The 60,948-nt window shown below is 38.1% G+C and overlaps 1 protein-coding gene and 1 pseudogene across 1 annotated transcript; one reads left to right on the plus strand and one right to left on the minus strand.

Annotated features, from left to right (window-relative positions):
* The first annotated feature begins 24,285 nt into the window (after nt 1-24,285).
* LOC143540190 (uncharacterized) lies at nt 24,286-28,703 on the plus strand (annotated as a pseudogene).
* Nucleotides 28,704-49,977: 21,274 nt separating this feature from the next.
* Nucleotides 49,978-52,408, minus strand: LOC143540191 (heat shock 70 kDa protein 15-like). Its single transcript, XM_077033320.1, has 7 exons — nt 52,376-52,408; nt 52,100-52,279; nt 51,774-51,968; nt 51,544-51,690; nt 51,297-51,446; nt 51,093-51,223; nt 49,978-50,215 (listed from the first exon to the last, which is right to left on the minus strand). The coding sequence occupies exons 1-7, from the start codon at nt 52,406-52,408 to the stop codon at nt 50,014-50,016; spliced, it is 1,038 nt and encodes a 345-aa protein (XP_076889435.1). The 3' UTR covers nt 49,978-50,013.
* Nucleotides 52,409-60,948: the final 8,540 nt, after the last annotated feature.

A 60,948-nucleotide genomic window follows, 5' to 3' on the forward strand; every position in this document is an offset into this window, starting at 1 on the left:
ATTTACGATTATGTTCTGAGGATTGGAGACTTGAAAAGTCATGGTGATACATGAATTGTCAACCTCCAATACTCATTTTCTTGTATATTTTATAGAGGATTGAAAATTCGTGGTGATACATGAATCGTCAATCTCCAATACCCGTTTGCTCGTATATTTTAAATTGAGAATTCGGAAAGTCATGGTGATACATGAATTGTCGATTCTCGATTCGCATTTGTTACCTTTATCAAGTTTGCATTTTAATTCATGTGTTGCATTTGATAGTATCTAACCTCGCAAAAATCAAGCTTTAACAAGGTTATGCTTTACGTTAAAATCAAGATATTAATTAAAACTAAAATTTTTATAGAATGCCTCCGATTTCTGCTCGCCGTCTACAGAGGAGAGAAGCCGCGCGCAGACGTTCGCAGCAACGTTCCCAGGAAATGGCCGCCGCGATAGCCCAAGCCTTGAACCAAACCAATACCAACACCTCTGGTTACAACATCAAGTCTTTCAATGCGGGTAACCCTCCAAAGTTCACAGGTCTCGAGGGAGCAACCGTGATGCTACAGTGGCTCGAGAAGATTGAAAACACTTTCCTCCACACCCAATGCCCCTCAGACAGACGAACCCTTTATGCCTCTAGTGTCCTGGAATCCAGGGCGCTTACATGGTGGAATGGAGTGGCTCATGCGCGTGGCGCAGAAGCTGCTTCTAGCATGACATGGGAGGACTTCAAGGAAATCTTGACGCGAGAATTCTGCCCTCCCAACGAAGTTAAGCGCCTGGAGGAAGAGTTTTGGAATCTTAAGCAATACAGCGGTGAAGCGCGCGAGTACGCGACGCGCTTCCATGAGCTAAGTTTGCTTGTCCCTCACCTTGTTACCCCTTCCCGCCGAGCCATTGAGAAATTCCTTGGGGGTCTCCCCATGGAAATTCAAGACTCTGTATGGGCCAGAAACCCAGCAACCCTCTCTGACGCCATCGAGTTGGCAGCTGTACTCAGCGACAACCATGTCAGAGCAGGAACCCTGTTCCTACGGGGAGCTGAGAAGACCAAACCCACCAAGACTGTCCCTGAACCATCAGAAACCAAACCAGAACCCTCTCACCATATCAACCCCAAGCGCAAGCGCAAGGCTTACGCGCTTACCAACCCGCCTGTTGTCCAGCAACCCATTTACCAACCTCTAATGTATGCGCCTAACCCACTGTCAACTTACCCAGCACCTCCTGTAGCCCATAAATGTGCTTTAACCACTCCCGCACTCCCTGCCCCGCCTACCAAGAAACCTTACACAGGAAACCAACCCTTCTGCCCAACCTGTAGACTTCACCACCCACCTCAAGTACCATGTCGCCAGTGTAACCGTTGTGGCCGCGTGGGTCACACCATTGAGTTCTGCAGAAACCTTCCCTCCAACCCAATTGTGCCAACACCACCAGTCTACCCTCATAACCCACAACCAACTTACCAGAATCCACGACCCAGATCGTGCTTTAACTGCGGTGATCCCAGTCATTTCCGGAACGCGTGCCCGAGGCTACAAGTCCAGATTACTCAAGCGAACCCGGTGAACCAAATCTCGAACCAAGTGGCGCGTGGACGAGCTTTTAACATAACTGCGCACCAAGCGCAAGCGAATAATGACGTAGTTAATGGTACATTTTTGCTTAACGGATTTTATGCATCAATACTTTTTGATACTGGCGCCGATCGAAGTTTTATCTCTCGCGCCTTTGAGCAGAAGCTTGCGCGACCGCGCGATAACTTAAAAGAAAATTTTTCAGTTGAGTTGGCTAATGGCGAAACTATTTTAATAAACTCAGTGATTAAAGATTGCACGCTTAACCTTAACGAAAACGATTTTCTGATTGACCTCATCCCTATGCCTCTTGGAAGCTTTGATGTTATCATTGGTATGAATTGGCTCTCGCATAATCGCGCCGAAGTTATTTGCGCCAAGAAAATGATTCGCATTCCCCGAGAAAATGGTGATCTTCACATCTATGGCGAGAAACACTCCAATGGTCTTAAGCTTATGACCTGCGCTGAAGCCCAAAGACTCATGCGGAAGAAATGTGTTGCATTTTTAGCCCATGTAGTCAAGCCTGATGAAGGAAAGAAGAAACTTCGCGATATCCCTGTTGTGCGTGACTTCCCTGAAGTTTTTCCTGATGATCTTCCTGGTATCCCTCCCGCTCGTGAAGTCGAATTCCGTATTGATCTTGTCCCTGGGTGCTTTCCCCGTGGCTAAATCTCCATATCGTCTTGCACCCGCTGAAATGCAAGAATTGGCAAGCCAACTTCAAGAGTTGACTGCTAAAGGATTCATTCGCCCTAGCTCTTCGCCCTGGGGTGCTCCGGTGTTGTTCGTTAAAAAGAAAGATGGATCGTTTCGCATGTGTATCGATTACCGCGAGTTGAACAAACTCACCATTAAGAACCGGTATCCCTTACCGCGTATTGACGACCTCTTCGATCAACTCCAAAGTGCCTCTTGTTTTTCCAAGATTGATCTTCGCTCTGGCTATCACCAGTTGCGTATCCGCGATGAAGATGTTCCGAAGACTGCTTTTCGAACTCGCTATGGCCATTTTGAATTCTTGGTCATGTCCTTCGGTTTAACAAACGCACCCGCCGTTTTCATGGATCTAATGAATCGGGTGTGTAGGCCTTTCTTGGATAAATTCGTGATTGTGTTTATCGATGACGTTCTGATTTATTCTAAGACTAAGGCCGAGCATGAGCAACATCTTCGATTGGTGTTGCAAAAGCTTCGAACCGAGCAGCTCTTTGCCAAGCTCTCCAAGTGTGAATTCTGGTCTGATGAAGTACAGTTTCTTGGCCATGTTGTGAACAAGATGGGCATCCATGTTGACCCATCCAAAATTGAAGCAATCAAGAACTGGATTACACCGACCACTCCTACCGAAATCCGTTCTTTTCTGGGCTTAGCTGGTTATTACCGGCGCTTCATTTCGAATTTCTCGAAGATCGCTTTGCCTTTAACAGCGCTTACGCACAAGGGTAAACCGTATATTTGGGGCTCGAAGCAAGAAGAAGCCTTTCTGACGCTCAAGCGATTGTTGTGTGAAGCTCCTGTTCTAGCGCTACCTGAGGGAAATGATGATTTCGTCGTGTATTGCGATGCATCCAACCAAGGTCTCGGTTGTGTTCTTATGCAACGAGGCAAGGTTATCGCTTACGCATCAAGGCAACTTAAGGTTCATGAAAAGAATTATACAACTCACGACCTCGAGTTAGGCGCAGTTGTTTTTGCCTTGAAGATCTGGAGACACTACCTTTATGGTACTAAGTGTATTCTCTACACTGACCATAAGAGCCTTCAGCATATCTTTGATCAAAAGGAACTTAACATGAGGCAACGCCGATGGAACGAACTCATCAGCGATTACGATTGTGAGATCCGATATCACCCTGGTAAAGCTAATGTGGTAGCTGATGTGCTCAGCCGTAAACCCTGCCAGCTTAACTGTATCTTGCCGCGCACCCAGCTTCACTTCGCGCCAATCCAAAGCAACCTTGAATCGCGCATTCGTGACGCGCAGCGCGCATCCATCAGCAGTGGCAACCTTCGCGCCGAGTTAGCGTGTGGCGCGGAAGCACACTTTGTCCCTAATCTGAGTGGGATTCTCTGCTATCTCAATCGCATCTGGATCCCTTTTGATGAGAATCTTCGCGCTGATATCCTGAGTGAAGCGCATAAGTCTCGGTATTCTATTCATCCCGGCGCTGATAAGATGTACAAGGATTTGCGCATCACTTATTGGTGGCCCGGCATGAAGAAGAATATTGCTGTGTTCGTAGCCAAATGCCTGACTTGTTCTAAAGTTAAAGCTGAACACCAACGCCCATCTGGTTTGCTCGAACAACCAGAAATTCCTACGTGGAAATGGGAATGTGTAGCGATGGACTTTATTACCAAGTTACCTTTGACAGCAAGCAAACATGATAGTATTTGGGTAATAGTGGATCGTTTGACTAAGTCTGCTCACTTTCTGCCCATTCGTGAAACCTACCGTGTTGAGCATCTCGCGCAGCTGTATGTCAAGGAAATTGTCTGCCGCCATGGCACTCCTTTGAGCATCATATCCGATCGCGATGGCCGTTTTATATCTCGCATTTGGAAATCTCTCCAATCTGCGCTAGGAACTCGCTTGGACATGAGTACTGCATATCATCCTCAGACTGACGGACAGTCTGAGCGAACTATTCAAACTCTCGAAGATATGCTCCGATCTTGTGTTCTTGATTTTGGAGGTAATTGGGATTCGCACCTGCCTTTGATCGAGTTCTCTTATAACAACAGCTATCATTCCAGTATCGGTATGGCCCCATTTGAAGCACTTTACGGTCGAAAGTGCCGCTCCCCGATTTGTTGGAGCGAAGTGGGTGAAGTTCAAATCACAGGACCCGAACTTGTTCAAGAGACAACCGATAAAATCGCCAAGATCCGTGATCATCTGCTGACTGCCAGAAGCCGACAGAAGAGTTACGCAGATCGCAGGCGGAAGCCTCTCGAATTTCAAGTTGGTAATCTTGTTCTCCTCAAAGTGTCGCCTTGGAGAGGTGTTGTTCGCTTTGGGAAGAAAGGTAAACTTGCGCCTCGTTATGTTGGACCATTCAAGATTCTCGAGCGTGTAGGAAAAGTTGCCTACAGACTTGACCTGCCGCCCACGCTCAGCAATGTGCATCCAACGTTCCATGTGTCCAATCTCAAGAAGTGTTTAGCTGACGAGAACCTTCACATTCCACTTGATGAAGTTCAAGTTGATGAGTCTATGCATTTTGTTGAGAAGCCTGTTGAGATTATGGATCGCGAGGTGAAGAAAACCAAGCGCAGTCGTATCCCTATTGTTAAAGTTCGTTGGCAGTACAAGCGCGGAGCCGAGTTCACTTGGGAAAGGGAAGATCAGATGAAGATCAAGTACCCGTACCTTTTCTCTGCGCATCCTACTTCGGGTTAAATTTCGGGACGAAATTTCTTAAAGTAGGGGAGACTGTGACAACTGCCCGATCCGACCCAGGTACCCGTTTCTTTGACCCGATCTCTATGTTTTGATTTTGTATTTATATTTACTGTTTTCCTTCCCGCCTCTCTCTGTTTTTCTTTCCGCCTTCTTGACCTTCTTGTTGCCGTCCCGCCCTTTTGTCTTGAACCTCCCATTCTCTTTGCTTGTCCTTTGGTCCTTCCCGCCTAAGGATGCCTACGCAGCTCCACGCGCCAGACACCTTACAAGGAAGCCTGCGTGTAGACCGATTGTTCCCGCAGCGCGCTAAGGACTGGAGTTCTCCCCGCGACGCGCTAAGAATTGTTATTCTTCCCGCGGCGCGCTGAGGATTGTAGTTCTTCCCGCGGCGCTCTAGGAATGGTAGTTCTTCCCGCAGCGCGCTAAGGATTTATGTTCTCGCAGCACGCTAAGGATTGTTGTGCCAGCCTTCGCGCTCGCGCACTCAGCCTTCCCGCGCTTAACCCTTGTATCTTTTCTTCTGTTTCTTCTAGCCGTTTGCTTTTGTGTTATCTTATCTTTTGAGCCGTTGACCTAATCTGTTTTATGTCTGAAAAGCCACTTTTGGCGCAGCATGCGCACCAACCCCATTGGTTGGCAGAAAAAGTGACTGACATTATCTTTTGAGATCTGCTTTTCCCATGCTTGACCAGTACCTTTATCTGACGCCTCCCATGTGCTGTGAACAGTAACTGTCAGCCTTTTTCCTCTTTTCCCTGCTGCCATATCTTTTGATATCTTTGGTTATCTTTTGTTTTGTCTTGTTCTGTTTGTCTTGAGATCTTTTCCCTTTTTCTGGATTGTTGTCTCCTTGGGTTTTCCCTATAAATAATAATATTATTTTCATAACACTTCACACACAAACACATTAACCCTCCTGTTTCTCTCTTGCTCCTTTGCTCTCTGCCGTTGTTCTCTTGCCATCTCTCCCTGCCTCTGTCTTCCTCCCTGTTCTTCCTGCTTCTCCGGTAATATATTATATATAATAATTTACTTATTAATTATGCTAACTTATAATCAAGACTTAAAACCGATCATTTAAAACCATGATCTTTTATTATAGGATAACTTTGCTTGTTTGGTTCTGCTTTATCTATCTTCACACCGTTTATCAAGTGAGTTATCTCGTATATATCCCTTTTTGTTTTAATGTTTTGGGATGTTCATGTGTTCGTACAAAACTGAGTCTTAAACTGTTTATTAATTTTAGTCGCGCAGTATCCCATGTGTTGAGGATGTTTACTTGGCTGTTTATTTGTATGTGTGTATCATTAACCGCTTTGTTCGGCCTATTCCGCAGTTCGCGTTGGTACCATTAGATGAACACGGGAGACCTATCGTTTACGGTTTTCTTTGTTTACACTTGCACAGATGTTTTCTCGTTTTTATGCTCAATTGGGAGCATGGATTGAACTATGATCTATGAACTATCTTAGGCTTGATCACAATCTGATGGCACCCATGATAAACTCTAGACATACACGTGTTGCGCGCAGATTTGCTGTTATTATCTATGATTATCTATTAAACTTGATTTCTCACCAACACGCAAGTGTTTGACGTTTATTTTAACACATGTTCAGGTTTGCAGTAGCTGTTTTTGGAAGCTTGAGGACACATAGGAAGTTCTTTCATTTTTGACCTAGATTAAAATGTATCAAGACAAGTTTATTGTTGTTCGAATATTATGCTTTACAATATATTGATTTATGTTGATTTATGTTATTCCATGCTTATGTTGCGCGTGCGCGATAATGTGTATTAATAAATATTGACACCCAATAGTGTCACGAGTAATGAAACAATATGTGGCGCCCCGATGTATAATCCGCCTTTGGTCGGGGTGTTACACGTACCGACAAGTATTATAAAATATATACCTCGTATAACATCTATAGCATACACTTACCACTTAAGGTAAGTGTATTCACACTTCACATCGAGTATGCACACAGCCCCGAAAACATAACAAGGAATGGGGCTAGAAACTCACCTGGACTCTGCTTCTTCCTCTGATATCTGTAAATCCCTTCTTTAACTGAGCTCGGCTGACTGTACAAGTTACACGTATCAATACTCTCCTGATCTAATCTGGTGGCCTAGTATTAGCTTACTTTAAGTTATCGCTTTTAATTTATTTTCTAATCGAACTTGGCTTTAGGCGAAGTTAAACCTCATGCGAACTTGACTTTAGGCGAAGTTAAACCTCAGGCGAACTTGGCTTTAGTCGAAGTTAAACCTTAGGCGAACTTGGCTTTAGGCGAAGTTAAACCTTAGGCGAACTTAGCTTTACAGGGAAGTTGTCATCTGGCGAACTTGGCTTCAGGCGAAGTTGTCATCAGGCGAACTTGGCCTCAGGCGAAGTTACCTGTTAGGCGAACTTAACTTTACAGCGAAGTTGCCATCAGACGAACTTAGCTTGCAGGCGAAGTTCATCAGGCGAACTTAGCTTGCAGGCGAAGTTCATCGCTTTGAAGGCGAAGTTGCCCAGATGCAGGCGAAGTTGCCCAGACAGCCGCTGTTCGGTTTCTTTCCAGCATTTTGAGCGATTTTAACACCCTTGCTATGGTTCAATATCACCCACTACGCTTCCCGACCATTTTCGGTCGCTTATACACTAAAAAGCTTGGATCTTTAAACTTCAAAGATCAAGAATCATACCTTTTTGAGCTTGTTTGGATATCGTTTAACTTGTTAACACAACTAATCGCTCTCTCTCTCTCTCGGATCTGCCCGTTCCTCTCCTCGGATCTGCCCGGTTCCGGCCGCCGGCGAAGTTGTGGTGTATGTGTGTGTTTGGATAATGATAGAAATGAAGATATTTTGGGGTGCTAGGGTATTTATATCCCTGAAATCCCATGGACCTAAGACCCATTCTCATTTAACCCGTCTCCATTAATCCAACACTAGCCCGACTCATACCAACTCCTACTCTATTATTTATTTCCTGACAACCCGAGTAAACTTCCCACTATTAGTAAGTAATATAATTAATATCACTTTGAAATTTCGGGATGTTACAGGGATGGTTTAAGAGAGAAATGATTTTATAGTGAGAAATGCGAAAAATGAATTTGAGCCATTGATTATGTTTGATCTATGGTCTTTAATTAAGATGGCAATATTGTAAATTTTAACTTATTATTTTAGTTGACTTTAATGCTTAAAGGGTAGTTTTATATTTTGTATATATAATCAATTTAGGAAACGAGATGCTCTTTATAATTGACTTTAATAATTACTATTTACATTTTTTGTTTGTAGGAAATATAATATTGTGTTCACTTGTGTTTCTAAAACCCGTAATTTTTCTTTTTTTTTAATTTGGTTGTCATAAGTATTTTAGTTTTATTTTGCCTACATAATATGACAAAATCCTAAAACACATAGGTAAATATATGTAGGGTCCTGCTTATATGGATGTACAAAATATGTGTGGGTAAATTCGTACACTTATTTAGTAAATATATGTGTGGGTAAACTCATAAATATGTAAGTAGGATTTAAGACATGTATTGTGAATGTTAATGATGTATCAAAAGAATGTTTGAAGTAATACAAGTTTATAATTGTATATATCGTTACTAGTTTTATTAGCCTACACAAAAGGAAATGTCAAACACATAAAACTATAACAATTCACACATAAACTTAAGACTCGGTATCACAACCAACCACTATTATAATTTACAAGAATACAAAGAAACATTTTTTTCTACATAATTACCAGTCAAACACATATTTTAAAGTCTTACATAGTTATTAAAAAAAATTAATAAATACGTTTGGATTGAATAGCCAAACTATAAAGAGAAAATTTTTAGTTGTGTAGGTTTCTGAAAACTTGTGTAGTTATATCAAAAGGTAAATATACTTATTGAAATACATATTGGTTGTCTAGGCTGTTAAAAAGTTTGTGTAGGCATATGTTAATATGGTTATCCAAATACGTATAAATTATGTAGGCTGCTAAAAAATTATGTAGGTATATGGTGGTTGTGTAGTGACATGTTCTATAATAGTCGTGTATGAATGATTTCATGTGTAAAGGTGAATGTTTTTATGTCGTTAATTTGTAATATTGTACTTAGTTAATTTTGTAATATTGTATTCCATGAAATAAATATTTATATATATTGCTTGCTAGTTTAAAGATAAATTATAAAAATAATCAAATTGAATATTCTATAGAAATTGAACTCGTGTTCCGATTTTTGATTTCTCATAATTAAATCATTATAGGACTCATATCTTGAAATGAAATGAAACTAAAACTTATTTGAAATATGTTTAAATTAAAAGATTTAGAAAGAAGTTAAATTAAAGTAAATTAATGTTTAAGTTTTTTTTCAAAACCTACCAAATGTAAAACAAAACCATTTTACTACTATACCCCTTTTATTAAATTAATCATAAAATAAAAAATAAATTATGATTGGTTGGATTTATTTCTCACATTTCTCATAATAAAATCATTTCTTACATGAACTTAAGCCTATATATATATATATATATATATATATATTCACTATATGTGTATCTAGATTGTTGATATTGTTGATATATATGATTTAGAGAAAAATACTGTTTGAGTCCGTGTTATGTAGTTGAACGAATACATAAAGATTTGTGGTTGCAATTTGATTCAATATGCATTACATGATCAGTCAAATGCAATTGATGAAAACAGGAGATTACTTTAATCTATTCATATTTGAGCATGTTGCTCCATATAAACCTCTAATGTATAAAACTAGTGTTTTACCTAGGTCGATAAAACCTAGACGTTGTCGTTCACAAGCGCTGAGATGGTAAGTCGACGCGAATTCGGTCGATTTTGGTTACGTGTACTATTGTATCGTAACTAAAATAAAAAATTAAGACAAACAAATATAAAAATTGAGGTGGACCAATCGGGTGACGTCGGTCGGCAATACTGAAGTAAAACCCGAGTATTGTTGGTCCTTAACTCATAAAGGGAGTGGCATGCCACTCGTTAAGAAACTGCTGGTAACCGAATACTACTTTATTATTATTATTATTATTATTATTGGTTTTCCAAGTTGCTTGGTTAATTATTTATATATTGGTTTCCTTTGCTTGAAGATAGATCGACTTGAAGGCTGATTTCATACATGATGACATTGTTTGGAATATACTTGCTCGGCTTCCGGCCAAGCCCTTATTGCGATTCAGGTGTGTATCGACACAATGGAATCACATGGTTTCCGAACCAAACTTTATGAGGTTTAGATCCCGTAAAACCATCTTTCTCCCTCTAGATGATACTTTGCATCTCATAGACGACAATGTGCCAGTTGACGTCGTGCCAAATTCTGTAGTCACTCGTTGCTATCCTTTAGAAAACCTATTTGGAATATCTCCATATCCAAAGTTGTGGGAACATTCAATGGGATTGTCGTTTTGTACTATTCTCTTAATCTGATCCTTTACAATCCATTCACATGTGCGTTCGACGAACTTTCATGTCCATCTAGTTTCCGTGCCTCAGGTGCATTTAGATTAGGCCATGGTGTGAACTCGGATGTCATAAAACTTGTTAAGTTTAGGCATCATTTTAGAATTTGTGATGTCTTTAATTTTAAAGAGAGTTCGTGGAGTTCATTGAGCACGTCAAAAAACAAAATTCTGATCAGCATGGTCCATCAGGGTGTGGGTCACTTTGTAAATGGATTTTTGTATTGGATTGAATTTAGTAAGGACGCGCTGATCGTCCTCAATATTAACAGCATGGTACTTTCAAAAATGAATCTACCATTTAAGCATCCATATTGTTTGGGTACGATGAATGGATGCCTCTGTGCAATAAACCACTTTAACGTGTGGGTTATGAAGACGCGTAACAAATGGTCTACAATATATTCATTTAAATTGCCAGTGAAAAGAGCACTTTGTATTTTGGGTAGTGGAAGAATTCTCATGGAGAGCCACTCATCGAATCTTATAATCTACGACCCGAGGAAAAAATTGTGTAAAGAGCTCAACATTTCACTTTCCTGTTATACGGCCGGCTGCGTGGAGTACTTGGAGAGTCTTGTTTCACCTTCAGATATATGCTTAAAGGCACGAAACAAATTAAGGGAATTAAGCAATGGAAAGAAAAGAAGATAGTTAATTTGTAGTGAAATTTAAAACCCTCTAAATGTAATGTCCCTTTGAATCTACTTTTATTCCAATGTTCCTTTGAATTTACTTTATTCCGTGTTTAGATTTATTTATTTATTTTTATTATTTTTTGGTATTTATTTATTTTTAAGTTTGAATGTCTCTTGGTTTTAAAGACTCTATTATTATGGATACAAGTTAGGTTTGTCTGCATCTCACTATTCCCAAACTTTATTAGAAACAACTTTGATATATGAGTTAGATCCACTAGGTATGATTATTTATATAATAGATAATTTCATACTTTATGATCCGTTTACACGTGTCTAAGAAACTTCCCACCCCACCGCCTAACAACGGAGGATATGGATTTGGCTATGGTGCCAACTCTGATGACATAAAGATTGTTAGGCTTAGACCACATTTTAAAATTTGTGATGTCATTTACAACTTCAAGATACAATATAAAAAAGTAGTTAGTGGTCACTTTCTCTATACATATATAACTCGAGATTTATTATTAAGCATAATTCTCAGTTCGTTTACTGATAGACTTCTCCATCATGCATCATGTGATAATATAAAAGTACATAAATTTTTTAGAGTTGGCGGTCACTTTCTCTATACATATGTAACTGGAGATTTGTTGTACTTATATCATTTTAAAATGTAGGATTATATATGTAAGTTTATTATATTGCTGATTTCAAATATATGAATTAAATGTAATATTTTCTCATGTGATTACTAGTTTGCATATAAGACCACGTAATTCTCCATTGTTATAATTAGCCTATATATCAATCATGTTGGCTGTGTTTCGTAATATTACTGTTCAACTATTACCGGAGACCCTCTCTCGAACCCAACCAAAAACAAAACGTGGATCTATTTGTTTGTTGGCGTTTAGTACTTCATATAAATTCATATTTTTCTCAAGAACACATACGTTTTGTTGGTGATTTTGATGACATGAAGAATATTTTAGTTTAACTGGATCACTTAAGAACGCAGAGAACGTAAATAAACATAGTTAATTACTAGTTAGAAGGTATGAAGTACAAACTTGTGTGAAGGTATTCTAATTTGGTACCTTAGAACCCGATAGTTCAAGGGAACAAATTAAGCACATAAGTGACTAGGAAGTTCTAAGGGAACCTCACTGCTTGTCATGGTCCAAGAAGCAGAGCCATTGTAAGTTTGTTTCAGATTTGTATAATTGATCAAAACTGATCGTTAGTTGGTGTGTGTGTAGTCAATAGTAAGTTGTTATTGGCTAACTGAGATCAACGGCAACTTGGCCATAAGTGACAAGTGGTAACCGATCATCTATGACAATTAGGCCTTAGGTAGCAACATGAAAGATCAGCAATAAATGAGTTATTGCTGGTAGAATTTATGTGGACGATGTTATTGTTGATGTGATCGGATAACTGCAACATTTACAATTGACGACTGATTAGTGAAGCGTTGGGATGGTTTTCCAGTCTTTGTTTTGGTTTTGGCAACAAAACTGCATATGCTTTATTATTTTTTCTATAAGATATTCATTTAAACTTTTCAGTATAATTGAAGTATCTTAATCTAAAAGGTATCATGATTTATAAAGAGATATGTGGAATTTGTTGGAGTTAATTCCCGAACCGAGTTATGGGTCGTAAAGGTGGGGCCGGTTCGAGCTAATGGATTGATCTCGTTAATTAATTAATTATTATAATTAGAGATAATTATCTATTTTATTTATTAGATAGAGATGGAATTTTATTTAATAGATAAATAGGAGTTTGTATTTTACTCTAATTGTTATTGAGCCTCTATATAACCCTAAAGAATTAATGTAAGGGTTATTGGAGAAGTGATCAAGTTTTGAGTTATTTTCTTGATTAATATAATTTGTGAGTTGTGCCAAAGTATTCTCCGAGTTTAGTTCGTGTTTAATTCGATCTGGGCCATTAGAACTTATATTTTACTTTGAATTTATTTTGTTGGTTTTAATTTGTATCTGTTAATACATATAAAAGAGACTGATACCTAAAGTGACAATGTAAAAAAGAATGAAGTAGACAATAAAAAAAAAGGTAAAAAAATCTTGAGGGGAAGTAATTTTATTTAGGATTAATCCAACGTCGCTCCAAAGTAAGGACTAAGGACTATTCATATATCATCATTACTATTATATAATACAATTAAGAAGTTTGGTGGCGTAAAATTTCGATAGGGCCACTTTGTGGCACCTTATTGGCCCCTTTTGTTTTGCTTTAGTTTCAGTCTGTAACAAAGAAAACCGACCGCATGCCAATTTTGTTTTTTGCTTTGTTTTAGTTCCGGTATCGTAACGAACATGACGTCAACCAACCGGATTTGCGTAGACTCGCCGCCTCATCGCCTGAGATCGACAACGGTCGGGTGTTTTACCAACGCCTGAGTTGTACGTGTCGACACCACCTCATTGGTCCACCTCAAATTTTATTATTTTTTTTATTTTGGTACAATAACAAACATAACCGAAACCAACCGAATTTGTGTCGACTGACCGCCTCAACACTTGCGACCGACAACGCTTGTGTTTTACCATTTCCCGGGTTTTACCAACCTGCCGGGTAAAACACTAGTTTATCTACTATTATAATATATGAAAATGTGGTTCACCCACAATCCCTTTAGTTTGCCTAATAATTTGCCAAGTGACACTCTCATCTAATTTCTAATATATTTTTTAATTTAAAATTTTAGATTTTAGATTCAAAATTAAAATTAAATAAAGATTCAAAACATTCCTATTATATTTTTATTGTAGATTTAATTCTTGGACGTGGCACAGAGGGAAAAAACATAATTTTGGAATCCCTAATATAATCAAAATTTGAATATATATTCTCTGTGTTTAGTAGTTTTATAATATACCATTAAATAATCATATACTAGAAAATAATAAGTATATAAGAATTGCCTAATTACATATATTAAATTACTAATCCTTATTAAAATGTTTCAAAGTGTAAGAATTATGTATTATTATAATTTAAATATAAGTAAAAGTACTTTTATTATATTAATAAATAATTAAGAATATATTATGCAAAGGCATCTTCAATGTATGCATGAAATTGGTTTCTGGATTTAATTTTGTCGGTCAAAACAATTAGTTTAAAATATTTTATGTAAATCGCATTTTAATAAGTATGTCAATTAAGTAAAAAATTAAGAATCAAATATATATTATTTTGCGTCTCTTATTACTTATACACAAGTAAATCTAATCCATAATTTTTAAATATTTATTTATAAAATTAATAGTCAACTATAATTAGTGAATTCCTAAACTTACGTACCAAGAATCCAGTTATTATGTTTTGACTTCTTTCTTCCAGACAAAATTTTCTTATCAATTAATAATTTATGATTTCCCTTAATTTACGTACTACTAATTATGTAGACAACTAATATAAACTGTTATTAGTTACCATAAAATTTGTTCATACTCAAAATAACTTTTTGAATTTCAATATCACCAAACAATTTCACTAATCTTTTCATCTTTTTATTGTAATTATATTTATTAACTTTCCTTACAAAATCGATATATATCTTCTCTTTCATTGTTATAAATACTAACAATTGTCAGTGGTATTACTTCATTCATTCTAAGTGTTGGTTTTCATCAGGCAAAGAGCAAAGGTATTGTTATTACCTTTTTCTCATTTTGTTCTAATTTTTGTTTTAACATTATATTTATTCTACTGAGATAAGTTTACTTTTTTCTAGATTTGTGATGGACGCAACTAAGGCAACAATGTTAAGGGACCTTAATGTCTTGGAAGATGGTTACACGATAAGAGTTCGGATTGTACGCCTTTTGAACAAGCCTGATTTGTATAAACCTAACGAGGTTTATGCCATTGAAATGATTGTCGTTGACGAAGAGGTATGAATGCGAAAAATGATATATATCATTTTTTATGGTGAAATTTGGTAATACAGAATTTTAAATGTTATATTTTATATTTGTTTTAATTTTTTTAATGTAGGGTACTTTAATGCAAGCAATATGTCCCAAGAAAATGGTTGCCGAAGTTTAGGTCTTTTTTAAGAGAGAAGGAGTTTTTAATCATAAGAAAACCAACACTTGGTGACAACAGTGCAAAGTTGAAATATGTGGCTAACTCCAATAAATTATGCTTCCAACCTTACACTACTGCTGTAATGGAACACTATAAATGTTGACCCAAAAAATGGTCTTTGTAATGGAACAAGACTACAGGTAAAGAGACTTTATAATCGTGTTATTGAAGTTGTTGTCATATCTGGAACCAATATTGGTGATCGCACTTATATTTCAATAACAAATCTTATACCAACAGATAAAAAAATTCTAATTAAATTTCAACGAATGCAGTTTCCCTTTGCTGTTTGTTTTGCAATGACAGTCAATAAAAGCCAAGGTCAATCTCTTTCTAGGGTTGGTTTATTTATGAGACAACCAGTTTTCGTCCATGGTCAGTTATATGTTGCGATGTCTAGAATTAAATCAAGAGAGGACTCAAAGTACTAATTTTTGATCAAGACGGATCACGTTTTAAATAAGACTATGAACGTTGTATATAAAGAGATTTTTAGAGATCTATGATAGCTTTATCATGTAATTCTTTTTGTCTTCTTTAATCGTAAATTATTAGATGTTATAAGTATATCTTTATATTCATTGACTTTTTTACAATATAATTTATTCAACCCGTGTGTCACATGGGTACATAACCTAGTATAGTAATAAGCTCAGATCCGAGGGAGAAGGGGAGGAGCACCAACCGTTAATGACAAGTTGAACCATCATCTATCGTGAATCCTTTGATCCTTTTTTTTAATATTAAAAAAGTAAATAAATTATTACAATGAGTCAAGTAATGAGATAACCTAGTTTTGACAATATATTTAACATTGATAAAATCAGTTGTGATTAAGTGGGACCGATCTAATTAAAGTTTAGAAAGAGATTAAATTTTGTTATGTTAAGAATCTTTGCATGAAATAAAAGATACGGCTTTGTCTATTCCTGCCTAGGTAGCTTACTTCTTAATCGGTGCAATGCCTGTCACCTTTAGAGGTGCAAAAAATTGCCCGAACTCGGAATCGGACCCAAAAAAACCTGGACCCGGGATTTTTATGCCCGTGTTTTTAATACCCAAACCCTACCCTACTCCTAGGTACGGATAGGGGTACCCAGTAATACCCGAATTGGACCCGATTTTTCCTGATAATACCCAAAAATCGGAACCGGTTTCACACCCGGAACCGGATTTTCCCAATACCCGAAATTACCCGAAAAGTACCTGGAAAAAAAGCCCGCAAAAACTCCAAAATAAGATATTCAAATACCTGGTTTTAGAATGTCCGGCTCTATACAACCCGTTGCATAGGGTATCGTTTTAGAAACAATACCTGGACCCGAACCTCTAAATCTATTAAAATTCAATTATTTAATAATAATAATAATAATATAGCCTACTGGGTTTGCTTAATTTGTAATGAAAATTTATTATTTATGGATTTGACCAAAAAAATTAATAATAATAATAATTATATATATACATATATGTGTATGTATATATTATTTGAATTCGAATTTTGAATCAAATCGAATCGAATAATAAATCATAAATTCGTATTTGATTAAAACACGAATCGAATTCGAATTTTTTAAAACCGAATTCGAATCGAATCAAAATTCGAATGTTTCGAATGCGAATCGAAATCTGAAACACCCCTACAAGTGGGTATAGATATTGTTTATTTGGTATAAGTTTATTCACGGGTGATTAGAAAAAAGTTTAACATTAATCGAATCAAAAGTGTTTTCATATTAGTTAAAACAGGAAGCATCATGCTATGATTTGAAACATATATCCAAGTGTAATTCTAGTTCTTATGGTACCTGCTGAGTTATGGTGTTCTCGTCAGGCTGAATAGTGATCCAATGAAGCAAACAAGGTTACGGGTAAAGTTAAAATCAACAAAATATGATAAATGACAAATCTAAATGACTAAATCTATTAAAATCCAATTACATAACAACAACAACAACATTAATAATACTTCTTGGCCATAGGCAGACTGACTAGAGTAAGTGTTGAGTACATATTTACGAAAATCAAAATTAAAAACAAAGAAAAACAAACGAAAGTTAAAAAATAATAAATAAACGAAACCGCATTCATTTAACTAATTAGGAAAATAAATATTCACAAAAACTAGAAACCAACATCATTTTGAGGGACACATAAATGTCTTTTTCAATATGTGTAGTCTTTTGGGATATCCGGATTAATTATGGGTTTTACCACCAGTGAGTCTTACGACGGTTGAAGAATTGGAGATAACTTAGAGGCACTTAAGGGTTCATACAGTTGCGTTAGACTCACTGGCGGTGACCTTTTGCTATCAGGTCACCCGGTACGGAATAACTAGACAATTCTCAGTTTTTCAGTCGTTTAAAAATATTTAGGAAGTCGGATAGTCCATGAGGTGGGGAATGGGTGGGCTTACAATGGGCCTGGGCCGAGTTTAGGGTTAAGAGTATATATATACGATGTATGTGTTTGTGTTTGTGTCTGTGTTAAGAAACTGATAAGTCTTCAGCCTCCCTCCGCCGTCAAATCCTTTCTCTCCATTCTCCTCCTCTCTGCCATCATCCTCCATGTTGATGTTGAAGAAGCCGTTTGTATCCTCCATGTTGATGTTGAAGAAGCCGTTTGGGGTTAGAAACCACATAGCACATCCACCATTCATCTCATACCCGTTGGATCCCGACCCGGGTCCGGATCCGCCTGGTTTGAATGGTATGTTTTTTGAATATTATTCATTCTATAAGGATTGAAATGCAAATTTGTTTAAAATGAAAGTTTCTGGTCGTTTTTGAATATGATTTATTCTGTAGGGATTATATTTCAAGTTCGTTTACATTTCAGGGACTAAAACGTCAAATTGGATGTAACAGAATGGTTTTGGGCGCCATTCCATTCACTACAAAAACACACTATTCACACCAAAGTTTCACTTCACTTGCCAAACAATTTTCACAACCTCTTGAGGTATGATTTAATTTCAGAGTTCAATTTAAGTTGAATGTATGAACGAACTGTTGATTGATTATGACCGGTTGATTTGTATAGATCTAAGCTACTTCTATTCTGTTAATTCATGTTAGATGATGATTACGTTTCGGTTTCGATTTAAGCTAGGTTTTTGTGAGTTTAACTTTTGCTTAATTATGAACTGTTTTGTGATTCGTGAGTAGGTTTAGGTTTTGATTCATGATTCTATATCGATTTCCGAGTTCAATTTCAGTTGATTTTTGAATGCGTATGAACGAACTGTTGATTGATTATAGCCGCTTAATTTGAATCGATTTAAGCTACTTCTATTCTGTTAATTGATTTTAGATGATGATTACGTTTCGGTTCGATTTAAGCTAGGTTTTCGTGAGTTTAACTTTTGCTTAATTATGAACTGTTTTGTGATTCGTGAGTAGGTTTAGGTTTTGATTCATGATTCTATATCGATTTCCGAGTTCAATTTCAGTTGATTTTTGAATGCGTATGAACGAACTGTTGATTGATTATAGCCGCTTAATTTGAATCGATTTAAGCTACTTCTATTCTGTTAATTGATTTTAGATGATGATTACGTTTCGGTTCGATTTAAGCTAGGTTTTCGTGAGTTTAACTTTTGCATAATTATGAACTGTTTTGTGATTCGTGAGTAGGTTTAGGTTTTGATTCATGATTCTATATCGATTTCCGAGTTCAATTTCAGTTGATTTTTGAATGCGTATGAACGAACTGTTGATTGATTATAGCCGCTTAATTTGAATCGATTAAAGCTACTTCTATTATGTTAATTGATTTTAGATGATGATTACGTTTCGGTTCGATTTAAGCTAGGTTTTCGTGAGTTTAACTTTTGCTTAATTATGAACTGTTTTGTGATTCGTGAGTAGGTTTAGGTTTTGATTCATGATTCTATATCGATTTCCGAGTTCAATTTCAGTTGATTTTTGAATGCGTATGAACGAACTGTTGATTGATTATAGCCGCTTAATTTGAATCGATTTAAGCCAGTTCTCTTTTGCTATAGATTTTAGAAGATTATTTTGTTTAGGTTTTCTTATGTTTAACTTTGGTTTAAATATCAACTGATTTGCGATTCATGATTAGGTTTAGGTTTCGATTCATGATCTTGTATCGCTCTGTTTGATTTAGTGAAAATGTATGATGTTGCTATTTACTTGACGTTTAACTTCTTGTTGATTTGTGTGTGTTTGTTGATTTAAATTGAACTAATTTGTGATTCATGACCGATTCATGATTAGGTTTAGGTTGCGATTCATGATCTTATTTCGTTCGGTTTGATTTAGTGAAAATGTATGATGTTGCGATCCACTTGACGTGTTTAACCTGTTGTTGATTTGCGTGTGCATGTTGATTTTAACTGAACTAATTTGTGATTCATGACAGATTCATGATCTTATGTCGCTCGGTTTGATTTAGTGAAAAAGTATGATGTTGCGCTTTACTTGGCGTGTTTAACCTGTTGCTGATTTGTGTGTGTTTGTTGATTTTAACTGAATTTCCTGATTCAACTGTGTGTGTTTGTTTTGTTTCTTCACCCATGCTTGTTATCGCGATTTTAGCAGATTTAGGTTTTGTACTTTGTGTATTTCAGTTCTTTGTAATTCGTGTTTTGCTTACCTTGTTTTATGATTTCTCATTGATTAACGATCCCTAGATATCATGAAATCTCTTTAGGATTAAGTTTCTGTTTGCCATGTAAGTGTTCATTGATTATTCCATTAATAAAATGTGTTGGCCTATGATATGCAATTCTCAACTCAACTACGATGATCACTTGTGATTTTAGTTTGTGATATCAATCTCTAGCTGTGGTTTGATATGATTCAACTGTTTTAACAGAATTTTTTGATGGAATGTGCTTTTGACCGAGCTTTAGTTGTCTGTTCATTTTGTTCTATATTGTCTGTTGAGGTTCTATATCTCTTTTTATTTCTTCTTTTTTTTCTTTTCAGATTATGAACTATCGTGGTGATCTCTTGACTGGCTCCTTTAGTCAGTAAGTGTTTATATTATAATCTTCAGTACCTGATACATTTTATTTACATAATAGGTTAATGTGTTGTTATAGGTTTGTCACTTGGCTGAGAGCGCGATACGTTGCTAAAGATCTGTATGCGGCTACGAATTTTCAAGTGTATCATTGTAAGCCGGATTTAATAGTTTCAATTTCAGTTTTAAGAAGTGTTTGATAAATGGTTATAGTCATAGCTTTTTTGTTTTGTGTCTAAACAGTTAGCAACCGAGAGGTTGATGGGAACACTCCTGCTGCTCAAAGAAAAGAAGATGAAAAGAAAATCGACCAAGTGGCTGCTGCTGAGAATGTGCCTCTTCAAGGAGAGGCTATTTCTCAGAAAGAGAATGAAGTGAAAGATGAGGTGGCTGCTGCTGGAGAGGAAGAAGACCAAGTGATTGCTGCTGCTGTTCAAGAAGAGGATGTGCCTCTTCAAGAAGAGGCTATTTCTCAAAAAGAGGATGAAGTAAAAGATGAGGTGGCTGCTGCTGGAGGGGAAAAAGACCAAGAGATTGCTGCTGCTGATGCGTCTTTTCAAAAAGAGGTTGCTGATTACCTTGAAGAAATTAAAAAAAGTGTAAGTTTCCACAAAAAAAATTTTGTGCCCAATATGTTTACTAGAACACTCTGTTAACTTTTTTAGAAACAGATTAAAACTGAAGCTCAAATCGCTAGGAGGCAAAACCCTGGAAATCTGGCTGAGTTTGAATGGCTTGACGATGAGGAAGAGTATGCTACTTCCCCCTTACAATTAAGATTTTTAGTGAATAAATTGATTTCAATGTTTTTTCAATAATTCTTTTTTGCAGGGTAGAAAAAGCAATCTTCCTGACATATGTCCTTTCGAACCTGTATGATGATCTTACTGAGTTCCGCGTATGCATGTAAAAACTTATTTTGTATTTTTTTTGTATTGTTTTCTAATTTGACCTCTGAAAACAGCAGCTAATTATAAAATTACAATGTACATCTCATTTAGGAATGATGATGCTTGTATCAAGTTTTGGAAGGCAGCCAATGAAGAAGAAGCTGAGGATCATTTCAATCGTATGATTGGTTACAAGACTTTAGAGGTACATATTCCATTTTCTATAACACATATTCTTGACTACATAATCACAACTTGCCTTTTCAGATGTGGAAAGAGGACTTTGGTTCAAGACTGTGGGACGAATTAACGTCGGCAGTGTACAAGGTAATACATGTGTTATATATAAATTAGGCATGGGTCTTTTGGCTAACGTCACCAAACCAAAACCTGAGATCTTCGTGTTTTTTTAACTGTTCATATTATGTTTTCTCAGTTTTGGTTTGAGTTTGGTTTTTTGTGTTTCACCATTCTGGTTTGAGTTTTTTGAGCAAAAAAAATGGTAAATAATGAACTTGAAATTATATGCTTGTTGTTTATTAGTTTATTATTATAGATTTGGATCTATTCAATAGCAAACACACAATCAATAAGTTATCAAGCTACTGCTGTAAATTATGTAAACTTAACCTCTTTTAAAAAATTACTTTTAAACTCAGGTAATAGCAGCCGAAAATTGTGAGGTCTATGGACAATTTGTGTATGATGGACGTTATGGCGGTTCAGAAGCAAAAATTGGGTAAGTGTTTTTTATTTTTATATTTCTTGTTTTACAAAGGCATTTATGTTTCTAAATTTTATTTCTTTTAGGGGGCTGTCATTTTTCTTCTTCTATGACGTGGCCACGCATCTGGTCATTGGAATGTCTTCATATTTTATGACGTGAGTGTTACTTGTTTCAAACTATGACTTTTAATGATTCTTTAGTTTAACCCGAGTGTGGCATTTTTTCAGGGAAGATGTGTGGCGTGAGATGCGTGGTTTACCTTATGCGGAGACTGATGACGAAGAGTAGGCACGCTTCACATCGTTTTTTGTCTTGTCTTTGAACTATAAACTGTTGCGGGTATGACTAGTTGATGAAGTATGGTAGTTATAAAATGCATAATAATACACTGGAGTCTTTTGGTATTGACTAGTTTAGTTGCATATGATATTTTGTAAAGCTGGATTAGACCGATCAGTTTCATTTACAGTTCATGTTCTGCATTTTAATCATAGATGGATGTGAATCTAAGAAATGGTAAGAATACCTTATAGATGGATTTAAGGTGTGCATTTTAATCACTGATGGAAGACTTTATTTATTAGGGCGTGTTCATTCATAGACTTTGCATAATTACACCTAGTTTTCGAGTTTAATAGAAAGGAGTCGGAATTTTTTATAATAGACAAGAAAGAGATAGAAAGAAAAACATTCAGGTTACACACGGGTTTCCGGGTGTGTAGGAATTGTAAAAATAAAACAAAATTTTAAGTTTTCATGTGTTTGTAAGATGAATGGAAAATTACAATTTTACAACTATACTTTTTATTAACCATATTGAAGTGAAGTCAAATGTAATGCAATTAAAGGGCATTGATGTCTTTTGATTTTCATACGGTTTGATAAAGTGATTTCGATAGCTTTAGTATCAATTACTCCATAACAAGCATTAAAGTAAAGAAAAATGCTGTATTGAATTGCATAGTTACCTAATTTAATTTCTACAATAGTATTAATTAACCCTTTTGTAATAGAGTACCGCAATATCAGTATAAAAGGTAGAAACTAAATTAAGAATACCTGATGCGTTCAGAAGATAGGATTTGCCAGTGGTCGGCGATGTATTTGAGGCTTCGGAGTAGGCGACAATTTGGTTACATTTTGATATTTTGATATTTTGATGTAAGAATTGTACTTTCTAAAAAAAAGTAACATATTATAGGTGGATTAAGTTCATATTCTTGGTATTGACAATTTGACATGTATCATAATGAATTTTTTTGTTTTTTAACAATCTATCAATGCATGAAGAATCAAAGATGCATGTATCCTATTGGAATTAGTTTTTTCATCTTGCTAAAAGCCTTTGTAATAAATAGGGATGTAAACGAAACGGATGAGACTTTGTTCGTGTTTGTTTATTACGCTTTTATCGGACAAACGAACAGTCCATGAACACTATACTTATTGTACATTAAGGAATTGAGTTTGTTTGTGTTTAACCGTGTTAGTTTATCAAAAATAGCGCGCGAGTGAACACTAACAGACACAAACTGTTGTAACCTATCACTAACAGACACAAACGAATATATATTAATTTGAGAATAATAATCAATAAATTAACACAAAATTACCTTAAAATCCATAAGTACACCATATAATACCTAAAAAAAAGCTTAACATAGTACTCATAAACATAATTATATGAAAAATAGTAAGAGTAATAAATAAATAAATATATAACAAAAATAGTAATAGTAAAATTCTAATAAACAAACATAACCAGCCGGACGTAGACAGAAGTAGCCGGTCGAACGAACCTAAACGTACACATTACCAAGCGTTCTCATATCGTCGAATTAGTCGCATCAACCGAAGCTTCCGGTTCGGCTTCAGAGGATCAGATAACGCCTCTATTGGTTCAATCAGATAATAAGCCTAAAATCAACATATTCACCGTCTCTGTAAATCCAGCAAGGTATTCGCTCCACAAACCCTAGTTTATTTGTACTAGTTTGTAAGATGATAGAAGACTTAATTGTGCTATTATATTCGATACTAAAACTCTATAATATAGGTAGCAGCCGTAGGAGTGTGCACTTCGGTTATTAGCCTAAACCGAAACCGGAGTCATTGGTTAATCTGTTTTGTTGATCAATTGATTTTTGATTAATCTGTCCAGTATATTTGTACTAGTTTGTAAGATGATAGAAGACTTAATTATGCTATTTCACATTCGATACTAAAACTCTAAATACTATAGGTAGACAGGGTGTGCACTTCGGTTATTAGCCAAAACTGAAACCGGAGTCATCGGTTAATCTGTTTTGTTGATCAGTCGATTTTTGATTAATCCGTCCGGTGTATTTGGTTAGTTTGTCGGTTTTCGGTTCGGTTGGGCTTATATATTTGCTTAGAGTTACATGAAATGGAGGTATAAAACATGAGATACATGATTTGGAGGTATAAAAACTAGAAATATATCAAAATATGACCGGTTCGTTCCGGCTAGGCTAATTTTGGTTAACCGATGGTACAAAACTCTAAATACTGCACTTCGGTTATTAGCCTAAACCGAAACCACCGAAGTCATCGGTTAATCTGTTTTGCTGATTAATTGATTTTTGATTAACCTTTTTGGTTTATTTGCTTAGTTTGTCGGTTTTTGGTTCGGTTGGGCTAATATATTTGCTTAGAAATACATGAAAATGAGGTATACATACACGAAGTGGATTTCTAACTACATGAAATTGAGGTTTAAAACATGAGATGCATGAATTATGAATTGGAGGTATAAAAACTAGAATCATATGAAAATATGACTTGCTCGTTTCGGTTCTGCTAATTTTGGTTAACCGAGGGTACACAAGACAAAAATGATAACTGATTTTCGGTTGATTTGGTTTTCGGTTAATCTAGGTTTGGTTTTGGTTAACGGTTCAGTTATTGCTCACCGTTGTCAGAGCTGTAGAGAGTCGGAAGCTTGTATTGGAAAACAATAGCAAAACATAAAAGAAAAGAAACATGATTATTCGCTTTGGTGTTTTGTTGATACCTTAACTAACCAATTGTGGCTAAAACAGGAACAACTTGCAAGATTGATTGAAGCAGAGACGTCACCCTTTAACACAGTTTGTTAGTTGGTTATGGAATGGATCTAGGTATTCTGGATTGTTGTGTATGGCATCATCGTCTTCGATTTACTGTATCATGGAAGTTCTTCTGGATGTGTTCTCTGGTTAGTAATTTCCTGGTGTATTTGAACATTGACCTTTACGAAGTTACTAGAATGACAATAATTGTGTATTTTTATGTAATGGCAGCTCAATCACTTCCTCTATTTGAGGTAGCATTTACAAGATGTGTAATTATTTCAATATTATCGTTTATGTGGTTAAGAAGAAGCGGAGAACCAATATTTGGATTGTTTATGTGGCTAAAACAGGAACAACTTGCAAGATTGATTGAAGCAGAGACGTCACCCTTTAACACAGTTTGTTAGTTGGTTATGGAATGGATCTAGGTATTCTGGATTGTTGTGTATGGCATCATCGTCTTCAATTTACTGTATCATGGAAGTTCTTCTGGATGTGTTCTCTGGTTAGTAATTTCCTGGTGTATTTGAACATTGACCTTTACTAAGTTACTAGAATGACAATAATTGTGTATTTTTATGTAAAGGCAGCTCAATCACTTCCTCTATTTGAGGTAGCATTTACAAGATGTGTAATTATTTCAATATTATCGTTTATGTGGTTAAGAAGAAGCGGAGAACCAATATTTGGACCTGCAAATGTTAGGAATCTTTTAGCTTCAAGGGCTGTTACTGGATGTGTATCTTTGTTAGCTTTCATTTACTGGTAAGTCTTCCTTCTGAACCATCTGCAGTTGAATTATTAACCCTTATGCTTGTGAATAACTGCTTGCGCTACGAATTTGTGCTCTTAGTATCAGATCATTCATGCTTTTTGGCATTTATGGTTCACATTCAAATCTGATATCTATATGCGTTTGGTTAAATTTCTACATTTGTACGCTCTTTGTTATCAGTTTTGTGATAGAGTCATTTTTTAGTATCTTGCCGTTGATGTTTTCTGGATTTTTTGCAAATCAAATCAAACTTCTAGTTTTTTTTTTCTCTTATGTAGCTAGTTGTGAGTTTATCTGAGTGGATATAAGGGCATAGTTGCTAGCCAAGTCAGACCAAACCAAAGCAAATCAGTCGGTTCAGCTGGTTTGAGGTTTATGCGGTTCAATCCACGGTTTATGTTTTGAAAAACCGGTTTAATGGTTCAGCCAATGGTTTGGAACTTAGAACCGGATGCTTTAACTTGTTATTAATATTTTTGTTTGGAATATGCATTGTGTAGATGCATTATATTCATATACCATCTTTATTTTTAGAAAAAAGTTGATAGTTGTTACAAACTGTCATTATTTAGTTTTTGTTGTCTTTTGCCAATGAGCCCGTTATAAGTTTGCATAGGGTTTAGTTCCTGTATATTGAGGGTTTCTCCTCCATTGTAATTACAAAATTCAGATTATTATGTGTTTTCTACACAAACAAACAAACTTGAAATAAAGAAGTGGTCCAAATCATGACCTATTTTGGCCGGTCTGGTCGACCCAACCAATTCAGCATATTTGGTTTGCCATATTCTGAAGCCTAAGTGGTTCGGCCCAGTTTTTTTTTTTTTTTTTGTCTAAACCATTGTTAGTGATTTGGTCTGCTTCAGTATAGTAAAACCTTTAACAGTACCCATATGACTACCAAGAAGAAGCCATTTGTTTTTTCCACTCATGTATATGGTATAATGCAAATTTAACCATAAACTAAAAGAGGGAGTAAATTGCATTCTTCTGTGAGAAAAATAACGTATGTTAATTTTCTTACGTTTTAAATTCTTATACTCTTTTCAAGGATAACCGGATAAGCACATCATGCTTTATTAAGTGCTTCTCCAACTATTAATGATTTATTCTGAAACACAATTGTTTTTTTTGCAACATTGTTTACCAGTTAAACTGCGTTATCGAATTAAATGCCATTTACTTTATATGCTTTTTGTAGTGGCTATTAACTTCTCATGGAGATTCTAATATTATATTTGCCTTGCTGTTGCCTAAGGTTGTTCCAAACATGCGTTTAAGCATTTGTTGAATACATCTGTTGGAAACTAATTGGATCGAGTATCACTGACAAACAACTGGTTTTCTGACCTCACTCTAGGTCAACTACTATGTTGTTATTGATCGAAAACCACACTTTACAAAGATGTTTTAACCCTCTATTGATACCCAAACCTATCCTAACTCAAACTTCTAATGATAAGCAACAAGTTCCTAATCACTATTCTTAACTGTTTAACAACTAATAAAACCCAATAAGACTAAAAGTGTAAATACTAGATACTGATAATTATCTTAACTCATAAGTCCATAATCAGCAATTCTAGCCATGCTTCCCTTCGGTAACATTCTTATCGGATTATCTCAAAGACTTGACCCGTTTCACATATGAAATCAAGATTACATCCTTCATTTTGTCCCTTAATTTTATGGTGAAACTTATCTTTGCAGTATTCAGAGACTACCTATGTCTCAAGCTATGATATTAAGCTTTACAACTCCGTTTATGGCCTCAGTTGCAGCATGCTTCATTTTACATGAGAATTTAAAAATAACAGACATAGCAGGTACAATAACATCTGTAATTATGAAACATTTGATTATGTTTAATACTTACGGCTTACCAATATCTGTTCTTCAGGTATTGCTTTCAGTTTCTTTGGGGTGCTCTTTCTACCTGGATCACCTACCAGCATAGAAGGTACAGAAATGAGTTAATAATCGAAAGGAATCAATATTATAGGTCTTTTAACAGCTTTTGTATTATCATATGTGTTTATATATTCTGTGCAGGGGTATCAGTGGAACCTAAATTAGGTCAAGGGGTGCATGTTTTTGCAGTTTTGATTGGTTTAGTGTCATCATTGGCTGGTGGAGTTAGTTTTTGCTTTCTAAGGGCTGCAGCTAAGGCTTCCGAACAACCTGTGTAAGTATGGCTTCTCATTTTACTGTTTGTCAGTATTATTTTACCAAGTTAAATCTATATTTTTTTAAATTTTCATTTTGTTTCAGGGGTACTATATTTTGATTTGGTCTACTCTCTACTACTGCAGTGGCAATGTGCATGCTAACCACCCTAGTAAGACTGTAATTTGTTAACGCACGTATGTGTGCGTTTCATATTCTATTTTTTACTGCCATTTAACGTATGCATTTAATATTTTCTTTCAGGAATTTGTGCTGCCTAGCTTTTATTCGTTTGTTCTTATGATTTTTCTCAGCATATTGGCATTTTTTGCTGAGGTAACATACAATATCTACACACTAAAGATCTATGTTCAGTTTATCATTGTGCTCATTCGCGAGTTAAAAATAAATCTGAAAGAAATATAATATTCTGCTGCAGTTATTTCTGGCACGTGGGCTTCAGCTTGAGAAAACCAGCAAAGTTGCAAATATTCAATACCTTGAGGTAACGTCATTTGTTGTTTATATGAATTCAGTTTTTGTTTATAAGTTACACGACTATGTTTATTTTCATAATATTGAGGATTGATTTATATGATAACATGTTGGTTTCAGGTTGCATTATACCAGCTATGGGGCATGGGTTCATTGCGAGTGGCTCTGTCATTCGGTAAAGTTGTTGGATGTTTACTTGTTTTTGTTTCAGCTTGTTGTACCATGTATTTTGGACCAGAAAAAGAAATGGAGTAAGATGTGCAGAAATCAATGCACACCCATTTCTGTTTTTGCGTTCCAAAATGCAATTTTGAAATTCAAGTATCATAATTTTCGCATACTTGAGTTTTTGGTTATATTGCTGTTTATGTTGGGTCAAATTTTATATTCTTCATCTTAAGCTGTATATTAAGTTGAAACGTGATGTAGTTAATATGATTATGTAATTTGTTGAAAGTCGTTAAACTAACTCATGATGGTTACTTTACTTGGCTCATGAAGGTTCGATTCACTAACCCTAGAAACAAGTTTAACAAACCTTCCAAATGCTTGTTAGACTGTTAATAGTTGAGCTCTTCTAATTCACTGCTTATTAAACTGTTAATAGTTGTGGCTGTTGGCTATAATTATCATAAACCCATGGTACACCAGTGCTCCCTTTACAAGTGTGAAGTTATGAGTTTAAATTCTTAAACCACACGTAGTGGTAACGTTTTCCTCCCAAAATGTGCTCCACCCCCACCCCCACCCCCCCACCCCTAAGTATGTTTTACAACTATGTATTGCAAGGTGTTGGTGTTGTCGGTGCGTTGTTTTTCTTCTTCGACCGTATAACCTTTTCCATTTTTCTGCCATTCTCTTCTCATCGTTGTCGGCCCCTGACGGTTTGAATCCACTACCATGGCCACAACCTTCGCCTACGATAGAATCGCTCCGTTTGATTAGGGCACCACCTCCACGAGCCCATCGCTGCAAAATTTAGGGGTTTTATGACCGACGTATGCGGTCATTGCTAGTGGCCATTCAAAGGCCTCTGTTGTTACGGCTGGCTTGGGGGCAGGCGATGGTTTACGGCGGCAATGTAGTCACAGGCGGTGGTTCTGCTTTCGTTGACGCTTGATGTTTAGGTGAGAAAATGTTTAGGTGAACCTTTAGAGGTTTCACTGACTCTGAAAGTTAAACATGGTTCTTACAGATATTGCGTTGCCATTATGTTTCCTGCTAGTGCTACTGTCAGTATGAAGTTAGGTGATCATTGGTGACCAAATAAAATTAGGTTTAAGGCAATCATAATAGAAATATCAATATAAAAGGTAGAAACTAAATTAAGAATACCTGATGCGTTTACAAGAAAAAACGAGGACCCAAAGGTAACTTTGTAATTTGAGTTTGATAACACTTTCTCCGCTTTTCTTTCTATCCAATTCTTTCCGATTTTGGAAGATTGAGATAAGGGTCAATTTTTCATCTAAATTATTTCCTTTCTTTTTGTTTCCTACCTTAAAAAAAACCCTCAGGAACACCTTTTTTTCCCCCTAATTCTTCTCACTTTCTTTTCCCCTTTTCACTAAAATGGACTCACAGAATAGGTGTGCTCGGTTCGACAAGAGACGGAATTGGAATTCAGAAATCCTTCCAATTTTGAAAAACCGATAAGAGTGTATTAACCCTTACCCAATGGATCTTGATTTACAATCATTTATTGTACCTGATAAAAGGTTACTGCTAATCTTAAAACAAACACTTGGCATTTATATTCAAGAAGTTGGAATTGGCATTTATATTCAAGCAAGAGAAGCTATGTTAAAACAATATAGCTGGGTTGCTAGCCTAGTGTAGAAGCAAAGTTTCAATTTTGGTTCTGGTTGTTAAAACTCTACTTTTAAACTAAGCAGTTAATGCGAAAAAAATATCGGATATCAGTCGAGGACCAATATCTGAGATATCGGTTATCGCAGTGAGATATTGGTGGGATATCGGTAAATTTAACATCATGTAAAATTCATATATATAGCAATTTAACAACAATAATTCTGTATAGTCTCCTACCATTAAGAAATTAACCTTTTGCAAATTGCAAAACACTTATAATCTTAGCAACTAAGAATTGATTAAGACTTAAAACAATAACATTGAACACTAAAAGTTGATAATTAAGAGTTAAAACATTGATATCGGAAATATCAGTGATATATCGGTCAAATATTAGTCCAATATAGGTTAAATATCGGTCAATATCGTTGATATTATCGGTACTGATATTCTGAACCGATATTCGGACTTATATATCGCCAAGGGACCGATAACCGATATATCACTGATATATTGGCGATATCGACTACATGGCTTTTAAACAACAATACTTTGTTTACTCTAGCTAAACTAAATTTGTGGTTTGAGCGGAAAAAGAAATCGTATTCAATTATGACGTCATGATGGGCGCTTAAATGATGCCAGGTAAACGTGTGAAATACGTAGACGGCTAGGATTTTAAGACGTGGAGTACCGTGTTATGGCCTATTGGGCTATTTCGGTTTCAATGATAGGGCCCTTTAATTTCATGAAATGTTAAAAGTTTTTTTATTTATCAAGAACCCATGTAAAGCCCAATCAAATTACACCGAAAATACCTAGCCAACAGGTAAAGCCCTTTTTGAATCACGAAACGTGCAAATTGGTCCCGACACGTTTTCATGTTGAAAGCACAAAAGGATCTATCCTTTATCACATCATCTACTTTACCCCATTTTACTCTATTTCGCCCTAAAGAAATTACCTCTGTTTATATAATATAAAATTGATTCTTAAATTATTATTTGTGTGGTCAGCATGACCTATCATGGTGCGGGTCACTTTTTAAATAGATTTTTGTATTGTATTGTATTGTATTGAATTTAATAAAAACGTGCTGATCGTCCTCAATGTAAACAGCATGGTACTTTTAAAAATGAATATACCATTTAAGTATCCATATTGTTTGGGTAATATGAATGGATGGATGCCTTTGTGTAATAACCCACTTTAAAATGTGGTTTATGAAGACACGTAACAAATGGTCTAAAATGTTTTTTTTATCTAAAGTGCCAATGAAGAGACCACTTTGTATTTTGGGTAGTAGAAGAATTCTCACGGAGAGCCGCTCATCGAATCTTATAATCTATGACCCGAGGAAAAAATTGTGTAAAGAGCTCAACATTTCACTTTCCTACTATACGGCCGGCTGCGTGGAGTACTTGGAGAGTCTTGTTTCACCTTCAGATATATGCTTAAAGGCACGAAACAAATTAAGGGAATTAAGCAATGGAAAGAAAAGAAGATCGAATCTATTTTTCCCTTTGACATGGGTACCGTCAAATTAAGATGATGCAATACAAACCTCAAGGTTTGAAGGCAGAAGTGATCGAGTCCTACAAGTTAGGAGATATTTAATTGGTATTCATTTATTTGTTTAATTGGTATCCGGACGTGATTTGTTTCTTCGATTACGGTTGCTAGTAGATTAAACGGAAAACATAAATTAACAATAAATAATCGATTCACGCAGTTAATTGGGCCCAGATTTTGATAACTTTAATGACCAAGACTAAGCCTATTATATCTAAAAGTATATTTAATTTCAAAACTAAAAGTTTATTCGGGTTTTTCGGGTTGACCCGAAACTTATAATCAAACTCGAGAAACAACCCGAATTACGTCGGTTCGGGTACGGATTTTTTCGGGTAAAAATGACAGCTCTATTGCCAACTCAGTTTTAACGTCGCAGGTGTTAAAGTATACCCTTGGGCTTTTAAAAACAGAAAGAAAGAAAGAAATAAATTTATGAAGCTCCGATAAAAGTTGCTATTGAATATGTATTATTAATAGTATATAATAGTTGTATATATTTTTGTAAGTTATCCTCTATTAATTTGCTGAGATCCTGGTCAAGATAACAAACCCTACCGACGCATTGCATTATTACGAATATATATAAACTAAAGGTTTTTAATCAATTATACGACACGTCCACCTCTCTTGCTTGCAACCTCTTCGTTAAGAAACTGCAGCTGGTAACCGAATACTACTTTATTATTATTATTATTATTATTGAAGAGGTATGTACCCGCCTCAACATCGAGCGAGGCGGGTCAACCCACGAGATATAGACAAGGCACTTGAAGCCAATATATTATGAAGGCACAAAAGCCAAAGACCTATGCGCACAAGCGCATATCATAAATGCTCAAGCATCACATGCTTACGCATTCCTCATATGATCAAGCATCACATATGCTCGCGCATCACATGCTCGCGCATATTACATGCCCACGCGTCATATATGCTTATGCATATCACCGCGCCTGACGCATCCTCGCGCGAAGCATATCACGTGCCCACGCACATAACAGTTGCGCATGACGCATCTGTGCGTGGCGCATCCACGCGCGACGCGTATTACATGCTTGCGCATATCACATCTGCGCATGAAACATCTGCGCGTGAGAATAAAGAGAAGACTTTGCGCACCCTCAGGGTGGGCGCGCATCACACGTGTACATAATCAACCTCGTCCTTATCCAAATTAGGATAAGGACAACCTTGATGGTACTCGTCAGCAACCTTCCAGAAGATGCTTTCTAACGGATAAGAATGTGCTGATGTTGACAGCTACCAATGATAGATGGACAGCTCAGCGCAACCCATGTGCTCCCATGTGACTGCACATGGGTCAGGTAAAATACCTGAGTCAGAGGATAATCATCAAAAAAGTACCAGCTGTCCCAAGGACACGTGGCGCAAGATAACAGGAGGAGGCCCAAAGGGCCCTAACAGAATCTGAGCCCAATCATGGGAAAACCCTAGCACTATAAATACCACACCATTTCTGCAAGAAGAGGTACAACAGATATCACAATACAACACACAATATATTACTCACTTACACAGCAAACAGTACACAGTATTATATAAGTTATTACATATATACTATCAAGCAATACTAAGCTGTACTAAGCTGTTACATATTCAGATTTATATCATATCCTCCTACAAACTCTTATTCTCACACCGAAGGGTTACCCCAAAGAGGACCCCTCTGTCCCTTTCTGAGGGGTAAGTTTACGGTGTTGTTTGTTTTGTAGGTCAAGGAGCTCGCAATCCAGAAGTTCACCGGTGAAATAGCATCATCACACCCGAGGAAAGTAGATCTATTACCAGCGAGTAGATCCACGTTTCTTCATTGGCGCCATCACCTGTTACAACGGCACAAAAATTTCACCAATTTTCTAAAAAGTTCACTATGGCTTCTGGTGGTCGCAACAATCGAGTTCTGGAGGATATTGAACGTGAGGAAGTTAATGAGGGGCAACAGTACCTGGGGGTGCCGCGCGATTCTGCGCGCGCCACCAGTAACTATCCCTTCATCACAACGCCTCACGGACAGACTGAAACTCCTCCAGACGATCTCACATTTCAGCATCTTTCCGGTGCAAAACAAAAGGGACCTATGGGTCCGGAAGAAGATATTACTGACCCAGAAGACTGGCTCATAAACGAGCAAAGACGTCTTTTGGAGAAGTATGCTGAAAAGGTCAAGAACAAGAAACTGGCCGATCTGACCCAACGGCTTGCTTTCGACAAGCAAACCAACCAGGGCACAACGAGAAGGGCTCGTGCACCGGAAGATGGCCACTCTGCTCACACTGAACACAACGAGTTCAGTGATGACGAGGCTCACAGCATGAGGAAAACACGGGACACTCATGCGGGGGGATCACAGCTCCGAGCGCATGAAAACGCGTCACTCGGAGCAAAAACTGATCTGGACCTGTACACACCATACAGCCCGCCAGTAAGGGGGCAAGTGGATGTGACTACTCCATACAGGCCGGCCATTTTGGTAAAGCACTCGAAGTTCACTGAGCGCATCGCCAAGGCCCCCATCCAGCACAAGACTAAGATGCCAAGTGGTCTGGGCAAATATGATGGCACCACAGACCCGGACGACTTCTTGCAAGGTTTCTACAACACAGGAAACCTAGAGAGTTGGACGATGCCAACGTGGTGTCACATGTTTGCCCGCTGCCTTACGGGCGCGGCGCGTGTCTGGTTCGAAAGTTTGCCCACTGGACAAATTGATGGGTTCGAGGAGCTGTTGGAGAAGTTCCAAGCTCATTTTATCCAACAACGCCGGCACACACGCGATCCCGATGACATCATGCACTGCGTACGCAGGAATGATGAGTCGCTTGAGGATTACATCACTCGCTTCAACCAGGAATCTCTGGCAATTGGGGGGATCACCGAACAACTCTTGCGCGTGGCCTTTATACAAGGCGCGCGCAGTGATCAGCTCCGCCGGGCCCTGGTAAGCAGAGATGGCATGCCCACCACCTGGGCTAAACTGATGGAGGCTTCGCGGGTCTTTGCGCGAAGCGAAAAACAGATCGCGCAAGATCGAGCGCGCGAAAGGGGCCACCAGGTGGAGGTGCCGCGCAGTAATGAGAAGCGGGGTAAGCAGACCTCTGTGTGGTCTAGGTTGCAACACACCAGCTCTTCCCCCGCGGAAAAGCAGGCGCAACCAAGCTTGCCCCAGCCCCCAAAGGACAACCGTGGTCGCGGGGAGGGCGATAGAAGAGAGGGCGGTAGAGATCCTAGTCGACCTCTACCACGAATATGGACTCCTCTTACTAAAACACCTTCGCAGGTGTTAAGTACTGAGAACGTCCAATTCAAAAGCCCGAAGCCACTCCATTACAAGGGGCCGCAAAACAGTGGCAAATACTGTGAGTTCCACAAGTCCCCGGGCCACAACACCGACGCATGCCATCATCTAAAGGATGCGATCGAGAAAGATGTGAAGTCGGGCAGGTTGGCTCACTTGGTGAAAAATCCAAGAATTGAAGATGAGCAACCAGAAGGAGCCCCTGCCCACAAGAAGTACAAGCGAATTTGTGTGGCTGAGGGAGGACGACAAGGGCAGACGTCGAAGAAAAGAGGCGCGCAAATCCACGGGGATTGGCGCGAACAACAAGTCGTTTTCCCAAGAATCAAGGGAGGCCCTTCGATCAGCAGTCCTCTCGTCATAACCACCCACATTGCTCATTATGAAGTGTCAAAAGTCCTGGTGGACACTGGAAGTGAATCTGACATCATGTATGAGCAATGTTTCAGAAAATTGGATCCGGCAGACCAAGCGCGGCTTGAGATTGTGAACGCCCCAATCTGCGGTGTTTCCAATGAAATCATCCATCCCTTGGGCCAAATACAGTTTGAATTGACCATGGGGGATGATGAACACAAGCGCGCCGAAGTGGTCAACTTCTTGGTCTTGCCCACCACATCATGCCACAATATGATCTTGGGCAGGGGAACGATCGCCCAGTTTAATGCCATACCGTCGCCGGCGCACGGTGCATTGGGGTTTCCCACTCCCACAGGTGTAACGTTTGTTTACCGCGATCATTTGTGCGCAGTGACAAACACGCCGCGGGAAGGGAGAATGAAGCTTCCAATGGCGGACAACGCGCCAGAGAAGTGGATTTTGAACCCAAAGTTCCCAGAGCAGACAGTCACAATTGGCGCTACCATTTCAGATGATACAAGGTTGAGATTGAAAAAGCTACTTACAAAGTTCACGCCGGTCTTCGCGTGGCAACACTCCGATATGACAGGGGTACCGCGAGACTTGGCGCAACATTCTCTCAACACATTTAAGTCGGTAGAGCCAATTGCGCAAAAGAAGAGAATCATGGGGGATGAGAAGGCGAAGGCCATGAATGAGCAAGTTGAGGACTTACTGCGCGCAAACATCATCCGCCCGATCCGATACCAGACATGGGTAGCCAATCCTGTGATGGTAAAGAAAAGCAACGGGTCGTGGCGAATGTGCATTGACTTCAAGGATCTCAACAAAGCATGTCCAAAAGACTGTTACCCTCTCCCAAACATCGACGCAAAGGTAGACTCCGTGGCGCCATTTAAACTCAAGTGTTTCCTGGATGCCTACAAAGGCTACCACCAGATTCAAATGGCACCACAAGATGAGGACAAGACTGCCTTTAGGACTGACAAGGGTGTTTTCTGTTACACAAAAATGCCCTTTGGCCTAAAGAATGCAGGTGCTACCTATCAGAGGCTCATGGATTCAGTGTTCAATGAGCAAATCGGAAGGAATCTAGAGGTCTACGTTGATGATTTGGTGATCAAGAGTAGGGAAGAAAAGCAAATGCTCAAAGACATTGAGGAAACTCTTCAGCGCCTAACGGAAGTGAACATGAAACTCAACCCGAGCAAGTGTACTTTCGGCGCGGAAGAGGGAAAATTCCTTGGTGTAATGGTCACCAAGGATGGTTTCAAGGTGAACCCTGAAAAGGTGGAAGCCATCCTTGACATGCCTTCGCCATCCACCATGAAAGAGGTTCAGAAGCTGAATGGTAGATTGGTGTCAATCAACAGGTTCTTAGCGAACCACGCCAGCAAATCTACTCCATTCGTGAACACTCTGAGAAATTGTTTGAAGAAGAGTCAGTTTAAGTGGACGCCTGAGGCTGAGCAGGCTTTCAAAGAGATTAAAGAATGCCTGATAAAGCTGCCTGCGCTCACAGCTCCGCTTCCTGGCGAAACCCTAACATTGTATTTGTCAGCTGGAGAGCGCGCCATTGGCGCAGTATTATTGGTGGATCGTAAGGGGATCCAAACGCCAATATACTATGTAAGTCGGGTGCTAACAGACCCTGAAACGCGTTACTCCATCATGGAGAAGTTAGTTTTATCGCTAACACACGCGTCGCGCAAGCTCAGTAGGTATTTCAATGGTCATCCCATTGAAGTATTAACTAGTTACAACATCCAGCAAGTCTTGCGACGCCCCGCGCTCTCTGGAAGGCTGACAAAATGGGCGCTGGAATTAGGTGAGCATACGATCACCTATAAGCCTCGTCCAGCAATAAAGGGTCAAGTGTTGGCGGATTTCATCGCGGAAATCCCGGAAGAGAAGATTGAAGAGGCTCAGCGCGAGGTAGACCCTCCGCGAGCAGATGATGAAACAGATGTTTGGAGGCTATTCACTGATGGAGCCTCCAACAACGAAGGGTCTGGCGCAGGCCTTAAACTGGTGGACCCTGAGGACCATGAGTATACTTATGCTATCAAGTTGGACTTTAAGAGTACCAACAATGAAGCTGAGTACGAAGCCCTGCTGGCTGGTCTGCGCATTGCGCGAAAATTTGGAGTCAAAAGGCTAGAGGCCCATGTTGATTCTTACTTGGTAGCAGCACAGGTCAATGGCCTTTACGATGCCAAGGAGAACACCATGCCTCTATATCTAGAGCAGGCAAAGATGCTCATTGAACAGTTTGACTTCTTCAGAATCATTCACATTCCGCGCAGCGAAAACAAATCCGCTGATGCGCTGAGCAAGATGGCATCAACTAACTTTGATCACTTTGGCAAAGATGTCAGGGTGGAAGTGATGAGCAGCCCATCAGTGCAAACACGATCTGTCCTTGTAACTCAAACAACACCTTCATCTTGGATAACTCCAATTCTGGAATTTCTAAGGGAAGGAAAGTTACCGGACGATCGCGCGCAGGCGAGGAAGATAAGGCACAAGTCCCAGAATTATGAGCTACTTGATGATACACTGTATCGGCGTTCTTATCTGGGACCGCTCATGAAGTGCCTGGATGCTGAAGAAGCAAGCTATGTGATTAGGGAGATTCACGAGGGGATCTGTGGAATTCACGCAGGACCGCGCATGGTGGTTGCTAAGGCAATGAGCGCAGGCTACTATTGGCCAGGCATGTACTTGGACGCGCTCAATGAAATTCAAAAGTGCAAAGCATGTCAAAGCTACGCGCCAAACACCATGCGGCCAAAAAACAACTTGATCCCAGTGACTTCCGCCTGGCCTTTCCACAAGTGGGCAATTGACATTGTGGGACCCTTGCCGCAGGCGCAGGGGCGAGTAAAATTTTTGGTAGTGGCAGTAGACTACTTCACAAAGTGGGTTGAAGCTAAGCCACTAGCAAAAATCACTGCGGAGGCGATGAAGCAGTTCATTTGGAGTCACATCATTTGCCGCTTTGGCCTTCCTATGGAAATTGTGAGCGACAATGGCAAACAATTTACTGACAGGAAGATATCAAACTGGCTCAAAGAACTGCGCATCAATCAAATCTTCACTTCGGTATACCATCCTCAAGGGAATGGCCAAGTGGAGCGCGCGAATCAAAGCTTGCTTAACGGGTTGAAGAAAAGGTTAGAAGGAGAATCCCATTCTTGGGTCGAAGAGCTACCTAATGTCCTATGGGCGCATAGGACATTAAGCAAAACTAGCAATGGTGAGTCCCCATTCAGCCTAACTTATGGAACAGAGGCCATGATCCCGGCGGAAATTGGATGTCCGTCCCATAGGGTCCTCATGATGAGCAAGTTTGACAATGAGCGCGAAAGAAGGTTAGATCTCAACTTACTTGAAGGGCGCAGAGAAACGGCAATCATCAATGAGGCTAAGTACAAGAAAAAGCTGGAGAAATATTATAATCAGCGCGTTAAAGAGTGCCACTTCAAGAAGAATGATTTCGTCCTTCGAAACAATGAAGCTAGTCGCGTGATTCCCCCAGGAAAGATGTCTCCCAATTGGGAAGGACCTTATCAAATTTCAGAAGAATTGGGGAAAGGCGCGTACACTTTAAAAGATTTGAATGGAAAAAAGATTCCGCGCGCATGGAACGCAGCGCAACTTAGAAAGTGTTTCATGTAAATATTCAAGTTGTAATCAAGGCCTTTGAGCCATTTTGAATATAGTGCGCGTTGTCTTCAATAATGTGTTCTTTTACCTTTGCATACATGTTTCGCACTTCCCTTTATTTGTTTGAGCAATATGACAATACTATATTGATATCAAGGCAAAATAAAACGAAGTAAAACATACATGCGCAAACGCGTTAATGAGTCTTAACTCTAAAACGCTAAGGGCCTTAGCCCAAAAATATGAGCCTTAGCTCAAAAACATGTTAATGAGTCTTAACTCTAAAACATTAAGGGCCTTAGCCCAAACATATGAGCCTTAGCTCAAAAACACTCATAAAACATTCATCCTACATCCTGCGCAGCTCGATCATAAAAATTCCTGAAAAACAACTAAGGCAAAGTTTGCTAACATATAGTTGTTAAGGTATCAGGTCGAGGGCGCGCACGGAGTCATGATGGATATTTGAGTAACACATGCTGACAGGTAATGGCCGAAACTCATACTTCCGCGCGATTATGTCGCGCATAAGTGGAGTAATGAAAAGCCATCGCGCGTGTCAGTCTAAACAAGATACTGCGGAACCACTTACAAAATATGGCAATGGTTAAATGGATAAATTCCTTACAACTTTGTTCTTATTTTAGTGTGCAAGCATATCTTATATCTAATCAAACAAGTATATGAAGACTACAAAGTGATGCATGAAAACGCGCAAGATGTAAATGAAGGAAACACAAATTTCATTTCATAAGTACTTGAAATTTACAAAGTCTGAAGGATTACAAATTACAAGTACAAAAACAAAAAAAAAAAGTATGAAGGGCTTCTCAAGTCTCCACGTCGACCTCAGCCTCTTCATCACCATCATCTTCCTCAGCATCTGGCGCCGCCTGCTCCTCATCTCCAAACTGACCATAGTCAAGTTGATCATCTTCGTTGGAGTCTTCAATTATGATAGTGTCAGGAGCGGATTCTTTGGCCGCGCCAGAGCCGCTGGCGGGGGCAGCACCTTCTGCGCCATCATCACCGCCACCAGCCCCCTCGCACTCATCAAGCAACTTCTTTAGCGCGTCGAGGTTGGGCTGGTCAGCAAGTGCGGCTATCTGCAAACAACATGCATAAGTATAAGTTTACAAAACACTTACAAAAAAAATCTAAGTATAACTCATTGTGAGTTCATTACCTGCGTTAGGACGGGGATCGGAGTATTCATGTATTTCTCCCCCATCGCCGCCATGTCCGCGCAGGCCACCTCGCGCTGATAGGGATATTCGGATGGGTTCTTCTTTGTTGAACCATATTCATAACCATCCAAAAAACCCTCAGCTCGGCCCACCAAGCGGGCGGCGGCATTGCAGTCCATCACCAGGGCTTGGAACTCGTCAGAATATTTCATCGCGAAAGCGCAACGAGTCGTACCCTGTGACACTAACCAGTGGCGATCCTGCGCAAGCTCTGCAACGGACGTCTCGAGAGCGGGAACCTGGGAGCTGAGTAACTCCACAGTCTTCCTAGCCTTTCTTAGCTCTTTCTTGTCAGACGCCGCCGCAGCCAATATTTCTTCCTTTTCCGCCTGCGCAGCATCTAGTGCTTCCTGGCTAGATGCCGCCGTCGCCAGAGCCTCTTCCTTATCGGCCTGCGCGGCCGCCAATTCTGCCCTGAGGCGCGCAACTTCGCTTTCCAACGAAGATTTCTCAGTGACCGATCGGACAATCGCTTGGTCACGCGCCTCGGCCTCTTGTTCCAAGACCCGCACTCGGCGCGAGTACTTGGCAACTTCGGCCTCCGCCAGCTGCTGCTTCTCCCTCGCAGCTTGGAGCTCGTGCCCGCGCTTGATGAAGGCGCTATTGGCACTTGCTCTATTTTCGCTGAGCTCTGCCTGGAGTTTCTCAGCTCGCGAGCGAGCATCTGAAAGGTTCCAGGCAGCCACCTTGGCCTCTTGTTGGGCCTCCGCAAGAGCATCGCGCACTTTGATATAATCGCGATGAAGCTCTTGGGAAACGGCAAAGAAGGCCGACCCAGCGAAAATATGGTCGTTGAGCAGCTCCGCGCGGGCGCGCCCCTCCTGGAATCTCCTTTCAGTTGGAGGGACGGCATGAGCCCAGAAGTCCTCGCACACACCCATGTCTTGAAAAGAACTCTCTTCATTAATGTTCCATCTTGGGTGATAGACGTGCTCGGCTTCCTGCAAAATGAAGAAAATTTCTAAGTCCTAAAGCACTTATACGAAGGTCCGCGCAACGGAGATTTACATTTACATACCTGCGGGGATGAAGCAGAAAAGTCAGCGCCAGCCCCACGAGAAGACGTCGCAGCAACGTCTTGTGGCGCTGTAGGGCTGGCGCGGCCTCCAAGGGAAGCTTCAACTTGAGCCCCCTCATCCTCATCTTCTTCGATCGGCCTCTTCTCCTGCGATCTGGAAGGCTCTACACCAGTCTCGCGGGGAGGGCTGCGCGCAGGAGGAGGTGAGGGAGGTTGCGACGCCGCTAGCTCGGCGCGCAATTCAACCTCCTGCTCCTTTGTAATCCCAATAAGGGGACTACCAGCGCTAGCAGGAGCAGGAGTGGAACCAGTGGCGCCGGCATCGGCGCCAGGAGTGCTGACAGCAGCTTGCATTTCTGCTACAACTCCTGTTAACAAATTAACAAAGGAAAACGGTTATGACTTAACCCAAATAAAAAAAAAAAGTCAGAAGACATACCTTGGCGTAGTTCCGTGCGCGAATCGAACATCGCCATGAAGTCCATTCTACCCTTCTTTGCGGGTAGAGCTGGGGACTTCACAACGACCTCCGGCGCGGCCGCGGTGTCTTCCGGCGCCGGATCTGCTATCGTCGCCGGCTCTGCAAATGTTCAATCAAGAAAAAGACTTAGTAATATTTCAAGAAAAGTCATGCTTATAACTACAAGGGTTAGAGCAATACATACCTGTCGCCGGCGCAGCATCGCCTTGTCCTTCAGCCGCGCGATGGGAGGAGGCAGCGGCACCATACCTCAAGTGCACAGGCGGCCTGCCCACTTTTACAGGCAAAGAGGCGAGGGACACTTTGGAAGTAAACTCCCGAGTTTTCCCGAACCCCTTCGCTTGATCATGGGGATGAACAGCAGGGGCGCCGTCTTTCTTCTGTTTCTTGCTGGCCCCTGCGCCAGATGCCCCTTTCGCCTTACGCTTGAGTTGGGGCTATTCTTCCTCCACCTCCTCCTCTGCGAGCTCCAGCGCATAATTCTCCAGCGCATCTACAAATGCGCGCAATGGATATGTTAGTCAAATGTGAAGTTTTGAGAAAAAGAAAAAAAAAAAAACACAAGTACAAAGGCTTACCAGGAGCATCGCCGTCAAAGTCGAATTCCAGATCGACAGGGATGAACAAGTCATCAAAGCGATCTGGGAAACTGACCTCCCCAGCGCCCAGCGGGACGGAGCCGCCTATCACCTGATCATCGTAGGCGGCGTGGACGAACTCTTTGGTTGCTGCGCAAAGTAAGATAAACAATTAGCAAAGGCAAAATTATCTTCGCGCAAATATAAAAAATAAGCTAACTTACCCGAGCCGTCCACCTCGATAATGGGCTCCGCCGCGCTGTCGGCCCACCGCCGGCTCATGCCGACCCCCACCAGCGCCTCTTCACAAATTTTCTTGGCGGGGGATGGTTCGGCGGTCAGTTTCTTCACCCAGGCGCCAACTGGGTTCTTGATCACATCCGCATCCGCAGGCGCAGAATCAATAGCGCACATAGCCATGCGGATGGGAATCACGCCAGCCCTAACGTAAAAGAACCTCTCAGACCAGTCATGAAGGCTCTTAAAGGAGACGGTGCTGCACTTCACTTTCTGGCTGCGAGGGACAAACGAGATCCAGGAATCCTGGACCTTGGGCTTGTAAAAATATTGAAAGCGACGAGGGGTGGGCTCCTCGCGCTGTGATTTGCACATGAACTCAAAATGAGTCATGCGCACAAGTCCAAAGGGATGGACTTGGGATATGTGTATCCCAAAAAATTGTAACACCGCGCCTACAAACCTCGTCATCGGAAGACGAAGGTTGCAGTGGGTGAAAAAATGGGTATACAGGGTAATATACCCAGGAGGCGGGGTCGCCGCCGTTTGCCCGGCCAAAGGCAACACGCAGCCAAACGAGGCAGGGAAGCCCTGTAGCGAGACAAAACTGTCAAGATCCGCCTGCTTCAATTTGCAGAGGATTTCATTCCACCTCTTGACAGTCTTGCCCTTCCCTACCTCCTCCGATGTGGTTTCAACAACTCTCTTGCCCTTGCCTTTCTGCTTTAGGGTCGACATCACCACTGATTTAACACGGCGTCTCCGGGAAGCAACAGAGGTGAACGAGGGAACAGAAGAACCAGTGGTGGATGTGGTAATAGTAATGTATGAACTAAAAGACATACAATACCGGAACTGATAAATAGGGTGGCCGGAAAAAGTTGGCTGCTCGTCGGAAATTGGATTTGCAAATAAACAAGCTCTGATTAAGATGAATGGAAAAGTGAAGAAAAAATTTTGCTAAGGGTCCCCTTTTATAGGCCCAGGAGAGAGAAACTTCTGGCACTGTTCGGACGTCACGCGCCCCCACTCGCAGTCACGAGACAACACGGGCGCGACACGTGTCCTGGCCAGCTATTGTAGGGGACACGAAAGGACGTGCAGCAGACATGGAGCAGTGACACGCCTCCACTCGCAGGTGCAAGCCAATGTGAGTGCGACGCGTGTCCTGACAGCTGTGCGAAGAGATGTGAAAGACAACTGTAGCACCTCGAGCATACGAAAAGCTCTGACGCGTTTTCGGCGCACGTTACCAATAGCCAATCACGTGCTTGGACGCTTCGTTTCAACCAAATGGATAAGATTTCGCGCAGCGATGAGACACAAAGGGAAAACGACAAAACCCAATCAAAAGCACTACCCATTAGAGTCTAACATCCATCTTACCCCGCTCGCGCGAGGTAAGACACACATTAGACTGGGGGGCTTGAAGAGGTATGTACCCGCCTCAACATCGAGCGAGGCGGGTCAACCCACGAGATATAGACAAGGCACTTGAAGCCAATATATTATGAAGGCACAAAAGCCAAAGACCTATGCGCACAAGCGCATATCATAAATGCTCAAGCATCACATGCTTACGCATTCCTCATATGATCAAGCATCACATATGCTCGCGCATCACATGCTCGCGCATATTACATGCCCACGCGTCATATATGCTTATGCATATCACCGCGCGTGACGCATCCTCGCGCGAAGCATATCACGTGCCCACGCACATAACAGTTGCGCATGACGCATCTGTGCGTGGCGCATCCACGCGCGACGCGTATTACATGCTTGCGCATGAAACATCTGCGCGTGAGAATAAAGAGAAGACTTTGCGCACCCTCAGGGTGGGCGCGCATCACACGTGTACATAATCAACCTCGTCCTTATCCAAATTAGGATAAGGACAACCTTGATGGTACTCGTCAGCAACTTTCCAGAAGATGCTTTCTAACGGATAAGAATGTGCTGATGTTGACAGCTACCAATGATAGATGGACAGCTCAGCGCAACCCATGTGCTCCCATGTGACTGCACATGGGTCAGGTAAAATACCTGAGTCAGAGGATAATCATCAAAAAAGTACCAGCTGTCCCAAGGACACGTGGCGCAAGATAACATGAGGAGGCCCAAAGGGCCCTAACAGAATCTGAGCCCAATCATGGGAAAACCCTAGCACTATAAATACCACACCATTTCTGCAAGAAGAGGTACAACAGATATCACAATACAACACACAATATATTACTCACTTACACAGCAAACAGTACACAGTATTATATAAGTTATTACATATATACTATCAAGCAATACTAAGCTGTACTAAGCTGTTACATATTCAGATTTATATCATATCCTCCTACAAACTCTTATTCTCACACCGGAGGGTTACCCCAAAGAGGACCCCTCTGTCCCTTTCTGAGGGGTAAGTTTACGGTGTTGTTTGTTTTGTAGGTCAAGGAGCTCGCAATCCAGAAGTTCACCGGTGAAATAGCATCATCACACCCGAGGAAAGTAGATCTATTACCAGCGAGTAGATCCACGTTTCTTCAATTATTATTATTATTATTATTATTAGTTTTCCAAGTTGCTTGGTTAATTATTTATATATGGGTTTCCTTTGCTTGAAGATAGATCGACTTGATGGCTGATTTCATACATGATGACATTGTCTGGAATATACTTGCTCGGCTTCCGGCCAAGCCCTTACTACGATTCAGGTGTGTATCGACACGATGGAATCACATGGTTTCCGAACCAAACTTTATGAAGTTTAGATCCCGTAAAACCATCTTTCTCCCTCTAGACAAAACTTTGCATCTCATAGACGACAACGTGCCAGTTGACGACGTGCCAAATTCTGTAGTCACTCGTTGCTATCCTTTAGAAAACCTATTTGGAATATCTACACATCCCCAAGTTGTGGGAACATTCAATGGGATTGTCGTTTTGTACTATTCTCATAATCTGATCCTCTACAATCCATTCACATGTGCGTTCGACGAACTTCCATGCCCGTCTAGTGTTTGTGCCTCAGGTGCATTTGGATTAGGCCATGGTGTGAACTCGGATGTCCTAAAGCTCGTTAAGTTTAGACATCATTTTAGAGTTTGTGATGTCTTTAATTTTAAAGAGAGTTTGTGGAGTTCATTGAGCACGTCAAAAAACAAAATTGTGGTCAGCATGGCCTATGATGGTGCAGGTCACTTTTTAAATGGATTTTTGTATTGGATTGAATTTAATAAGAGCGCACTGATCGTCCTCGACGTAAACAGCATGGTACTTTCAAAAATGAATATACCATTTAAGTATCCAATTTGTTTGGGTTCGATGAATGGATGCCTTTGTGTAATATCCTTCTTTAAATTGTGGGTTATGAAGACACCTAACAAATGGTCTAAAATGTATTCACTGGAATCGCCAATAAGGAGACCACTTTGTATTTTGGGCGGTGGAAGAATTCTCATGAAAAGCCGCTCATCGAATCTTATAATCTACGACCCGAAGAAAAAATTGTGTAAAGAGCTCAACATTCCACTTTCCTACTATAAGGTCTGCTGTGTGGAGTACTTGGAGAGTCTTGTTCCACCTACAGATATATGCTTAAAGGTATGAAACAAATTAAGGGAATTAAGAATGGAAAGAAAAGAAGATGCTTAATTTGTAGTAAAATTTAAAACCTTTGAATCTACTTTTATTCGAATGTGCCTTTGAATTTATTTTTATTCCAAGTTTAGATTTATTTGTTTATTTATTATTATTTGGTATTCATTTATTTGTTATTCGTTTTTAAGTTTGAATGTCTATTGGGTTATCTTATTTTTTCTTAGGGATAGAATTAAGGTTTGCCTAAAAGTTGGGGTGGTTGTGGATTGTGGTTCTGCTACTAGAACTAAACCGACCATCGTCGATCGATGTTGCCTTTCTGCAAGCCAAAAGTCTTGTGTTTTGACCTTCAAAAAATCATCGCATCTGCATTGCCTCACCAACCTAATGGTTGAAATGTTGTTAGTGCAAGGCCTAATACATGCATGCCTAACCCAACTCTATCCGCAAACTTCATATGTTGCATTTCGGTTTCTGTCTCTATTAGATTTTGAGTCGAGTTTGAACTCACATAGCTTAAAAAGTTTTTCGTAGTTTTAACTCCATCCACTTAATTCTAAATTCATTTGTTGAGATCGATCTTACAAGATTGTTATTTTTCATAAAATCAAAGGGGTTGGAAAAAAAAGTGGCTATCTAGACAGATTTGGGTGTTACTCTTCTTAAATTTCAAAATGCCAACTAACTTTTCAAAAGTTTAAAAAGTATGTTTTGTCAAAAACGTTATTTTACTATACATTCTCAAAGCGGATATCTTAATGGTTTTGCCTTACGAAACAATCTATCTTTTGCCAAACATTGTCGTACGCGCATGTGTAGTATATCTTGATATTTGGAGCGACCAACGGTGAACTGGGCTTGTCGGGCCCAACAGTACTATCGATATTTCCAATGGCCTAAGATAGTTAATGGTTATATAACAATATAGGGTCTTAGCGAAACAACCCATGCTTACATAAAGTCTGTTTTCTTTTGTTATTAACGTATAGCGAGGTAGCTACGCCCTGCTTGCGGTGCGCGCATATAATGTATATATGTGTGAACCCTTGGGTGGGCAAAAGTAAAATTGCACTAATTTTGACGTTATTTTACTAATCACGTGAAAATAACGTTAAAAGTGGCGGAAGGTTAATCAGGCATCATGTGGTGGCGTTGATAGCCGAAAGACAAGGGCACATGCACCAATCAGCCGGTGTCCCGATGATTGAGTGTTATGTGCCTTAATTCGATAGCCGAAAGACAAGGGCCCATGCACCAAAACTACTATCGAGCCGGGGGTCTCACCGGAAGCAGCCTCTCTATCCCTATGGGATAGGGGTAAGGCTGTCTACATCTTACCCTCCTCAGACCCTACCATAGCATTGCTATTGGTGGGATATACTGAGTACGATGATGATGATGATGATGATGTATAGCGAGGTAGCTACCAAAATATTTCTTATAAGCATGGTTTCCATAAAAGCGAGTCGGAGTGTGTTTCATATACTTCCATATAGAAACGAGTATGAGTGCGTTTCTTATACGACCGTATAAAAACATGAGTTTGTTTCTTGTACTTCCGTATAAAAACAAGTATGAGTATGTTTCTCCCTCGAGTTTTATAAAACATTAAAAGCGTAAAAAGGGGGTCATGAACTCACCTTTGAGTTTCCAAACGAACAAGCTAGGCAATGCCAAAATAAATGTGAGATTTCTCTGACCGTGACCTAATCAGTTATAGTGTTTTTTAGAGTCTTATGATGCAACATCAATTAACCACAAGTTGATCTTGTATAAATTCCACTAAGATATATTAGACTCGATGATGTACGTTTCAAGATTTAATGTTTATTCCATTGAATTGATTTCATTTAAAATATAGTAGATTATTTGATAATTGTAACTATTTTTTTTTTAATCTTCTTTTGATTGTTTCATTTAAAATATTCGGTTCATGTGACTGTGACTGTGGCCACGGGTGCAACCATTGAGTTGGGCCTATCTAACTAGGATGTTGTTTGGTAGCCTATCTAACTAGTTGGGTCTCATCCCATTCCGTTTCTATAAGTGGGTCTTGCTTTCAGTAACATATTGGGTAAATATAAGAAATATGCAATTATTTATATAAAAACAAAAGTTAAGCATATCATATAAGTAGCTAACGATAATAGATTCTGCTAGCTAACTATAAATTAAAATATAGTTTATAACCTGTTTACAGTAAGTCGAAAAACAAAACATCTCTCACTATAGACCCGTAAACGAATTAAACGTTCGTGAACCATTCGACGTAAGTTCGTTTCTTTAATAAACGAACAGACGTGAACAATAAGTTTTCCTTCATTCAATTAAACGCACAAACATGAACACACGTTTTGTTCGTTCATTTATGTTTGTGAACGTCTATTTATGTAAGTTCATGTAGGTTCGCTTGTGTTTTTAAATATTTTAATAAATGCGCAAGTAGTTTGTTCTTTATTTGAATGAATGGATGCCTTTGTGTAATAAATGGTCTAAAATGTATTCATTTAAATTGCCAATGAAGAGACCACTTTGTATTTTGGGTAGTGGAAGAATTCTCATGAAGAGCCGCTCATTGAATCTTATAATCTACGACCCGAGGAAAAAATTGTGTAAAGAGCTCAACATTTCACTTTCCAACTATACGGTTGGCTGCGTGGAGTAGTTGGAGAGTCTTGTTTCACCTTCAGGTATATGCTTAAAGGTATGAAACAAATTAAGGGAATTGCGAATGAAAAGAAAAGAAGATGCTCAATTTGTAGTAAAATTTAAAACCTTTGAATCTACTTTTATTATTCGAATGTGCCTTTGAATTTACTTTTATTCCAAGTTTAGATTTATTTATTTATTTGTTACTAGGATATACAATCAAAAGGTTAACTTTAATAATATATGTAATAAAATACCATCTATGTAATTGTTAAAGTGTGAAATTTAAAACCCTCACATCAATGATTAAAATGCACACTTTAAATCTATCTATATTATTACTCAGTTTCACATCGATCTATGATTAAAATGAATGGAAACGTGCACCAATGTGTGCATTTTACAACTATATGTATAATATCATTTTTGTCAAAGGCGTAAAGGCACTCATCTAGGCAATGCCCAGATGATACCAAGGGGCTTTGACAAGATTCAGCCTAAAACATCCAAATGTTACCACATTGTTCCAAACCAACAGCGCCTAAAAAGGTTACCAATTACGTTTCCAAACCAACGCCAGGCCGAAGATCAAAATTAAACAAGACAGCTTGCCTAGGCTCAAGCCTAAGATCGAGACAACGAGCCAAGCCATGACCCAAGTTGAACTTAGACAAACTTGTTTTTTTTGTTAGTTTTATTCGAGCTTTTATCGAGCGAGCTACAAGCCACGAGCTTTTTGAACAAGTTGCATCAACAAAATGCAGTAGTTCTGGCATGTTTGTTGATTATGATGTCCTGACTGCGGTCAAGTTAAATGGTATGCATAAAATGAGCCACTGCAGTTCTCAATTGAAAAACGTAAAAAAAAAACCCTCGAATACATAGACCTAAAACCTTAGACGTATACTTTTAAACCAAAAGATGATAAATCTAACAGAATAGATCAGAGAGCAATCACCCACTTCAATGCCCGACACAAAATTTATACTCATGCTTATACAAACAAAACAACTACCCGGTCCTTGGGAAATAAATATTAAAAGGAAAAAAAAACATAAAATCATCAGAAGGCGCAGACCTTGACTCTTAAGCAGCAGCCTCAGGCTTCTCGGTTTCCATGGCTACTGCTGGCTCATCGGCTTTTCCATTGCTCTCTGCATTTGGGTTTGGACTCCCGTTCTCTGCAGGCTCAGCGTCCTGAGCTGGCGCGGTTGATGGTGGAGGTGAGGCTGGCTTCTCGGGAACAGCAGGCTTTGGCTTTGGTTTTGACATTATCGGTCTGCACACCCTGTACACCAGACACATAAGGCATCGTTAATAACAAGAGGTTGTATAATTCAACAGGTACTAAGAGAAAGAAATGGCGGGCCGAACCAAACAAGTCATGAGCCATTACGTATCTCATTAGGAAGTTTAGACTTGTAAATGAACCGAGCAAACACAAGAAGGGCGCATTTGTGTTCGTTCATTTACGTTTAACCGAACAAAATGGACATGTTCGTGTTCACTTATTTTCTATAAACGAACAGTTCACAAACGAACATAGATGGACATGTTCTTGTTTGCTAATGTTCTATAAACGAATAGTTCACAAACGAACCTAAGCGAGCATAGATGGATATATTCATGTTTGCTTCTATAAACGAACGGTTCACAAACGAACATAAGTGAACATAGATGGATGGACAAACAACAATGAACTGGACTTAAAAAGTTACTAAAAGTAGACCAAGTTGTAATGGACCTAAAAAGTTAAATGAATATACTAGCGAACCTACACGAACAAACTTAAACACATGTAAACTAAATGAACGTAAACAAACTTTCACGAACATCAATGAACAAACACAGCAGGTGTTTAGGTGCATTCGTTTAACTAAATGAACAAAAAATATGTTCATGTCTGAACTTCTCACCGAATGGTTCACTAGAGTTCATTTCGTTTACAGTCCTAATCAATTTTATTTAAGTATGCTGTTTAACTAGATCAAGAGACCATTAAAAAATGATGATTTGCAAGAAGCATTAAAAATAAGATAGGAGTTAGGGTTATTGGATATTAAACTATAGAAACATGTTATGTTTTTGTTTTGGAACACCACAAGTATATAATGTCTCCATGCCTGTTGCCACTAATAAATATATGTTTTAGGTTGCGAAGATACCTATCAACGGCTTCTAGTTTCTTTCTGATATCAGATGACAGAAGAACTGGATCAGCCTGCTTTGGAAGTGAGTCCTGCTGTTGTTTTTTCTCCCTCAACCAATTTTCTGCTTCTGAGCACTCATTCAAGACCTGAAATAGGGTTCACAAGTTATTAAAGCGATAAAAAATGTTGAAAAAATATAAATTGTTATTGTGTTAATACCTTCTGTTTCTCACACAAATCAATGTGATCATACTTAGCATCATTAGATGCAGCAGCCTGTTTGAACCAGTTAACATGATTGACCAATTGATCAACAAAGGATCCTCTTTCTGAGTGCTCTTTGTATCGATGTTCAATGGGGTCACCTTGCTGCAATGCAATGATTAATAGTTAAAGAAGTGTTAAATGTGCAATTTAAGTATTGAAAACGAGTATATACGTAAAAGATCTAGTGGAGAAAGCAAACCTTCTTTAGCTCATCAAGTTTGGCGATGTATACACATTTGGTTTCATCTTCACCATCTTCATACAACCAATCTTCTGTTTCTTGAAGCTTAGTGATAAGTAATTCTCTCTCTGAATCCGTAACAAACTCGTACAATTTATCATGCAGCTGGAAGACAAAACAAGGGAGATTGTGAGTGTATACTATTAAGTATATTAATTAAGAATATTTGAAAGTAAATAAGAATATACCTTGTTCCTCATGTCATAGACATAGGCTTCAACAGCATTCTTTTTATCCTTAGTTTCTTCCATAACACGGTCTTGCAACGCCATTTCAAACTCTTTTTCAACTGCTTTCTGCACGTCTGCAGGTAGCATTGCCCCATAAACCAATTCAGAAACGGTTACATTGGTTTTTTTGACCTTCTTGTTTGGAGCTTCAACCTAGACAACAAATTACAAAATAAAAGATTATCTTCTGTTTTGCATCTAAACAAATCCCATATATTGACTGTCATATCGCATCAAAATGAGATATGAAGATATGAAAAGTTCTACTAATCCGAGCCAACAACCTCAACAGCATAAATATTGTCAACTGTAAGTTGAGCCTCTGCAAGAGCCTTCTCAAGAGGCTTCTTCACACGCTCCAATATCGGGGCGCTAATTTGTTCAAACTCATCTCTCTTTATGAAACCTCTAACATCCTTGTCATCCATCAAGCATTCTATGTTCATAGGCGCCTCTGGATTCGCCTACACAAAAGGAAATGTCAAACACATCAAACTATAACAATTCACACACGGTATCACAACCAACCACTATTATAATTTACAACAATACAAAGAAACCTTTTTTTCTACATAATTACCACTCAAACACATATTTTAAAGTCCTACATAGTTATTAAAAAAAATTAATAAATACGTTTGGATTGAACAGCCAAACTATAAAGAGAAAATTTTTAGTTGTGTAGGTTTCTGAAAACTTGTGTAGTTATATCAAAAAGTAAATATACTTATTGAAATACATATTGGTTGTGTAGGCTGTTAAAAAGTTTGTGTAGGCATATGTTAATATGGTTCTCCAAATACGTATAAATTATGTAGGCTGCTAAAAAATTATGTAGGTATATGGTGGTTGTGTAGTGACATGTTCTATAATGGTCGTGTATGAATGATTTCATGTGTAAGTTGTTTTATTTAAATGTAGGTGAATTTTTTTATGTCGTTAATTTGTAATATTGTACTTAGTTAATTTTGTAATATTGTATTCCATGAAATAAATATTTATATATATTGCTTGCTAGTTTAAAGATAAATTATAAAAATAATCAAATTGAATATTCTATAGAAATTTGAACTCGTGTTCCGATTTTTGATTTCTCATAATTAAATCATTATAGGACTCATATCTTGAAATGAAATGAAACTAAAACTTATTTGAAATATGTTTAAATTAAAAGATTAAGAAAGAAGTTAAATTAAAGTAAATTAATGTTTAAGTTTTTTTTCAAAACCTACCAAATGTAAAACAAAATCATTTTACCACTATACCCCTTTTATTAAATTAATCATAAAATAAAAAATAAATTATGATTGGTTGGATTTATTTCTCACATTTCTCATAATAAAATCATTTCTTACATGAACTTAAGCCTATATATATATATTCACCGTATGTGTATCTAGATTGTTGATATTGTTGATATATATGATTTAGAGAAAAATACTGTTTGAGTCCGTGTTATGTAGTTGAACGAAGACATAAAGATTTGTGGTTGCAATTTGATTCAATATGCATTACATGATCAGTCAAATGCAATTGATGAAAACAGGAGATTACTTTAATCTATTCATATTTGAGCATGTTGCTCCATATAAACCTCTAATGTATAAAACTAGTGTTTTACCTAGGTCGATAAAACCTAGACGTTGTCGTTCACAAGCGCTGAGATGGTAAGTCGACGTGAATTCGGTCGATTTTGGTTACGTGTACTATTGTATCGTAACTAAAATAAAAAATTAAGACAAACAAATATAAAAATTGAGGTGGACCAATCGGGTGACGTCGGTTGGCAAAACTGAAGCAAAACCCGAGTATTGTTGGTCCTTAACTCATAAAGGGAGTGGCATGCCACTTGTTAAGAAACTGCTGGTAACTGAATACTACTTTATTATTATTATTATTATTATTATTATTGGTTTTCCAAGTTGCTTGGTTAATTATTTATATATTGGTTTCCTTTGCTTGAAGATAGATCGACTTGAAGGCTGATTTCATACATGATGAAATTGTTTGGAATATACTTGCTCGGCTTCCGGCCAAGCCCTTATTGCGATTCAGGTGTGTATCGACACAATGGAATCACATGGTTTCCGAACCAAACTTTATGAAGTTTAGATCCCGTAAAACCATCTTTCTCCCTCTAGATGATACTTTGCATCTCATAGACGACAATGTGCCAGTTGACGCCGTGCCAAATTCTGTAGTCACTCGTTGCTATCCTTTAGAAAACCTATTTGGAATATCTCCATATCCAAAGTTGTGGGAACATTCAATGGGATTGTCGTTTTGTACTATTCTCTTAATCTGATCCTTTACAATCCATTCACATGTGCGTTCGACGAACTTCCATGTCCATCTAGTTTCCGTGCCTCAGGTGCATTTAGATTAGGCCATGGTGTGAACTCGGATGTCATAAAACTTGTTAAGTTTAGGCATCATTTTAGAATTTGTGATGTCTTTAACTTTAAAGAGAGTTCGTGGAGTTCATTGAGCACGTCAAAAAACAAAATTCTGGTCAGCATGGTCCATCAGGGTGTGGGTCACTTTGTAAATGGATTTTTGTATTGGATTGAATTTAGTAAGGACGCGCTGATCGTCCTCAATATTAACAGCATGGTACTTTCAAAAATGAATCTACCATTTAAGCATCCATATTGTTTGGGTACGATGAATGGATGCCTCTGTGCAATAAACCACTTTAACGTGTGGGTTATGAAGACGCGTAACAAATGGTCTACAATATATTCATTTAAATTGCCAGTGAAAAGAGCACTTTGTATCTTGGGTAGTGGAAGAATTCTCATGGAGAGCCACTCATCGAATCTTATAATCTACGACCCGAGGAAAAAATTGTGTAAAGAGCTCAACATTTCACTTTCCTATTATACGGCCGGCTGCGTGGAGTACTTGGAGAGTCTTGTTTCACCTTCAGATATATGCTTAAAGGCACGAAACAAATTAAGGGAATTAAGCAAAGGAAAGAAAAGAAGATAGTTAATTTTTAGTGAAATTTAAAACCCTCTAAATGTAATGTCCCTTTGAATCTACTTTTATTCCAATGTTCCTTTGAATTTACTTTATTCCGTGTTTAGATTTATTTATTTATTTTTATTATTTTTTGGTATTTATTTATTTTTAAGTTTGAATGTCTCTTGGTTTTAAAGACTCTATTATTATGGATACAAGTTAGGTTTGTCTGCATCTCACTGTTCCCAAACTCTATTAGAAACAACTTTGATATATGAGTTAGATCCACTAGGTATGATTATTTATATAATAGATAATTTCATACTTTATGATCCGTTTACACGTGTCTAAGAAACTTCCCACCCCACCGCCTAACAACGGAGGATATGGATTTGGCTATGGTGCCAACTCTGATGACATAAAGATTGTTAGGCTTAGACCACATTTTAAAATTTGTGATGTCATTTACAACTTCAAGATACAATATAAAAAAGTAGTTAGTGGTCACTTTCTCTATACATATATAACTCGAGATTTATTATTAAGCATAACTCTCAGTTCGTTTACTGATTATAGACTTCTCCATCATGCATCATGTGATAATATAAAAGTACATAAATTTTGTAGAGTTGGCGGTCACTTTCTCTATACATATGTAACTGGAGATTTGTTGTACTTATATCATTTTAAAATGTAGGATTATATATGTAAGTTTATTATATTGCTGATTTCAAATATATGAATTAAATGTAATATTTTCTCATGTGATTACTAGTTTGCATATAAGACCACGTAATTCTCCATTGTTATAATTACTTTACTATGCCTATATATCAATCATGTTGGCTGTGTTTCGTAATATTACTGTTCAACTATTACCGGAGACCCTCTCTCGAACCCAACCAAAAACAAAACGTGGATCTATTTGTTTGTTGGCGTTTAGTACTTCATATAAATTCATATTTTTCTTAAGAACACATACGTTTTGTTGGTGATTTTGATGACATGAAGAATATTTTAGTTTAACTGGATCACTTAAGAACGCAGAGAACGTAAATAAACATAGTTAATTACTAGTTAGAAGGTATGAAGTACAAACTTGTGTGAAGGTATTCTAATTTGGTACCTTAGAACCCGATAGTTCAAGGGAACAAATTAAGCACATAAGTGACTAGGAAGTTCTAAGGGAACCTCACTGCTTGTCATGGTCCAAGAAGCAGAGCCATTGTAAGTTTGTTTCAGATTTGTATAACTGATCATCGGATGAAACTGATCGTTAGTTGGTGTGTGTGTAGTCAGTAGTAAGTTGTTATTGGCTAACTGAGATCAACGGCAACTTGGCCATAAGTGACAAGTGGTAACCGATCATTTATGACAATTAGGCCTTAGGTAGCAACATGAAAGATCAGCAATAAATGAGTTATTGCTGGTAGAATTTATGTGGACGATGTTATTGCTGATGTGATCGGATAACTGCAACATTTACAATTGACAACTGATTAGTGAAGCGTTGGGATGGTTTTCCAATCTTTGTTTTGGTTTTGGCAACAAAACTGCATATGCTTTATTATTTTTTCTATAAGATATTCATTTAAACTTTTCAGTATAATTGAAGTATCTTAATCTAAAAGGTATCATGATTTATAAATATATATTTGAAATTTGTTGGAGTTAATTCCCGAACCGAGTTATGGGTCGGAAAGGTGGGGTCGGTTCGAGCTAATGGATTGATCTCGTTAATTAATTAATTGTTATAATTAGAGATAATTATCTATTTTATTTATTAGATAGAGATGGAATTTTATTTAATAGATAAATAGGAGTTTGTATTTTACTCTAATTGTTATTGAGCCTCTATATAACCCTAAAGAATTAATGTAAGGGTTATTGGATAAGTGATCAAGTTTTGAGTTATTTTCTTGATTAATATAATTTGTGAGGTGTGCCAAAGTATTCTCCGAGTTTAGTTCGTGTTTAATTCGATCTGGGCCATTAGAACTTATATTTTACCTTGATTTATTTTGTTGGTTTTAATTTGTATTTGTTAATACATATAAAAGAGACTGATACCTAAAGTGACAATGTAAAAAGGAATGAAGTAGACAATAAAAAAAAGGTAAAAAAATCTTGAGGGGAAGTAATTTTATTTAGGATTAATCCAACGTCGCTCCAAAGTAAGGACTAAGGACTATTCATATATCATCATTACTATTATATAATACAATTAAGAAGTTTGGTGGCGTAAAATTTCGATTGGGCCACTTTGCGGCACCTTATTGGCCCCTTTTGTTTTGCTTTAGTTTCAGTCCGTAACAAAGAAAACCGACCGCACGCCAATTTTGTTTTTTGCTTTGTTTTAGTTCCGGTATCGTAACGAACGTGACGTCAACCAACCGGATTTGCGTAGACTCGCCGCCTCATCGCCTGGGATCGACAACGGTCGGGTGTTTTACCAACGCCTGAGTTGTACGTGTCGACACCACCTCATTGGTCCACCTCAAGTTTTATTATTTTTTTTATTTTGGTACAATAACAAACATAACCGAAACCAACCGAATTTGTGTCGACTGACCGCCTCAACACTTGCGACCGACAACGCTTGTGTTTTACCATTTCCCGGGCTTTACCAACCTGCCGGGTAAAACACTAGTTTATCTACTATTATAATATATGAAAATGTGGTTCACCCACAATCCCTTTAGTTTGCCTAATAATTTGCCAAGTGACACTCTCATCTAATTTCTAATATATTTTTTAATTTAAAATTTTAGATTCAAAATTAAAATTAAATAAAGATTCAAAACATTCCTATTATATTTTTATTGTAGATTTAATTCTTGGACGTGACACAGAGGAAAAAAAACCATAATTTTGGAATTCCTGATATAATCAAAATTTGAATATATATTCTATGTGTTTAGTAGTTTTATAATATACCATTAAATAATCATATACTAGAAAATAATAAGTATATAAGAATTGCCTATTTACATATATTAAATTACTAATCCTTATTAAAATGTTTCAAAGTGTAAGAATTATGTATTATTATAATTTTAATATAAGTAAAAGTACTTTTATTATATTAATAAATAATTAAGAATATATTATGCAAAGGCATCTTCAATGTATGCATGAAATTGGTTTCTGGATTTAATTTTGTCGGTCAAAACAATTAGTTTAAAATATATTATGTAAATCGCATTTTAATAAGTATGTCAATTAAGTAAAAAATTAAGAATCAAATATATATTATTTTGCGTCTCTTATTACTTATACACAAGTAAATCTAATCCATAATTTTTAAATATTTATTTATAAAATTAATAGTCAACTATAATTAGTGAATTCCTAAACTTACGTACAAAGAATCCACAATTATTATGTTTTGACTTCTTTCTTCCATGGAGACAAAATTTTCTTATCAATTAATAATTTACGATTTCCCTTAATTTACGTACTACTAATTATGTAGACAACTAATATAAACTAGCTATTAGTTACCATAAAATTTGTTCATACTCAAAATAACTTTTTGAATTTCAATATCACCAAACAACTTCACTAATCTTTTCATCTTTTTATTGTAATTAAATTTATTAACTTTCCTTACAAAATCGATATATATCTTCTCTTTCATCATTATAAATACTAACAATTATCAGTGGTATTACTTCCTTCATTCATTCTAAGTGTTGGTTTTCATCAGGCAAAGAGCAAAGGTATTGCTATTACCTTTTTCTCATTTTGTTCTAATTTCTGTTTTAACATTATATTTATTCTACTGAGATAAGTTTACTTTTTTCTAGATTTGTGATGGACGCAACTAAGGCAACAATGTTAAGGGACCTTAATGTCTTGGAAGATGATTACACGATAAGAGTTCGGATTGTGCGCCTTTTGAACAAGCCTGATTTGTATAAACCTAACGAGGTTTATGCCATTGAAATGATTGTCGTTGACGAAGAGGTATGAATGCGAAAAATGATATATATCATTTTTTATGGTGAAATTTGGTAATATAGAATTTTAAATGTTATATTTTATATTTTTTTTAATTTTTTTAATGTAGGGTACTTTAATGCAAGCAATATGTCCCAAGAAAATGGTTGCCGAAGTTTAGGTCTTTTTTAAGAGAGAAGGAGTTTTTAATCATAAGAAAACCAACACTTGGTGACAACAGTGCAAAGTTGAAATATGTGGCTAACTCCAATAAATTATGCTTCCAACCTTACACTACTGCTGTAATGGAACACTAGAAATGTTGACCCAAAAAATGGTCTTTGTAATGGAACAAGACTACAGGTAAAGAGACTTTATAATCGTGTTATTGAAGTTGTTGTCATATCTGGAACCAATATTGGTGATCGCACTTATATTTCAAGAACAAATCTTATACCAACAGATAAAAAAATTCTGATTAAATTTCAACGAATGCAGTTTCCCTTTGCTGTTTGTTTTGCAATGACAGTCAATAAAAGCCAAGGTCAATCTCTTTCTAGGGTTGGTTTATTTATGAGACAACCAGTTTTCGTCCATGGTCAGTTATTTGTTGCGATGTCTAGAATTAAATCAAGAGAAGGACTCAAAGTACTAATTTTTGATCAAGACGGATCACGTTTTAAATAAGACTACGAACGTTGTATATAAAGAGATTTTTAGAGATCTATGATAGCTTTATCATGTAATTCTTTTTGTCTTCTTTAATCGTAGTTTATTAGATGTTATAAGTATATCTTTATATTCATTGACTTTTTTACAATATAATTTATTCAATCCGTGTGTCACATGGGTACATAACCTAGTATAGTAATAAGCTCAGATCCGAGGGAGAAGGGGAGGAGCACCAACCGTTAATGACAAGTTGAACCATCATCTATCGTGAATCCTTTGATCCTTTTTTTTAATATTAAAAAAGTAAATAAATTATTACAATGAGTCAAGTAATGAGATAACCTAGTTTTGACAATATATTTAACATTGATAAAATCAGTTGTGATTAAGTGGGACCGATCTAATTAAAGTTTAGAAAGAGATTAAATTTTGTTATGTTAAGAATCTTTGCATGAAATAAAAGATACGGCTTTGTCTATTCCTGCCTAGGTAGCTTACTTCTTAATCGGTGCAATGCCTGTCACCTTTAGAGGTGCAAAAAATTGCCCGAACTCGGAATCGGACCCAAAAAAACCTGGACCCGGGATTTTTATGCCCGTGTTTTTAATACCCAAACCCTACCCTACTCCTAGGTACGGATAGGGGTACCCAGTAATACCCGAATTGGACCCGATTTTTCCTGATAATACCCAAAAATCGGAACCGGTTTCACACCCGGAACCGGATTTTCCCAATACCCGAAATTACCCGAAAAGTACCTGGAAAAAAAGCCCGCAAAAACTCCAAAATAAGATATTCAAATACCTGGTTTTAGAATGTCCGGCTCTATACAACCCGTTGCATAGGGTATCGTTTTAGAAACAATACCTGGACCCGAACCTCTAAATCTATTAAAATTCAATTATTTAATAATAATAATAATAATATAGCCTACTGGGTTTGCTTAATTTGTAATGAAAATTTATTATTTATGGATTTGACCAAAAAAATTAATAATAATAATAATTATATATATACATATATGTGTATGTATATATTATTTGAATTCGAATTTTGAATCAAATCGAATCGAATAATAAATCATAAATTCGTATTTGATTAAAACACGAATCGAATTCGAATTTTTTAAAACCGAATTCGAATCGAATCAAAATTTGAATGTTTCGAATGCGAATCGAAATCTGAAACACCCCTACAAGTGGGTATAGATATTGTTTATTTGGTATAAGTTTATTCACGGGTGATTAGAAAAAAGTTTAACATTAATCGAATCAAAAGTGTTTTCATATTAGTTAAAACAGGAAGCATCATGCTATGATTTGAAACATATATCCAAGTGTAATTCTAGTTCTTATGGTACCTGCTGAGTTATGGTGTTCTCGTCAGGCTGAATAGTGATCCAATGAAGCAAACAAGGTTACGGGTAAAGTTAAAATCAACAAAATATGATAAATGACAAATCTAAATGACTAAATCTATTAAAATCCAATTACATAACAACAACAACAACATTAATAATACTTCTTGGCCATAGGCAGACTGACTAGAGTAAGTG

The sequence above is a fragment of the Bidens hawaiensis genome, unplaced genomic scaffold (assembly GCF_021521415.1).
Source record: "Bidens hawaiensis isolate Kalapana, Puna unplaced genomic scaffold, B.hawaiensis_p1.1 tig00012182_1, whole genome shotgun sequence".
Lineage (NCBI taxonomy): Eukaryota > Viridiplantae > Streptophyta > Magnoliopsida > Asterales > Asteraceae > Bidens > Bidens hawaiensis.

Coding starts and splice junctions, on each gene's coding strand:
- LOC143540191 (XM_077033320.1), bottom strand. CDS start 52,408: ATGTGTTTGAGTGGTAATTATGTAGAAAAAAAG. Junction 52,280..52,375: donor GTAATTATGTAGAAAAAAAG/GTTTCTTTGTAT, acceptor CCTTTTGTGTAG/GCGAATCCAGAGGCGCCTAT. Junction 50,216..51,092: donor AAACTAGAAGCCGTTGATAG/GTATCTTCGCAA, acceptor TCTGGTGTACAG/GGTGTGCAGACCGATAATGT.